The sequence below is a fragment of the Nicotiana tabacum genome, chromosome 19, assembly GCF_000715075.1.
Source record: "Nicotiana tabacum cultivar K326 chromosome 19, ASM71507v2, whole genome shotgun sequence".
In the NCBI taxonomy this organism is placed as follows: Eukaryota; Viridiplantae; Streptophyta; class Magnoliopsida; order Solanales; family Solanaceae; genus Nicotiana; species Nicotiana tabacum.
In genome coordinates this window covers 73,500,182-73,559,183 of record NC_134098.1, presented here as the reverse complement: position 1 = coordinate 73,559,183, position 59,002 = coordinate 73,500,182, and the positions used below count along the sequence as shown (strand labels likewise).

The window sequence follows — 59,002 nt, the reverse complement described above, 5'->3', positions numbered from 1 at the left end:
GAATAAAACCAGCTTCAATGAGTTTGTTAACTTCACTATCAATCAAGGGAACCAAGTCCGGCCTAAAGAGCCTTTGAGCTTGCTTAACAGGACGAGCGCCATTCTTGACTGCAAGGTGATGGACTGCTACTTTAGGGTCCAAGCCTGACATTTATTTGTAACTCCAAGGAAAGACATCTTTAAACTCCTTGAGTAACTCCATATAAGTGCTTTCTTCATCGGCTGCTAGTAAAGCACTTAGATAAGTGGGCCTCATTTCTTCATCAGTGCCAAGGTTTACTTCTTTCAAAGCGTCCACTGTTGCTTTTACCCCTTCTTCAAGTTCAGGCGGAGCATCCTTTGCATCTTCATCTTCTTAAGGGTCCCCATCATTGAAGGATATGTGATGACACGATGAAACATCCTCCATTGAAGATGGAATACCATTCTCGCCTTGTACGGTAACATGATACGAAGAACCCATACTTTCTTCGTCTTCATCACGTTCTTTAGTGAATACCACAATGTATGGCTTCACTTTCAGTACCTCATTACACGAAACCATGACTTTTATTTGTCGCTTCATTCTAGAAGGAACCAGACTTTGGAAATCCTTAGAGATCTTCTGAATTTTGGGCGAAGTGGGTGTTCTTGTATTTCGATAATTTCTCTGAAACTTATTCCCCTTCTTTAACGGACCCAATCTCTCAAATACGGAAGTTCTCACAGTTGATTTTTCAAGTCGATCAAAGACAGAAGGCATGTTTGAAGCGACAGATTCGTCTTCTACAATGATATAATTACTGCTCGCCTTTTTTATGGAGATGCGCACTGGTGACGGTTGTTTGTATCCCAAACCTTCACGTGGTTGCCTCGTCGCAAATCTCTAATGGGAGCTTCCATAACTTTGACGGATCATTGGGATTGTATCCAGCTTTTGTAAATAGCCTGTAAGCATTAGGATCAAAACCTTCATCTGTTCGCTTTTTAGGGAGTGCCACATTCTGCAAAGGATTTTGGGCCACAAACCCTTCAAGTGGCTTTGAGGATAACTTTACTGCCTCAATTCGTTTTACCGGAAAAGTTAACTCCTTTGGCATGTTAGTTTGGAGATTAGATGATTCAACTTCATCTTTCTTCCTTTTAGGGACATATTGGAGCACAAAACTTACTTTCTTGCCATAAGACGCAATATACCCTCTATAATATTTATTCGCGTTGGGTTGTACCTCATCGGTAACAGCTTTGGCTCTACCAGCAATCACCTCATCTCTTTTAGTTGTGGGCTCGTCATTCTTGCTTTTCATGCCATCATTAGCTTTTAGCTCCTTCACAATGCGGTTTTTCAAGTAGAACTTGGCATCGGCGAAGTGTGACTCAGCCTCGATGAATGGCTCATCATTAGCAACTATCTTCTTCTCGACTTCACCCTCGTAGTACTTCAAACATTAATGGTAGGTAGATGGAACCACTTTATTCTCATGTATCCAAGGCCTTCTGAGCAAGACGTTGTATGAAGTCTTTGCATCGATCACATGCATCCATGCACTTGATTGCATATATTCAATGGTGATTCCCAACCTGATTGCACCTATGGCTCTTTTCCCCTTTGGTTGAATCCTTGGATCATCACACGACTTTCCGAGAGTTCGTTCATGGGAATACCAAGTTCTTTCACAGTGCGAATTGGCAAGATCTTCACTGAGATCCTCCATCAACCAAAATTCGATTTACCCTTTCATCACGCATATAGCCAACCAGGTACAACGGGCGGTTATGAAGAGTGTCACCTAGTAGAAGGTCGTCATTTGTGAACGTAACTTTTTCCTCGCACGTGTTAACTTCTTGATGGATAGACTCGATGAGCTTTTCTGGAGATGGTGCCAATGGTAGGTCATCACTCTTTTCTTCCCCTTTATCAGCTTTGCAACAAGAGGCCTTAATACCCCTATGGTAAATCTTCCTGCGGAATCAACTTAGTAAAAGCTCCTCCAAGGTCACTGGATGTCGTGGCTTTTGAGGGTGGTGCACCTCCACTTTTGCTTTCTTTAAGCGCTTAACTAGATTCCATCTCCTTGGTCTTTTACCATCATTTTCCTTGTTGGTTGTTCTACTGATTCTTTTCGTGGTCTCCTTCTGTGGTGCCTACGACGAGTCACCAACGTCCAACCTTCATCATCCTCAGGTTGATCGTCTTCAACTTTGTTGTTCTCCAGTAATTTCATCTTTACTTTTTATTTAAAACTACATAATTCGTCTGGACTGAATGAGCCAAATGTGATAGAGACTTGGTTTGCGCTTGCTTTATCATCTTCAAGTACGATCTTCTTTTCATAAGCCAAGTCCATAACTTTGTCCTTGAAGATAAAGCACTTCTCTAGAGGGTGGCTCACAAGTCGATGATATTTGCAGTAATTTGGGTAATCAGTTTTTCTAGCTTCATTTGGCCGCTTCATCTCCGGAAGCTCAATGAGATTTAACTCGAGGAGTTCTTCGAAAATGGCTGGCACATCAGAATCAAGAAGTGCGTACTCTTTCTCTTGCATTTCTTTTATAGTCAACTTTCCACTTGAATTATCTTGAAACGAAGTGGATTTCATACTCTGCTTCTTGCTCACCGTGAACTTCACAGGTGATGTGTTGACATTCATAGCTTCTTTGTTTTCAGATCTTGGCACAAACTTGCTCCATTTTCTGACTTATTACTTGTCGTTCCCTTTGCGAGGTTCATAGATGGGCAGACTTTCATTTCCAGCGGAGGCCATGCTCAATTCCATGTCATGGGCAGGAGTTGCAAGTTCTTCAAATGTGCTAGGCTTGATACCTTGCAAGATGTAGCACAATCCCCAATGCATGCCTTGGATGCACATCTCTATGCCAGAAGCTTCACTAAGCCTGTCTTTACAGTTGAGGCTTGCGTTCCTCCAACGATTGATAAAGTTAATAACTGGTTCACCCTTTCGTTCATGAGTATTTGTAAGTTCTATCATACTCACAGTACGTCTCGTGCTATAAAAGCGATTGAGGAACTCTTGATCTAGTTGATTCCAACTATCAATAGATCTCGCCTCGAGGTCTGTATACCAATCAAAAGCATTTTCTTTTAGCGAGCGGACAAACTGTTTGACAAGGTAATCTCCATAAGTCCCAGCGTTGTTGCATGTCTCAACGAAGTGCGCCACATGTTGCTTTGGATTTCCTTTACCATCAAACTATTGAAACTTTGGAGGTTGATAGCCAGCATGCATCTTCAACATATTGATCCTTGCAGTGTACGGCTTTGCGTATGTAACAGAGGACTTGGCAGCAACTTCATATTTATTCTTAATAGTTCCTTCAATGAACTCCTTTAGTATATCGATGGGAATCATCCCTTCAGATGAGATATGGATAGACTTAGCAGATGCTACTCGTATAGGGGAATAATCAATCTCTGGAACTTATGGGAGATTTCCAGGTACATGGGTAGATTCTTCTTCCATCAAGATTCCCACCATGTCTGTTAGCTTGTCAATTCTAGCATCTTGATTTTGCATGCACTTGGTCAAGCCAGCAATAGCTTGCGCCAAGTTCGCTGACTGCTCTTCCATAGATGAAGTGTTTGTCACCATAGCTTGCATGATTGTTGTAGATGATGAGGAGTAGCATGGATTGTCACACAGATTGATTCTCGAATGACTCACGCTACACGGTGTAAGTGGGGATGATCCATCACTTGAAGCACCATCATCTTCCTTCACAACCGAGTTCTTGGATCCGGAGAGGTCAAGCAGAGCAAGATTTTTCTTGATCTTTTCAGCAACATCGCTTCCTCCTTCGGGTACGTTTGTGGAAGATCTTGCTCCTTTTGAGGATGAAGATCCGAAAATAGGGGTCGATGCGGACGACACTTGGGGTGCTTGTTGTCCTAACGAGCTTTCTTTACTCCTCGTAACTGGTCAAAAGCTTCCAAAAGTAACATCGAGGATGCTTTCCACATCAGCATAGAACCTGGAATTAGCAGCCTTGGTGGAAGTTGAACTGTAGTTGATTTTCTTTTAAGCCATTTCATTGTTCTTGAACTTTGGTGATTTGAAAAGTTGAGATGAGAGGTAGAGATTGTCCCACTTGGCGTGCCAAAATTTGTAGATAATAAATTTGCGTCAGAAAAATAATCGAGGCGAAAAATATTACAACAATCGTAGTGTTTTATTTCAAATAATATGAGTGTACAATCTCTATGAATCCTCTGATTCTTCTTTCCAGTAGTAAATAAATTTAAGGGTCTTTGAGCTTGATCTTGAATCTATATTTATTTCTACGAACGATGATCTTGAATTCAACTAGCATGAATTTTGATTTGAACTCGTACTCCTTGAATCTTAACTTGTTCTTCGTTTTTGAGCTTGAACTTGATTTCTTGAACTTGAACTTGACTGCTTGAGGCTTGAAACTTGTAGAAAAATTTGCGGCGTTTGATCAACGAGCTCTCTCTTGCTTCTTGTTATAACTTCTGGTATCTTTTCTGGGTTATGAAGACCCCTATTTATAGTTGTGGGAGGCAAGAGTTATGATAAGAATAAACTCTTTCCGACCAATCAAATTGAGGTGTTACAAGGCCGTGTTTGATTGGCCAGAACATGTCACTTACACACGTGGCACGGTTTCATTGGCTTTTTAATGTGACTTGGCATGCCTTGTCATTTTGACACGTAGCATGATCCTATTTGCTCTTCCGTTTGACTTGGCGCGCCACATCATTTGACATGTGACACCAAATTGGGCATCTAGAAAGATGACATCTTGGGTCTAACGATTTGGGCTCATTACTTGTAGCCCAATTAAATGGGCTAGCCCAGTCAATATTATTGGACTTAAGTAATTGATCCAATTAAATTAGCCATAATATTTATTTGGACTAATATATTTAAAATATAATCCCGAAACCATCCCCGCAAGTCATAAAACAGTAAAAACACTTACGGGTAATCTTATTTTGAGGAACGGAGTTCTAAAAGGCAAAATGACCGATCAAGTCGTTACAATCCTATAATAAAAGAAACATTTATGTAATGAATAAACTTGGTTTGATCAACTTCATTTAAGTGTTCCATTTACATTATCAGAGACAATTTATAAAGGATGGCACAATTATTATATCCATTAAAAGATAATAAATAAGACATATACATAAAAGTAAGGAAAACTCAATTCCTGATCACAAAGTTTCCGAAAAAGAAAAAATCGTGTCAAAACTTTGTCGTATGTGTTCGTGAAATAAAAATTTGTGTATGTATTGCTTTAGGTTAAAGAAACTGAATTGACGAATTAATGTCCTAAAACAAATTGAGAAAACCTGAAAATTGATTAATTCTAATGAAATATTAGAATTCCTATTCATTACGGGATACAAAAAGCTATTTGAAAACTTTTTTTATCCTAACCTAGTTAGAATAGGATTAGGAGTAGTCCATGATAATAAATACCTAAGGACACTCAGCAACTTATGAAAGCAATTCCTTGCTCTTTCACTTTGAGCAATTTTTGGAACTTTCTCTCACAATTTGAAGCATGGATTTAGAAGTTTATGAGTGTTTTTTGCATAGAAAAGAAGCCAGATGATATATTTGAGTTGATTAATAGCCTGTTTGGCCAAGTTTTTTTTTGGCCAAAAGTGCTTTCGTCCAAAAATTGAGGTGTTTGGCCAAACTTTTAGAAGGAAAAAAGTGTTTTTGAGAAGAAACAGAAGCAGAAAAAAGCACTTTTCTGAAAAGCACTTTTGAGAAAAATACACTTAGATGCAGTTTTCAAAAATTTGGCCAAACACTAATTACTGTTCAAAAGTATTTTTCAAATTAATTAGCCAAACACAAACTACTTCTCACCAAAAATACTTTTTTAAAAATTACTTTTGAAAAAAATACTTCTCAAAATAAGCTAATTTTAAAAGCTTAGTGAAACAGGTTATAAAGCTGCTATAACAATGGGTGAACGGAAGTATCCTAAGGAATTTTTGGTATGTCACAAACAATTTGAAGGTCGTCACGAACCTATATTCGGTGTTGGGTTATCACGAACGAAAGATTTGAAGTCGTCCGCCTATGATTTAAGTTCGTCTTTGGGATTTGACCACAGACGAAGATTGCAGATGTGGAGGGAGACCTTGATACTATTCTTCAGAGCTTTTTTAGACTTTCCTTGTGCTTACTTGTTTGATACTCTAGCCTTGTCCTTTGAACCCTTTATATAGTGTGGGGTGGAGTAACCTCTAAGAAAATCCTAGTGGGCCATTGGACTTGGGCTCATGGGTTGACACATTTGATAAAAGGCCAACTAATGGGCTAATCCAATAGTACACGACTTTTATTTAAATCAATTTGATTAGATTTAAATAATGAGAAATTTTCATAAACCACTATTATTTAGTGGCTATTAACTTCCTATAGTTACCATATACATAATTACTTCATATAGCTACTATTCAGTTGTTACGGTAGTGTATTCACATGTATTCGCGCTACTATATTCATGAATACAACATCAAAAAGCGCCTAAAATCAGGGCAGTCCAGCTGTACGCGCATGTATTCACATGTATTCATGAATACAACAGTAAAAAATGCCTAAAATCAGGGCAGTCCAGTTGTACGTGCATGTATTTACATGTATTCGCACTGCTGTATTCATGAATACAACAGTAAAAAGCGCCTAAAATCAGGGCAGTCCAGCTGTACGCACATGTATTCGCGCCATGTATTCATGAATACAGCCGCAAAAAGCGTCTAAAATTAGGGCAGTCCAGTTGTGCGCGCATGTATTCACATGTATTCGCGTCATGTATTCATGAATATAGTAACGTCAATCCCTTAAAAATAGGTATGTCCAGCTGTCTAAGAGAGAGAAAAAACATAAATATCGTATTTCATGCCTTATTTCATGCCTCAATGGTAGTATATACCATAAAATACTTATTTTGCTATAAAATATAAAAGGTAGCTATAGAAAATAATATTTTAAAATAATTTTGATTTATAATAAATAGGGTGTATATCTTTGCTATAGGAGGTAAAATTTCCTTAAATAATTAACTCAATTATACTAGTCCATAATATTTATTTAGACTAATATATGTTAATTTTGAGATAAAATCCATTTTTTATGAATTTAAATTTAATAAAATTTTATTGTCTACAAATGTCCCCTTCAAGGCTTGTCGGGTGTAGGCTTGACGAAACTTTAATGTTTTGAACTAGCCAAATATGCCTTCAATTTGACGTCTTGGAAACTCTTGATTTGCTTTTACCTTGAATAGAGGTGACAAAATGGTTAAAAGAAAATGGTTATCCACCCATATTATACATTAAAAAATGGGTTGGATAATAAACTTTTTAAAAACGGATCGAATTTGGATAAGAACTATATTATCCACTTAAAAAATGGTTAATCAAATGGATAACTAATGTGTTTAACTTTTACATTTGTAAAGTCTCAAATTGGGGGTTTCTCAAGTTTGGAAGACTAGAAATTCTTCCACAATTGATCATATTTAAAAAGACATGGATAATATGGATATCCATATTATCCGTCGGATAACCCATTTTTTATCCGTCTAAAATACGGGACGGGTCGAATAATTTATCCGTTTTTTGAATTACCCGTTTTCGACCTGCTCATATCCGACCCGCCCCTAAACTTGAATATCATCTTTGACATTAGAGCTTTCCTTATTTGAGATGATCAATTACGAGAACCAAAGGTTTCACCAATACTCTTTCCCTTGTTTTTGGATTCTTTCTTGGAGTGCAAACGGTACGATTCTAGAATTCCATATTAGACATGGCAATTCTGTTTTCTTATAAGGAAATTTCTTTTTGCCAGGGGAAAAGCACCACCGGCTTAATTGTCCATATAAGAACCTCGTTGTGTGGCTTTGTTTTCACCCGTGAAACTGAGCAACTCGTCGCCACGATTTTTGCTTCTTAATTCTCCTAAAACATGACACAAAGAACTGCTACATATTCAACAATTGGAGCAAAAATCCTTCTTTAACATCTCAGGTAATATTTTGAATTTTCTTTTCAGGTGCTGCCGCGTTTGACCTTTTAGATTGGCGCGCCTTCACAAAAAAGTTCATAACCTGATGTACGAGCGTACGAATCGCAGTCCGCTTGATTTCCTTGGCACTAAACACGGAGTGCTGCAACATATAAAAAATTTGAAGCCAAATTTGCTCTGTACTGTCCTAGGAGTATTTCTAAATCTTCGCTTCATATTCTGCCGCGCTCGACTTTTCAGTTTTGCGCGCCTTCACTGAAAGATTCATATCTTGGTGCAGGAATATCAAAATTAAGAGCCGTTTGTAGCTATAAAAACTAGAGTCCCCGAACTACGATTTCTGTAAAGATCACAATCAGATTGCTCCTACATCGTCCCAGATACTATTCAGAATTTACACAACGAGTTCCAACGTGCCGACTCTTTCAGCTTTGTGCACTCTCGCCGAAAAATTCATATCTCGAGATAGGAGGATCCAAATCACGAGCCGTTTGCACCAGTGAAAATAAGAATACGAGAGCTACAACACATACAAAACTCAAAGCACTACCTCTTTTGATCCAGTCACAATAAGTTTTTTGAATCAAGCTCTGAAATCAGGAGGTTTTGTTTTTTGGGCAGCATACTTTCTTTTTTTGCAGGTTTGGCGAGGGGAAGTTTGGCACATCCTCATCTTTGTGGCATTGGAGGAAAAAAAAACTTTGGCGCATCCACCTTTAATGTGATGGCCCAAAAGATCATCTTTAAATTTAATAATTAATTCTTTATTTTAAGACCTCAAAAAGTACCATTTATTATTTTTCGACTTGCGTGCGCAGTCCGTATAATTTTTCGGAGAATTTTTATGTAAAAAATAAATTAAAATGTGAAATATAGCCTTAAAACTCAATTAAATTGATTGTGGTCGACATTTTTAGCAAACTGACCCGAATTAGTATTTTGACAGTTTCGGTAGGTCCGTCTCGTGATTTGGGACTTGGGCGTATGCCCGAAATTTAATTTGGAGGTCCCTAGTTCAAGTTATGGCCATTTAACGGAAACTAGAAATTTAAAGGCTAAAGATTTTCAAAGTTTGACCACGGATTTGACTATTTGATATCGGGGCCGGAATCCTATTCTGAAAATTGGAATAGCTCCGTTATGTCATTTATGACTTGTGTGCAAAATTTGAAGTCATTCCGGATTCATTAAACATGTTTCGGCACAAGTTCTGAAAATGGAAAAGTTGAAACTCAAAAGTTCGAATCGAGGTGTGAATTATAATTTTAGCGTTGTTTGATATGATTTGAGGTCTCGACTAAATTTGTATGATGTTTTAGAATTTGTTGGTATATTTGGTTGAGGTCCCGGGGGCCTCGGATGGATTCCGAATGATTAACGAATCAAAATTTGAACTTAAGGAAAAATTTGAAATTTTGGCCTTCTGGTGTAACCGCACCTGCGGATTTTAGACCACAGATGCAGGCTCGCAGAAGCAGTCAAGTTTCCGCAGAAGCGGTCAAGTTTCCGCAGAAGCGGAAATGCTGGACAGAACACATAAAAATCGGGAGTTAGCCATTTTACTCATTTTTGAGTTTTGAGTCTCGGATTTAGGCGATTCCAAAGCGATCTTTCACGACTTTTAATTGGATAAGTGTTCTATAACCAAAAGTGATTATATTTCATAAATCTATGCCTATATTCATTATTTATTTCGGATTTAGATGAAAGAAATTGAAATTTTTGTAAAACTTTCTAAAAATGAAAATTTAGGATTTGAAGGTCCATTTGACATCGGAATTGGATAATTTTTGTATGGTTACTCGTATCGAAATGAGTGTTCGGATTTCGTAAGTTTTTTCGAAATTCAAAACGTGGGCCCCACTGTCGATTTTTGAGATGAATTTTGGATTTTAATTCGAATATAAATTCATATAGAATTAATTCCTACGATTTGTAATGAGTATATTGAATTGTTTATGACTAGACTTGAAGATTTCGGACACGAATTCGCGAGGCAAAGGTTTATTGGATTCTAGAATTTGGTTGCAAAGCGAGGTAAGTGTCGTGGTTAACTTTGACTTGAGGGAATAAAGCAATTGAATTATTTGCTATGTGAATTTCATGTGTAACAATGTATAGGCAATGTGATGAGTGCCTATACTTTGTCAAATTAATTATTTGCTTAATTATTTAAACATCTTAAATTATTTTAAGACATAAATTAATTGTTATAATAATCGTTTCTCTTTTATTCCTTGTCAAATATTAATTCTTGAATTCCTGTAATAATTGTTACATGCTTATTTGATTTATGTGTCTTAATTGCTACTTGACATTTAGCATATTAAATATTAAACTGTCTATTTTCTCCCTGATTTCCATAATTAATTGCTACTTGTCAATGTGTGTTTCATAAATAAATTATAATTATTGTATGCCTTGATGCTTAATAGTTTCTTATTGAACGTGGTATTTATTGGAATATTTTTATTACATTTAAGAGTTGTTAAAATATATGGGGGAATCGGTTGCACGCCGCAACATATTTATTTAAAGTTCATATTGGGGGATCGGGTTGCACGCCGTAACAGATTTATTTAAAGTTTATATTGGGGGATCGGGTTGCACGCCGCAAAAGATTTATTTAAAGTTTATATTGGGGGATCGGGTTGCACGCTGCAACAGACTTATTCTAATTTTATATTATTGGATCGGGTTGCACGCCGCAATGGAAACAAGTTGAGGGATTGTGACTGCTGAATTGACTTCAATTATTGATATTATTTACCGGTCTTACTACTATTCCCGTTATTATTATTATTATTATTATTATTATTATTATTATTATTATTATTATTATTATTATTATTATTATTATTATTATTATTATTATTATTATTATTATTGTGTACAGGTTAATGTAAGCGACCTGCCTTAGCCTCGTCACTACTTCGTCGAGGTTAGGATCGGCACTTACCAGTACATGGGGTCGGTTGTACTGATACTACACTCTGCATTTTTTGTACAGATTTCGGAGTTGGTCCCTTCGACGTACCATAAACTAGCTCGGATTTCAGCTACCTAGAGGAGACTTGAGGTATAACTGCACAACGTCCGCAGTTCTGAAGTCCCTGTCTACTTTATTTTAGTTGTGTGTTTTCTTTCAGATAGCTTTATTTTATTCAGACCCTTATTTGTATTATTCTAGAAGCTCGTGCACTTGTGACTCCAGTTCTGGGATGGTATTTAGATATCGCGATTATTATGGATTATTCACTTTATTTACGACTTTATTTCCGCATTTGTTTCCTTGTTATTAATTAATTTAAATTTTTATTAAAATGGCTAATTATATACTAACTTGGCTTGCCTAGCAAGCAAAATGTTAGGCGCCATCACGGTCCCGAAGGTGGAAATTTCGGGTCGTGACATCTTCGGTCGAGGCTTTGGCGGACAACAGTTTGGTGCATTCACCTTTTTAGTCGAGCTTTGGCAAACACACAATCACTCGAATGTGTCCGTCTTCCACCTCTATGATCACGGCTTGCATTTCGTCCCTGCCTTTGAAGGAGTTTCATGGCGTCCTCTTCTTGCAATTTGGAGAAGAAGTCCATGGCGAGTTCTCCATCCTAGATCAGGCGAAGAAGTAAATGATCAACACTCTCCCTTTTGCAGGTGAGGAGGTGCGTGGAACTTCTAATCCATCGAGCCTTGGCGTGTATGATTTTTTCTTGCAACTTAGAGAAGAAGTTCATGGAAAATCCTTCTCACGGCTTTGACGGAATAATCTGTGGAGCATTCCATCCTTCAAGGTTTGGCGGAGAAGTGCATGTCATAATGTTCACCATCCTCATTGAAGCTTTGTGTCGTTGACACTGGTACTTGTCGCTGAGCTAAAGCTCCTCATCGTTGGCACCGATCAACTAAACAGAAACAAAAGCTTCATGCAATTGGAACCGGGGTGCTCCAAAATCATTTTTTTCTTTTGTAGATTTTCAAGAACAGTCTTGATATACCTAAGAAGATTCACTAGAGGTCCACATGATCGAGGATGAAACATTTATCTCTTTATTGCGGCTGGGCGAGATAATTTCGTGGTGTATCCCTACTTTTGCGGCTTGGAGAAGGGGATATATGGAGTGACTCCTTTTCATATTGGCGAGAAAGAATGTGACGCATCCCATTCTTTGCGGCTTGGTGAGATTCACACTTGGAGTATCCTTTTCCAACCTTGGCGAGTAAGTACGTGGTGTATCTCCCCTTTTTGTAGCTTGGCGAGACACTTGGAGTACTACTCTTGCATCTTTTGCGAGCAAGTATGTGAAGCAGCCATCTTGCAATCTTTGGTGTGGAACCATATACTCTTGCAATTTAGAGAAGAAGTTCATAGAGTGTCCTATGTTTCAAGCTTCAGCGTAGAACCACCCCTTCTTTCAACTTAACGAAGAAGTCCATGGAGCATCTTATCCTTCAAGCTTGTGGTGGCGTGTTACATGGAGTGCCTCAACCTTCAAGATTTGACATCGAACAACATCATTTTTACATATTATAGACGTACTTGAAGTGCCTCCTCCCTATGTCTTGCGAGACATATTAAGGTATCCCTTTTTTTGCAGTTTGGTAAGTATGCGGAGCGAGTAGACGATGCCCCCAGCCAGAGTAAGCAGACCCTTGATGCACCAAGATCCATCTATTGTAAAGAATTTTATTCAGGAAGTCATTGTAGGGAAATCACTCATTCATCAAAGGCACATACTTAGTTTTTTTTCGTATTCTTGAAGCTCATCAAAGCGGTTCCACAATAGTTAGAGGTATTTCAAGGGAGAATACTCCTCATGTGTCGTACCTTTTACCAACACTATTGCATTTAGTATTTATGTATCAGATCTTACAATACTGAAGCAATAAAATGTCTTGTCCAGTTTAATGTGAATCGCCTTCTTTCATTTTGCAATGCACGCCTTTGTATTTGAAAGAATCAATGTGATGCCCCCAACTTTAATTTTGATTATCATATCATGCCACGCCTTTCTTTTTAAAAAATAAAATGCGACTAAGAAAATTCTAAGCTCCCTACTTACCTCGATGAAGAGGATCAAGTCATAACGTAGTTCAAAAAAAGTGTGTATCTTTTTTTTATGCGGTTTTTACTCGTGCAAACAAGGAGTAATACACAGTTTAAGCTCATAGGATATGGAGCATAGTAACATGCAGTTTAAGCTCGTGTATTCAGGAGCGTTGGTTTGAAGATTTAGCTCACGTTCTAAGGAGCTTCACAACTTGCAGTTTAGGCTCATGCGTTGAGGAGAATTGAAATTTGAAGACTTTGCTCAATTTTGGAGGCTTTACATCTTGAAGAGTTTGCTCAAATTTGAGGAGCTTTATATCTTGAAGACTTTGCTTGAATTCGAAGAGCTTTGCAACTTTGAAGACTTTGCTCGATTTTGGTTAGTTTTTCAACTTGAAGACTTTGCACAAATTTGAAGATTTTGCTCAATTTATGTGAGCTTTTCAATTTGAAGATTTTACTCGAATTTAAAGATCTTTCTCACTTAAAAACTTTGCTTTAATTTGAAAATTTGTCTTGAATTCATGGAGGTTTAAAACTTTAAGACTTGGCTCGAATTTGAGAAGCTTCGTGGCATACAATTTAGGTTCATATGTTAAGGAGTATCGTAACTTGCTGATTAGGCTCGTGCGCTGAGGAGTGCTTTGACATGCAGTTTAGGCTCTTGCATCAAGGAGAATCATTACTTGAAGTTTAGGCTCGTGCGTTGAGGAGTGTTACAACATGCATGGACTTTTCAGTTTCATCTTCGGATGAATACTTGCCCCTATTCTCAGCATCGTCTGCTTCTATTTCATCACGAGGCTTAAAGCCAGAAAATCTTTGGTCTCCACTTGTATTCATACTCAATTCCATATCATGAGCACGGGTGGCCAACTCTTCAAAAATTTTAGGCTTTATTCCTTGCAAGATGTAGCGAAGGCCGCAATGCATACCTTGGATGCACATTTCGATGCCAGAAGTTTCACTAAGAAAATCTTTGCAATTGAGGCTTAAGCTCCTCGAGTGATTGATAAAGTCAATAACTGGCTGCTCCTTCCCTTGGCGAGCATTTGTAAGTTCAATCATGCTCACAATGCGCCTTGTGTTATAGAAGCGAATGAGAAATTCTTGCTCCAGTTGATCCCAACTATCGATTGACCAGGTTCAAGATCTGTGTGCCAATCGAAAGCAATTTCTTCAAGAGATCGAACAAACTGCTTGACAAGGTGATCACCATAAGTTCCAGCACTATTGCATGTCTCGACGAAGTGTACAACATGTTGCTTGGGATTTTCTTTACCATTAAACTATTGAAGCTTAGGTGGTTGATATCCACAAGGCATTTTCATGTTGTCAATCCTTAATATGTACGATTTTGCATATGTATGGGAAAATTTGGTGGAAGGCTTAAATTTGTCTTTGACGGCCCCTGTGATGAAGTTCTTCAATTGGTCAACATGAATCTGTCCATCAGAAGAGACTTGGATCTCTTTGGTCATTGTTGCTAGCTTTGCAGAGGACTCTCCTTTCTCTTGAATTTCTGGAAGCTTCATAGGTGCTTAGCTTGATTATTCCTATGTCATACTCTCTACCTTATTCATCAACTTGAAAAGTTTGTCATCTTGATCTTTCATGTACTTTGTCAGGCCTTCAACTGTTTTGTCAAATTTGCAAGTTGTTCTTCTATGGTAGAAGCTTCAATCATCATCGTTTGTATGACCACTCTAGAGGACGAAGAATGATATGGATCATCACTTGGATAGAGACCAGATTGCAGAGTGACACGAGGAGAGATTGGAGCAAATTCGTTGCCCAAGACGTCATCATCTTTCTGCATGAAGGGATTATGGGATTGACTATGGCATTTTTTTAAAAGGCTAAATCACTCCAAAGTTCGTTCGACCACCTCAACGATGTTGTTCCCTTCTTCTAGCATGTGCGGGGAGGATCTCACATATTTTGGAGAAGCTGAACCAACAACATGAGTTGTGGACAACACTTCAAGCACTTGTTGTCCTAGTATTTCTACTTTGCTTCTTTTGATTTGGCCAACAATCTCCAATGCAACTTCCAATACTCTTTTGGAGTCAGATCTAGGGTTGTTTTTCATTGTAGCCATTTTGGTGTTCTTGAACTTCGAAGAGAAGAGATGAGAGGTAGAGATGGTCCCACCGGGCGTATCAAAATTTATAACAACTAAATTTCGTTCCTGAAAAATAATAGTCAATACAAGAAATGTAGCGACAAATATTTTATTCGATTTCAGGTGATGGGGTTACAATCTCTAGAATATCTCAAATCTAAAGAGATGTAGTCCTCTGATTCTTCTCCTCACGAATGATGGTTCAAGAGTTTGAGAGCTTGATCTTGAACTTGACAGATTTCAGATTTGTGGTATGTCACAAACAATTTGAAGGTAGTCACGAACCATGATTTGGTGTTGGGTTATCATGAACAGAAGATTTGAAGCCGTCCGCCTATGATTTGAGTCCGCTATAGAGATTTGACCACAGACGAAGATAGGAGATATAGGGGGACATCTTGATGTTATTCTTCAGAGCTTCTTTAGCCTTTCCTTCTGCTTACTTGTTTGGTCCTCTAGCCTTGTCCTTTGACCCCTTTATATATGCGTGGAGGTGGATTAGCCTCCAAGAAAACTCTAGTGGGCCATTGAACTTGGGGCTCATGGGTTGACACATTTGGTAGAAGGCCAACTAATGGGCTAGTCCAATAGTATAGGTTTTTTTATTTAAATCAACAGAGAAGGGTTAAAAATGCCCCTGAACTATTGAAAAAGGTCTAAAAATACCTCCCATCCAGCTATTGGGCTAAAAATACCCCTCAATCCACCTTTTTGGTTCACTTATGCCCTTTGACGGTTAGGTCAATGCTAGATTTTAAGAATAATTATTTAAATTCTACGTGGTAACTTCTTATTGGTCAAAATTAAACATCTAACCTATTAGAAAGATCCACCCATATCTACCCGTTTTTCGGACTAACTCGCCCCAAACACTAACCTGACCCGAATAAAAAGTTCAAATAAAATAAGACGCCCCACTTCCATCTAACTAATGGATTTACATGTGTTCATTTTCTTGATTAATCTCATGTATATCATTATCATCGAATAAAGGTTCATGACCAAATTAAACAAACAAGAAAAGCCTAGCATGAATGAACCAATGATTTTCTTGACAATAATATGGGACGAAAAATTAGGGGTAGTCCAACGGTTTATGATATCTTCCAAACAATCACTGTGAGATCTTTCCGTTATGTGAAACTGATTAAATTAAACTCATCGTGAATATAATGTAATTTGTGTCTATCATTTAAATTGAACTAGATTCCATAACAAGAAAAAGAAAATCACGTATAAATTTACATATATATGTTCGCTACAACTTCCATGGAGCTTTTGTTCCATGGAGTTTGATAGAAGTGGGGCCTTTTTTTTTTTTTTAGTTTAAGTTTTTATTCGGGTCGGGTTAGTGTTTGAAGCGGGTTAGTACGAAAAATTGGTAGATACGGGTAGGTCTTTATAATGGGTTAGATGTTTTAATTTTGGCCAATAAGAAGTTGCCACGTGAAATTTAAATAGTTATTATTTTAAATTCAGCATTGACTTAACGATCAAAGGGTATAAATGAACCAAAAAGGTAGATGGAGGGGTATTTTTAGCCCAATAGGTGGATGAAGAGGTTTTTTTATACCCTTTTCAATAGTTTAGGGGCATATTTAACCCTTTTCCGTTAAATCAATTTGATTAGATTTAACTAATTAACCCAATTATACTAGTCTACAATATTTATTTGGACTAATATATGTTTTATTTTGAGATAAAATCTAATTTTTTTATGAATTTAAATTTAATAAAATTTTAATTGTCTAGATAACCCATTTAAAAACACAAACAATTCGATGATGGTTATCAAAAAGGAACAAAGCAGACCCCAAGCAACAACTAGCAACTGCTACTACTGTTAATCTGAAATCAGTAACAAACATTGACTGTAGTAGAGTTATGACGAAAAGTGGCAAAGGTTTCAAGAATATTGACGCTGACGCACAAAGCAAGAACCTGCACAACTGCTACTACTGTTAATCTGAAATCAGCAACAAACAAAGTTATGAGGAAGAGCGGCAAAGGTTTCAAAAAGACAGATATTGACGCTGGCGCCCAAAGCAAGAACACTGTTACAACATTAACAACAACTAAGCACATAACAGAAGAAATATTAATGAAGAAGAAGAGATCGAGAGTGGTTTTTGAATCAATTAAGTAAAAGGAAATATGAAGATAGGGTCGCAGAGCAAAACAAAGCAAAGAGAAGGACTATAATGGTGGACTTTCACGAGATGCCTAAGCCACCTAAAGATCCCCGTGGTCCCAAGCGCTGCTGGGAAAGGAGAAGGTTTTGAGATATTGTGATTCAATTTCCCCACGAGAATCTTTGTATTGTGATTCACTTGACTATTTTTTTTTAAATTAGTCAGCTCTTGCGTATATTCACTTAGTTTTGTACATGCAAATTTTATCAATCTATTGAAATAATATTAGAGTTACAATTTCACCTATGTTGCTGCAGCTTATGCTTTTAGGATCTGTTATTTCGTTGAATGCCCTGATTATGCCTTACCTAGTTAAGGCTTAGTTGACTATTCAGAATTTGTTTATTGTATTTTTATCATATCTTAGCTGAACTTAGTTTAGTCCTGCTTTGCCATGCACTGTTGGCCTCACCATCTGCTAATCTAGCTAAATTTAGAAGTTTTAATAATTTTGAATAGATAGTATTTGGAATGTGCAATCAGAGCCCTAGTATGTAAGGACTTTGATTTTGTATACTTTAAGCTTTCAGGAAGAGCAATCAGTTGCACAACGTCAACTTTTTTCTTTTTGATATTTTCAAGTAGTATAAGCTACACATTATGCTGGAAAATTTCGACTTGCAACTTGGAAAATTGCAGGATTAAATGGCTTAATTGTATTCATATAGATCTAAACACGCCTTACCCAACCTGATATTGATTTTATGAACAGTATATGTCTTATCTACAATGAGATTCACCTTCTATACCTCTACTGGAACTGAATAAAATGACAAAAATGAAAATCTAGTGCTTAGATCTGATTGTCTGGTGCTGGTTACTACGTTACTGGTTATTCTGTTGCTTCTAATTGAAACAAATATGTCGATGACTCTGTCCAAGAAACTGAAATATGCTCGCCTCCATGGCTTTCGAACGAGCAAGATACAGCAAGGAACAAGAAAACAATCAAGAAATCCCAATGCATTACTCACATAAAACCATTTATCAGGAAATTCATCATTGCTGTCGTTCTCCAGTACTGATATATCGTTTTGAGTTTCCATTTTGGCATAGTAGTAGAAGTGGAGCTCCACAAAGATGGGGATTCCCTCAAAAGCAGACTCTGTAAAAATTGTCATCTGCCCCTTACAAGGAACCATACCGGATAAATTGTTGCTTGAGATGTTAAGATCAAAGCTCGAAGAATGACATTGATTCCATGCTTGATAGGATGACACCAGAAAGCTTATTGCTCGAGAGATCAAACGATGCAACTGATGTTAGCTTGAAATATTTCTGGTATTTGCCCACTGATTTGGTTTCTATAGACAAGTTCAAAACCATGAGGCCATGCAACTTTGTTAATTTCACAGGAAATGCTCCGCAAAGGTTTTTCTCGTCTCTTAACTGATTATTTTTCATGATTAGGTAAAGTAATTTTTTTTCATGATTAGTTAAAGTAACCATAAACCTGTATCAACCTTTAAAGTGTAGGGTGGTCAAATAACAATAAAAGAGATATCCATTCTGTAAAAAGATTTTCCAATTTTGCAACAGCATATGGAACACACACTTCTTTTCCCGAAAGGAAGCATATAAGTCCTATTTGGTTCTTAGAATGAAACAATATCTGAGAGTTCATACAACTTAGTGCCTTCGCGGACCCTAGAACATCATCATATGTACAAAATCTTCCTTAATTTTGATATCTCGCATATAAATCAATTAATTCTCAGTAACACTATGAATAAGTGAAGTGGAAGAGGAAAAAAATATTTTCAAAGATGTTACAAGCTGAACTCCATCTGACCAGTAGCTTTCCCTTAGAACGAGTACAAATGTGACTGCTCATTATAGCTGATCAGTACTAGGAATAACCCCATTGTCGGGTTCCTCTACTGTGTTGGTACTCTCAGTTTGTTCAGTACTGGAAATTACCTCATTTTCCTTGTTAGGCATGTCACCATTTTCTGATATACTTTTAACCTCTGAATTACGAACTGGTTTTGGAAGTTCTCTAGAGGAAGAGGTCGCCAACAGTTGACTAATTCCATCCAAAAGGAGTTTTGGCATCGGCTATAAGAGCAGCTCCACACGGATGCCAAAAACAAGTAACACAGTGTGGGAAAGCAACCTGGAAAAGGTACAGAATTTATATGTTTGAGTCAACAGGTGCGCATATCAATTGTAAATGAAGGTCAAACAAGTTCATATGATGCTACCTCAATACATGCTCGACATAGTGATAGAAAAAGCAAAGTTCCTTCTCATGAATCCATCATTTGGTACATTGTCTATTTTTTTGTTTTGTTTGGTGCCTTAACAGTTGTAGGTAATGAACAAGGGGGAACCTTCGCAAAAGGAGCTTAAGTAGTGAACTGCATTTTATAACACCTTTAACAAGGAGAGTCAAATTAGCATCTTAAATTGTGTGCTGAGACTTTTCAAAGGTGTTTTCGCGCAACATAGGTGCCGTCACATAAAATAGAACGAAAGGAATATAAGAAAGAATCGACAATCATCCTCTGCAACGTATAGTTTTCATTATATTTGAATATACAACAATGAAATTTCTACTTTATCTTATGCCATCAGAACCAAGTCAGTTCTCACGATATGCATTTACCTAATTAAAGCTAGCATTTAAATACTCTTGCTTCTGTTTCAAATTTACCTTTTTAAAAATCCTTTAACGCTAAGCCTTAGTTGACCATTCAGCATTTGTTTATTGTATTTTATCATCTTAGCTAAACCAATTCCAAATGTGCTAAGAAATCTATTACTCTAGTTGTAATATTCCTTCCGTTCCAATTTTGTGTTATTGTTTCACTAGGCAATGAAATTTAGAAAAGAACGAAAAACTTTTAAAATTTACGATCTAAAACAAATCGTAATATATGTATAAGATATAAATTTTTCATTAATATTAAAATATAAATTTCAAATTAAATTATTTTTAAATATCAAAAAATATTATCACATAAATTGAGTCAAAATAAACTTTAATAATAGTGTTCCTTCAAAATTATAGCCTTAAAACGTGATAGGCAAAATTGCTGTTTAATCATTAATGGCAAATATCAGGATATGTAATTGTCGCATAGCTTCAGTCACATCAGAAGCTGTAGTTAGTATTTCTCTTTGGATCTTTTCATTTCTTCAAAGGACAAAACCTCAAGCATAGCCATGTAATTTCCCCTATAATAATCTCATACTCCAATCATCCCAATTGGATAAACCTATTAAATTCCCACCACCACAAAAAACTCAAAATCTCTCCCCACAAAATCCCCCATCAACAAGAAAGCAAAAATAAAAATAAAAATCTCCCCCCCAAAACACTGTAAACCAAAATCACCACCATGACTGCTTCAAGTCCAGCTTCCTTTACATCATCAATTCTCAACATTCCCAATTCCAAAACCCCATCTTTCATTTTAAACCCTAATCCCTTTCCCCAAATCAAAGTCAACAAATCAAGAAACCCTAGAAAAGCAAATGGGTATTTCATTTCTAGGTCTGTAACAGCCGATAACCCCACCACTGTATCCTCTTCATCTGCATTGAACTTAGATGAGGGAGTTGATGAAAAATCTGCTGAAGCAATTGGGAAAGTTGGATCTAGGGTTAGGGTTACGGTTCCGTTGAAAGTGTATCACGTGCCTAAGGTGCCGGAATTGGATTTGGTAAATAGAATTGGAACGTTGAAACAATACGTGGGTTTTCATAAAGGCAAACAAATATCAGCTAATTTGCCTTACAAAGTGGAGTTCGTGGTGGACAATTTGGAAGGGCGAGATGGTCCGGTTAAGTTCTTGGCACACCTTAAGGAAGATGAGTTTGAGTTTCTTGACTGATTTAATTTTAGTTTTGATTTGATAATTTTAGTGCTTTTTAAATGATTACTGTGTTCCACTGAATATATGAGAATAATCATGTGTACAAGTATTATTTTCGTGTATCATTTTGTAGTTCTAATTTTTTTAAATAAAAAAAGATGGTTATTTTGGCTCATTTCATTGGGTTTTCAAAAATTTGTTGTTACCACTATTAAAAAAGATAACATTAGTCGAGTTTCTATTGGAAACAACTTCTCTGCCTTCACTACGTAGAGTTAAGGTCTCCGTACACACTAACTTTTCCAGTCTCCATATATTGGAATATACTAGATTTTTTGTTGTTGTACTATTAAAAAAGATAACACTGTTCTCGATACTTGTGTTGGTGGGAGGTAGCAGGTAATAATCGACGTGTGTGTAAGCTGGCCCCTACACCATGTCATAAAAAGAAAAAGATAAAACATTTTGTTAGCACTGTTAAGAAAGATAAATGTGTGTTAGTCTAAGTAACAATTTGTGAAACAACAGTAGTATATAGAACCAATAATAGATTGTTTGGAATTAATGTTTTGATAGTCTACTCTTGCTTGGATGTTTCTGTTTAGTCCTTTTTCTTTTCTAATTGGTAGCTATTTGATTCTTGGAACGACCAGCAAAAGTATGAAACCCTTGAGATCACTGGTTATTGAATCTCTTGACTTAATATTTAGCGTGCTTATGGTGGAAATATATATCATTTTAAATGGATAACTTTAGTTACAGTGTTTATATGAAATGGTGACTTAAGCATGAAGTGTTGGAAGACTTGAAATGAGTGAGAGTTCCAAACTTGCTGGCAAAAATGTTATGTTTTTTCGTATGTGGGTAGCTTGATTTGGTAGCCATGGTTGTATTTGGAAAGACCTACTAGTAACTTACTAATGTAACAAGTGGTAATCATCAGATGTGAAAGAGCCTCCTTAGCAATTGGACTAGCAGGAAAAATGCTGCATTGCTATCTTTGCTGAATGAATTGGAGCTTGAGGTTCTAGTCTAAGCTGAGGCATGTTATCGCTTTTGAGGAGAGCCAAGAGCGTATGCATGTGTACTTTGATATGTAGATAAATATAAGAGAAGTTGAAGCAGAAAACAAAAACCAAGAAGAAAGAGACTACAATTATTGATTACATATGGTATACTTAAAAACAATTATTGAACATACACCTTCTTAGTGTAAGAGGATTACCTTATTAAAAAACACAGAATAATTTTCTGCAAATCAAGGCAAAGACAGGTGATGCTTGGCTCAGAGGTGTAGAATGACAAGTGCTTCCTGTTAGGGATATGCCCGAGCAAAAAGAAACGGAAAGTAAGCCTGAGGTGCAGAGGCATTTGTCTTTGTTGATGGCATGAGTCATGACTGGTATATGAAATTTCTTGTGTTTGTTTAAAAACTACACTTGCATAAACTAGATAATGATCAATACTTTAACTTCTGTTGATCTTTTATGGCTTATACCATATCTCTGATCAATATTTGACAGTTTATACCATATTTTTCTGTACAAACATATCAAATCATGCTCCATTGTATCACCTACACTTTGGATTTGAGGGAATGCCGTTTGTGCTTACTTGCATTTGTTTTTAGCAAATCAATAGATCTTCATTATACCTTAGCTTCTGCATTTTTCGGCTCTAGAAAGTTGCCAAATTCATGGAGCTTCTTCTCTGCTGTTGGGATCATGGTCTGATAATAAACTATCGACAAATGAAAAATTAATTGGTTCTATTCGCTCTGTTCATAATGCCCAATATGTGGAGGTTGAGGATGGAGAGACAGATATTTGAAGGCGTACAATCATCATGACTTTAATATGATAATAATTGTTTTCCTTAAATAGTAGGATCATATATGTAAGATCAAAATAGCGGCACTGGGGATTGGAAATCTTTTTCCTGTAAGCTAAGCTTTGCTCAAAAGCTCGAATAATTTCATATGCAAGCAACACCTATCTCCAAAAGTTCGTACTATAGCAGATACTAGGTCTAAATCTTTGTCGATAAGTTGATGTATGGTAAAGTTACAATAAATTTGTCTTGAAGTAGCTGTTCATAATGTACTCTCGTTTTTGTTATTGTTAAGGTTGCTGCAAAAAAGCAAAGAATTGATATGTTGGCATAAACTGCTGAAGCTTTAGATGTAGTTTATGATTATATCTTATTAAGATATTCATACTTTTGCCATATGAGCTCTCAGTGGTATATAAGATCCGAATGTGAAAGAACCTGCATCTCATGGTACCTACCAGCTTTTGATTTTTTACTTGGTAGTGTTTCATTATATGCCCTACCTTTGTTCTTGGTGTCTTTTGAAATCAAGATGCTAGATTGCTTCATATATTTTGCAAACTCGTAAAGCATACCTCTTTATTGATGTACAACAACAATAACCCAGTATAATCCCACTAGTGGGGTCTGGGGAGGGTAGTGTGTATGCAGATCTTACCCCTACCCTGGGGTAGAGATGTTGTTTCCGATAGAAACTCGGTTTTCTCCCTCCAAGAACTCTCCACCTTGCTCTTGGGGTGACTCGAACTCACAACCTCTTGGTTGAAAGTGGAGGGTGCTTACTACTAGAGCAACCCACTCTTGTCTTCGACTTTAGACTTGGGGAACTTTTGATCCAACTAGTTTCCAGGTTGAAGTTGTCATGGTTGTAATACAACAATAATTTACATTTCAATCCAAGCTTCCTACAAAAATAGACTATATACCAGATCTCTAACGCGAGATGGTTAAGGACAGAGGAGTCCGTATCATTCCATCACAACCTTTGGTGGTGAAATGCTAGTATACGCGGAGGCTTGAGATTGGCACAAGCAATAATTTGTCTACCTTATACCCATTATACGTTCCATTTTTGGCAAATGATATTCTTATCAAATAAAGTTGTTAATTTAATAGACGGCTGAAAATCTGTCTCGTCTGATGACCGACTATGATCATCCCATTGATAGGTACGAGATATCCATCTTACACTTGAAAAAAAATTGGAATATAGCATAATTGCAAGTTTAATCATTGTGCAACATCTTAAACAAGTTTTTAGTGGCATGAAATTTGTCATATATATATTTGGCAATTTTGGTCCTTCTCCTTAGTTTTTAGACTAGCAGAATTATGAGATATCAAAAGTGGTAAGTTAATTATTGGTTCTTATTCTCCGCTTTGTATAGGTTAACTTGGTTTGTTTCATATTATTTTTTATTTTACTGTGTTCCACATTTGCAAAGAGTTGTAGGCAATTTCCTAGAACCCACCCCTGTTCCAAAAGTAAGTGGGGATGGCACCTATTATTAAAATTTTGATATCTACTACTGTTATGTTTTTTAGTCTTTGATCTTTTACCATTGGTTCGCAACTGTAGGAGGATATTCATATTATGCATTTCTTAATTTCCTTATCTTTGCTTGATTTGAAAACTAAACAATTGAAATAATACCTAATGAGTCAGTCAAGTAACATGTCGTAGGTTTTTCAATGAATGAAGTTGGATAGCTCAAGTAGGGATGAGGTTCCATTTTAGGAATAGAGCCGTAGCTCAAGTTCTTCCAAGTACGCATAAATCGGATGTGTAACAGATCTCTGATCTGAGACGAAATTTTTGGCGATAAAATTCGAGCTTGTGACGTGCGTCTTAGTTGCAAATTATGCACTATGTTCTTACCATTAAACTCAAGTGTTAGGAGCATTGATAAGGTAACCATTTGTCCGAGCTTTTTCCATGGACAGGCAGGCATACATGTCAAAGTTAGGCGTAGCAAGAAAATTGGTATTGGTTTGGGGTTGAGAATTTGCTCGCTCGACAAGAACCATCTTCCCAGTGAATAGGCGAAAGCTTCAAATCTCATAAATATCATTATCCTTCCATTAAATTTTACCTTTCTTCTCCCCTATGAAATGGTAATTGGTATAAGTTGTATTTGGTTTTTCAAATATGTACATTATAAAAGATGAGTTGTATAGGTTGTATCTGATTTTTGATAAGGAGTTTTCTGGAATTGAAGGGTTTAGAAGGGAGAGATCGATTTTATGATCCATTACAAATATTTTTTTAGGCATAACATTTTATATGGAACCAGACATGCAAAAGACATCAATTTGAATTTGTTAATATAAAGATTCTCCTAGAGCGTGCCATGTAAATATTGAATTAAAAATGGTTGAAGTTAGACTGCTAGCTTTTGAAGCTTAATACCATTTGAAGCTTAACATCCTTGCAAGCTTTCGACGTATATCTGATATTGTATAAATGCAGCCACAAATCTATAAATATGAGACGCTATACAAGTATTTACAAGCTTTAGATCATAGTCATCCAATACGTTAAAAATTCATTTAAAATCACATCATTACTATAAAAAGTTCCTTTGTCAATCACTTTAATTCCTCTCGTATTTTGTAAAGCCAGGATTTACAATCGGCGGGACATTGGAACCTGTTCTACTTCTGTTTAATCCTATTAGTATTTGCGCTTCTCCTAATTATAAGGTCACTTTCAAAACTTAAAAACAACATACTATTAATGTTTTCAAAAACTGAACATTGTCCAGCCAAATAAAAAGGAGCTAAACAATTATTTCCTTGTCAGTTGTCATTAGCAGAACTCCATATATAAACATTATAAAATTCGTTCTGACTTTCCGATGATGTTTGGGAGTAATTAGCATAACTGTCACGCACATGTACAAAAACTCTTTCGGAATAGATTGGTGGCATTGACTTTGCCATATAACATTCACATTTCGTCGATACAATTGGTGACAATATCGTAGTGGTATTTTTCAATAGATATTTTAGTCTTGGTGACAAATGATAAACCCATTTTTTAACTAGCTGATCACAACTCAACTTTGATTAGGCAAATGATATACATAGACCAACCAAATGGTTAATTAGACGTGAGCATTTGAGATCAATAAGTGAATTTTGACTTTTAAATTTCTAACATAGAAGGTAAAAAAAATATATATAAATTGTTTTGCGTGGTTGAGTGTATACGGAAGGAATGTTAATCAGGAAACAAAATTGTAAGAGATGATTGAGCCAAATGTAATTTGTAGGTGATCCTATGAATTCTAATAAATCATAAATTATCATAGCTAAAAGTATTTCTATCTAATTTCTTAAATAGTACTCACTCCTATATTGTTGCATTTTAGATGGAGTGACTAAATATTGGATTGATATGAACACAATTACAGTTCCTCTATTTTTTCTTCAAAAATATAATATTTTTTCTTCTTGCATTTCATCTTTACTTACACTTATGGTAGAGAGCATGAATTAAAGTAATTTTGACATTTATTCATGCAAGAGTCTTTGAACTTCTTCGAGATTTTATAAATACCTTATTTATTTGCGTACGTGTTAACTACGATCTTAACTACACGTTTTTACTATGCACGAAATTTTTTCTCTAAAAGATGTTACCCTAAACTTTTTCCGACATCAGTCTACTTGTCTTCCATTTTTTTTAATTTTTTTCAATAAGAAAAAGATTAAAAATTTAAAATAAAAAGGCAAATGAAAACCATGGACGGAACGTTGTATTTTGTCAAATACCTAAAGAAAATAGAATGCCCATATTCTGTTTATGGTAAATTGTTAGTCAACTGATCAGAATTCAGAATTCAGAATTCAGATCCCTTATCTATCAGGCAAATACACAAAATTACACAAATTATACTTACCATATTAGAAAAGATCGGTCCTTTTTCTCCTTTGTTCACGTTTTCTTAATTTGAAGTCAGTTCAATAATTCTTGTCACAAACCCTAAATTCTTGACACTTGCTGATTGCAATTCAACTATCTGTTGGTCCTGATCCTTCAAATAGGTAAAAATCTTTGGCATTCTTTGCTGTATTCATCTGTGTTTTTGAAGATTAACGCTTTCTCTTATTTGTGATTTATGTCAAGATTGTATTTTTTTGTTGCTAATTACTACCCATGATTGGATTTTTGATTTGGAGGTAAAATCTATGTGTTTCACTTTTTTCCTCTGTGGGTTTTGGCTTGTTAGGGTTGTGTTAGGTGGTTGTTCGGTTTTGGGGGGGGGGGGTGGGGGGTAGCTGGGGATGGTGGTTTTGTTTAAGAAGTTTTGTTTTTGCCTGTTGTTACTTTGTCTATTAGTTTAAACTTTATTTTCATATGAAGCTTTGTGCTTTAAATTTTGCTGATTAATGTTTTTGTAGTATTAAGTATTGTTGAGTTTGTGTTTGGGTTTTTGAGGTGTGCAATGTATTGGTATGACAGATTATCACTTGAATTTTGATAGAAATATTTGGTAGTTAATACTAATTCTGATGATAGACTGGTGCAAAAAGTGATAGCTTCTTTGGTTGGTAGGAGGAATAGAACTGATAATGAGATATGTTGCCAAAAAGCTCAAATTTTGTTAGCACTAAGAGAAGGCTAAGTTTAATCTCTGTTGATCATATTCAGGGATTACAAGTGATATATGTGCTGTTTGGGATATCATCTAATCATGAGCCAAGTCTCACTTTTACTAAAACTTTGGACTACTGAGGAAAGACTGTTTCTCCTACTTTAGTGTATTCCGGAGTTAGGATTCCTTGTTGAGTTGTTAGACTCTTCTTTGTTATTCCTGTTGTCTAGTTCTTATACTTCTTTCTCGTCAATCTCAAATCATTCTCCATTTTTCTGTTAACTGGCGAACTCTCTAACCAAGCGTATCATGCATAAATTATTTGGTGTGTATTAACTAAATCATCAAGATGAACTTTTTACTCGAAGTAGAGATAATGCGTGCATTGAGGAAAGTAGGTGCAATAAGTGGCTACTTTGTTCAGTTTGCTGTTGGTCTTCTTATCATGGCTTCTATTTGTCTCTTAGAATTTTTCTACAGTTCTGTTGAATTGATTGAGACCTAACTGTGTTGCTAATGATTCTAGCGCAGAAGGGACCAGTTAGAACCTTGACAACATTACCAGGAATGGTATTTTTTAGATTGATCGGGAATTCAGTATGCAATGGCTTCTGATAGTGGAAGAAGCTTACCACAAAGAGAGTTGTTCCAAAGGGAGTTTCTGGTGAAGGCTGCAGCCATCTATGATGATGACTTTCCAATGACCCTCTTGATGATTATACTAGTTTTGAGGAATTTCAGTGCTAGAATTATTTGTTGATGTAATCATGATGATGGGGTCGAGATTTGGGCAACTTCTTTTATTCTTTCTGTTTGTATCAGCTTTGATTTTTTATGTCACAGATGCATTTGAAGAAGTGAGCGTACAAAGGGTAATAACCGCTCCTTTAAGGAATGCCCGAACCAATATAATTGATGGTTCTGGTAAAGAATATGATGTAGATTCTGTCAGTGTAGATGGAAAAGGTGAATGGACTGGTGATAACACCAGAGTTTCTGTTTCAACTGTTGCATTGTTCACCTTGGCAATGGCTGCGGCTAGTGGTCTGGGAGCAATACCATTTTTCTTTGTGGAGTTGGATCCTCAGTGGTCGGGAATATGCAATGGAATGGCTGCTGGAGTGATGTTGGCAGCGAGCTTTGACCTTATACAGGAAGGACAGGATCATGGAAGTGGTGGATGGGTTGTATTTGGTATTTTGGCTGGTGGGATCTTCATTCTGCTTTGTAAGAAGGTGAAAAAGGCCCATTTTCACGGCTTTCTTGTTCTCCAGTTTTCGTCCTTCCGTTAGTTTTATATCGTTTCTGCTATTGAATAACATTAAGTGGTTTTATTGAATACCATTAAGTAATTCTGTTGTCATCACTACTATCATGTGGTTGCTGTCACTCGTAAGCTAGATAAAAAAAGGAAAATGTTCCATGAGTAAGTAAAGCTTGATACACGGCAAGCACTGCTGCTCTTTCAGTATCTTTGGCCTGTTATCTTACAAATTTTATAGGGCCGTAACGTTTATTAGCTTTCCCGCTATTTTCAAACTTAGAGTACTTACGATCAAAGTGGGAGACATTTCCCTAAATATTTCTGTTTGATCAATAAGAAGTTATGGGATCCTACTTGCAAGCTTCTTCTGGACATCATGGTTTCAACTTTCTTGCAAGTCAGTGTCTTGAAACATTTACTGTCTTTGAAGGAAGTACATGGGTGTCCACCTTTTACCACTAAATGTTGACTTCCATTTTGGGATATTGGAGGTGTTGGTAATAGGTCTTATGGAGTTAAGCAGAGACGCTACTGCTTTTCAGTTCCAGTCATTCTGTTGAGTGGATGTCAGATATAGTGTGCTGTATTCTTGTTTCTAAATTCTATTGACTGAAGGACATAATAAAAGCCTTGCCATATTACTAGCTAATGCTGGTTACATAAGCTTGACCTGTGGGCTGAGTTTAGGATACGTCGTCTCTTCTGCGATTGAAGTAAACATTCTATTAAAAAAATTGTCTTTTGTGCATGAACTCTTGTTAATCTTGCATAGCTTGACAAATTTCTTCGTTCCCCTCTTGCAATTCCTCATGTTTTATGTCTGTTCGTATTCAGTTTCTTGAACAATATGGTGAAGTGAGTATGCTGGACATTAAGGGAGCAGATGCAGCAAAAGTCATCCTTGTTGTTGGGATTATGACCCTTCACTCATTTGGGGAGGGTGCTGGTGTTGGAGTATCCTTTGCTGGCTCGAAAGGTCTTTCTCAGGGTATCTTGGTAACTCTGGCTATTGCCGTGCACAACATACCCGAGGGTTTAGCTGTGAGCATGGTTCTTGCATCAAGAGGAGTTTCTCCGCAGAATGCCATGTTGTGGAGTATATTAACTTCCTTACCGCAGGTGATTGAATATATACCATCTTTTACAAATTCGGATTTGGGGATTTCTTAGTAGACAACTGAAAGTTGGGATGTATTTACATTGTTCTCGCTGATTCCTATAACTATTATCTCATTGTGATACAAGTCAAACCAGATTCTTTCAAAGTAGAAAACCTTCTTTTTGTTTTTGTACAGAGGGGTTCTAGAAATTTGTACTGTCTTAGCACCATCTTAGTGCTAAGCTGTTCCTCTTTTTAATATACAACTTACTTTCCTTTTTAAAAAAAGGTCAAACCAGATTTTGTCATTTGTGATACGTAGTCTTTGTCTTTTATAAGAGGTGCTTGTAACAACAATGTATATTGTTCTTGTGGGCACTAGTATGGATTATTGCATATTTATGAACAAGTGAGGCATAATATATTATTTTTAGTTTTCGGTTTAGTAATATTCAGTTTCCATTTGTCAGTACTCATGGTATATTGATGTCTAAACCTTTAATTCCTTTTAAATGCAGCCTATTGTTGCAGTACCATCATTTATCTGTGCCGATGCATTTAACAAATTTCTACCATTTGCTACTGGCTTTGCTGCTGGGTGTATGATTTGGATAGTTGTTGCTGAGGTTCTTCCTGATGGTTTCAAGGTAATCTGTTTAATGCCCCTCTTAATTTTCGAAAGAGCTTCCATAACTGACTTGTATGGTGCCTTCCACCCTCCTAAAGGGGGAAAAAGAGAAAATAAAAGGAAGAAAGAGGGAGAAATTGAGGATATAGAAAAATTAAAAGAATGCACTTTAGTGATCCATGATGTTTTTAGTTGGCAAGAAATGGGCGTATCTTGGACTGTAATATATGTGGAGAAGCACTTAATGTACTGTTCTATGGAACTTTAGATGGAGTTGACTCTTTGAATTTTATCAACTGATTAAAATCAGTAGACCAGAATGATAATGACACTTCTATTTGTCCAAGTGAAATTGACTTTATGGATGTTAGTTCAAAAGGAAATACTCTATTTTGTAGCATCTCATTGACATCTTCTTGAAACAATGATAACATTAATTCCACAACCTAAATCTGGATCTTAGGTTTTATAATCTAGCACTATTTCCTGTAGTCTTTAACAATATTACATTTTCCTTTAATTTGGAACTTATGGTTCTCTATGTGCAGGAAGCCTCACCATCTCATGTTGCATCAGCTGCTACTCTTTCAGTAGCATTTATGGAAGCTCTTAGTGCTCTGTTCCAGAGTTTCGGCCACAACTACAAGTGAGTTCATCTTTCACCTGCCCTACATCTCTGCTTCCCCAACCCTGCAATGACAATAACAGTAGAAGAAACATATTGGTGAAGAGAAGTAGAAAAGCCGTACTGTTAGTCTTGGGATGATAAGAGTTTTTCACTGCTAAGATGTCTTATCTTTTTCTTCTAGATTTTATTTTGAAGTCTTCTTCTTTTGCTTTTAGTTAATTGGTTAAATGGCATTGAACTTGAGAAGGACCTCCCGCTCTAGCTGTATTCTGTTGCTTTGGTTTGTGGTATAGCTTGTTTGTCTGTCTATTTCTTATCATTGCTGCGGTTTGTTTAGAGTGTTGATGCAACCGATAACAGGGAAAATTCTATTGACTTTGTATATTAGGGAAAGCTGGAGCTTTTTTTGTGAAGGTTATGGGGTACTAATCGTAGAAATAATATTCAGGGTTTTATGGTATGTTAAGATAAGTTTTTTTGGAAGTCGAGAGAATCATTGTGTGTTTTTATGATATCAGAGCAAAATGTTTCATTGTCATTCCAGTTTGCATAATTTGCTGTTTTTACTGCAAGGTACCTAAGGATTGAAAGACATGAATGAATCTGTAATATGTTTAAGCTATATATGGTTTTTTAGTTTGATATAGATTCTCCCATTAGTATAAGTTTGATGTGTGCTGTCTCTCTAACCAATTCATGTTGCAATGGCAGTTCGGAGGATGCTTCTGCTTTCCTTGTTTCTCTACTTTTCGGACTTGGTCCACTGCTTGGTGGTGTATCTCTTGTTGCATTTGCTCTTGCTTTTCGTCTTCAGCATGCTCTCCTGACTGGTGTAGCCTGCGGCACAGCCTTCATCCTCGGTGCATGGCGTCCATTGCAGCTAGTCTTATCTTCAAAGATGGGGTTTATCCCCCTTGTATCGCTCCTCGCAACAGGATTCTCATTTTCCCATTTTTCAACGGCTAGTGTCACTAAAATTGGAAGTCGCAAGAGGACTTCAGCAGATACTTTATCTACTGTAACCGGATTTCCAGTTAGTGCTCTCACCCTTCAGTCAATCCTGTGTTGTGCTGCAGTTGCCCTCCATGCACTTTCAGAGGGGCTTGCTTTGGGGGTCGCTGCACCTAAAGCTTATGGACTTGGTCGGCACATGGTTCTTCCTGTCTCACTTCACGGACTGCCACGTGGTGCAGCTGTTGCTAGCTGCATTTACGGAGCAACTGACAGCTGGCATGCGTCCCTTTTAGCTGCTGCGCTTATTGGCTTCATAAGTCCGTCATCTGCAATCGGAGCAATACTTGCAGGTATTGACTACAGTGGTCTGGACCACATCATGATGTTTGCCTGTGGGGGATTACTTCCATGTTTTGGGAGCATTTTTAAGAGGGCAATGAGTCTCGAAAAGCAGAAGAGTATTACGGGACTGATAATAGGCATTTTGTTTACGAGTATTTGTCTAGCATTTACTAAGTTGGTTTGTTTGCATACACCTTACTGCAACTCTGCACCAGAAGCTGTTAGGTGATGAAGTTGCATAAATGATAACGTTTTGGATATATTGACCTCAAAGTTAACTCAGTTTGCACCCAGCCTTGTGCGCTTCAAACTCACTGAAAGCTGGTTGTGTAGATTTTTCTCGACAAAGGAGCTATACAGCAGTACAGGAAGTTCATCAGGGGAGAGATGGGATTGTCTATTGTATATTAGTTTAGCCTTTATTTCTTTGGAAGTGAAAGCCTTTTAGCGATAATCTTGAACGATATCCAGAAGTATATTCATGACGAATGAAAGATATTTTATGCATATTCTGTATTTAAGTATAATTCTGTAGAATGGCATGTTTGCGCTTTCAAGCTGCAGTATAGTTCTTTTTTATTTCCCATGTTTTTAAGCAATTGCTGGAATTGCAATTTTGGCATCCCACCCGCATGACTCGTTCTCTCTCACGATGGCAGTAGTGATGCGCCCATCTCCTTAAAATAAAATCCTTAGATTCGTCTCTGATTGTTAACACTTTATTCCTTCACTTCTTATATGATCACTAAAGTTTAGCCAATATAATAGTAAAGTCACAATTATTTGTAACATTGAAGTAACTATACTTTACCTACTATAATATTAAAGTCAAAAATATTTTTGTAATATTAATGTAATAAAACTTTACCTATTATAGTAGTTAAGTCATAAAACTTTACTCACTATAACAATAAAGTCACCTTAGTGGGTAGATTTTGTCTGTTATAGTGATAAATTTGTTTATTAAGGGTAAAATAAATATTAAAAGTTAAATAGTTTTAAAAAATAGAAAGTTGTCAATATTTTTGGAACATATTGTTTGACCCAAAATTTAGATCTAGGTTTAAACAATTAGATTTTCTAGTAACATAGAGTTAATCTTAGCCAATGTTAATATCCAAAAGATGCGTTAACCGATTTTGTATGGCAAGACAATACGGGTATAATCTAATTAGCGGTAAATGATAACAACACTGTAATATTCAACGATCCAAAAATGAGGGAGATAGTATTTAATAGCAAAGAATGGTATTTAAGTAAATAAAGGCAAGTGAGTCATCCGAAAAGGGTGAGATTCTTTAGTATTCTTTCTGACAATGATGAATGATTGATGAGCCTTTAAATATTCGGATTCTCCTCGGATCATGGGAGAAAAGTTAGACAAGAATCTCAAGAAAAAGGTGTATTTTGTATGTGTATAATAAAGTAAGAATCTTCGGAGAATGTCAATGTGTTGTCTTACAAGTGAGTGTCCAATGTCCCCTACAACTATGCCTCTTTCTTTTTATAAGGGAACATGTGCCAAAAAATTCTAATAGTACAAATACAGAGAATATCCACTGGAATATTCTGTTTAGAGTCTTATCCTAAAACTAGCCGTTATAACTCTGTTTAGGACGAATGCTCGTCCTCGACCTTGATCTATGTTAACTCCTCGATCCTGCCCTTCATCTCTTGTGAGACTACTTTGACCTTAAGCATGCCCTTTGTCGAAATCATATTGGTGACACGTGGCAGGTCTTGAAGGTGCTCTTAATGCTGATATGGTTTAATCATAAATAAGATAATTTTTGTCTCATACAGTTAGTCCCTCCACTTGTTGAGGTCGTCCTCGCGGGCGAGTTCGATGAGCAGATAATATCGTTCATGGTCGAGCTTGTTGAACAGATACCATGGGTCGTAGTCGTTGTAGCGAGCAGGCGAAGTGGCTCTTCGTAGGCCGCGTGTTTCAAATTCCTTAAATTTTCGGGTGATTTGTTGGAGCCATCTGGTCCAAGAGAGGGGGTGACGTCATACGTCATGATGACACTTGTTCTCGATGCATTGCGTCGATTTGAGTGTGATCTTTGATGGGATCTGCCGTTTTGATTTCAGTGCTAATCATGATGAGTTGTTTCGGGTTTGGTGCCCATTATGACAAACCGTTTTGAATTTGGTGCCTCAATCTCTATAAATAGGGAGGACCAAACCCGATTTTGAAATTTTTACTCTCCTAAACTTTCGAGATTTCAAACTCTCTCTGAACCTTCTTCTCTGTATCTTTGTTCTCTTCCCAGGTTCCTTCTTTACTCTCTCATAAATATGTCAAACTTATCATCTGATGCTGGTGAAGGGAGTCGCGTTGCTCCCTTGGCGGTTGTGTTTCCTACTCACGAGGAGAATGTTGCTGCCGTTGTTGAGGATGAAGCTTTTCCGTAGGTGGGGGAGATACTTCCCTGCAACCTCGAAGCCAGGTCCAATCTCCACCGATCACCGGACGCGACACTGAACATTTCCTATCGACGATGGCATCCAAGCAGTTAGGTGAATTTAAAGCCACATTCGGCCTAACCAACCACATCGAACTGATCCCCGCTGAAGGGGACGAAGTGCATGTTCACATCCCTAGGTAATGCGCTCTATATGCGTACCCATTCTTTATTGATTACTCATTTCCTCTTCCCCCGCTGGTGGAAGAGTTTTGTCGCCACTACGGCATTTTTCCCGCTCAGCTCGTCCCTTATGTCTTCAAAGTCATCAAGATGTTGACCAAATTTGCCAAGCTCGCGGGGGTCGAAGTGACGGTGCGGCATTTGGTGCCCTTATTCGCCCCTGGCTTCTATAGAGGGACGATGTTGAACCTTTTCCACCGTGGAGGTAAGTGTTTGGTGGTGAAGATGGACGACAAGGCCAGTCGCCTGTTCTGACTTGATTTCTTTTACGTCAGGACTGAGGACGTCGTAGCTAACATCGACGGCTTCCCTGAGGCTTGGAACTACACACGTAAGTGTCCGGTTTTTATCTTTTCGTCTTTCGCATCTCTTTGCTTATTTTGAGCTAGTTAAGTGATTTTTCCTTCCTTGCAGCCAACAACCAACCTCCTCCTCTAGTCGAGCGCATTGTCGATTGGGTCAAGCAGATTCTCCTTCATGCCGTAGGGATTTGCGACTTGACAAGCTTCTTTAAGAAGTTCAGACCGGCCCTCCCTTTAGCAGGTAACTTCTCTTTCCTGGCCGTGGTCGTTGCACCTTTTTGTTGTACATCAGCTCGCTCTGCTAACTTATATGTTTCTTCCTTTCCTAGGTACGGGGGTCTTCTCGAAGGAGTCGGGCGCATGTGCCTTCTTTTCGGAGGAGGACTGCTACGCCTTCAGTTTCTGCTCTCGTCGTGGCTGCAGGGCCTACTGTACCTACCCCTGTCCTGGTTGATGCCGCTTCTGGTTCCACCTCTATCCCATCTGCTGCCCCCGCTCCTCAACAGTTCTCATTGGTTGATGAGGACGATGATGTCTCCCCCGATGATGGGAATCTAAGGCCTCATACGAGAAGAGCCGTAGACCCTGGGGGGGGGGAGGTTAATGTCGATGGCCATTGACTCAATGGAGGGCGACTTCGTTCTTCGAGAGATGATCATAATACATATTAGAGAAAGTACTGGGGTGGACCCCGAGGCCCCACAATTGGAAGAGGCAAATGTGGACGTGTTGGTGCGTCCCGAAGGGGAAACGATCGAGGAGGGGGCACTTGACAGCGACCTCGCACTTTCGAGGCAAGAGAAGGCTTCATCTTCTCGGGCGGCAGTGGATGTTTCTTTGCCCGATGGTGGTAGGGGGGGAAGTTGTCGCCGAGGATAGCGATGAGTTGGGCTTTGACATCGATTTAGACGATCTAAAGATGATCGATTAGGGGCTCACCCAACTCGAGGTGAGACTAGAGGGGTGTCCAAGGACCATCACGATCCCAATGGATCGTTATTTGCTTGTTGATACGAAGGAGGTAGTCCCTACCCTCGGTCCTCTCTATTCCGACATCGAGAATGAGACCCTCAAGAAGATAAACGACAACACTTTGTCGAAGAGTATCCCCGGCCTCGTCCTTAATGTAAGTATAACTACTACGTGCCACATTCCTTATGCCTTAGCTTGTTTTTAAGTTCTAAAATTTTTCTTCGATCTGTAGACGGTCATTCTGGAGATCGAGAGTGCTCGTAGGGAGAAGAGGCGCAAAGAGATTTTTGTGAAGTTGAAAGGAAAGTATATCGAGTACCGCGAGAAATACCAGGATCTCCGAAGTTAGCTTCATGAGGGCAGTGATGTGCGGGCCCTGAGGGAAGACTTGAAGAAGAGCTGATGGAGGCCGTAGAGAAGTGGAGCATTCTCGAGGAAACGTTGAGGAGAAAAGAAGAAGAGTTCGAGCTCAGTAAGGGTGTGGAGGACCAATGCAGCGACCTTCAAGCTCAAGTGGTCCAACTGCGAGGCCAGCTTAAAGAGTGCCAGTTCCAGGTAGAGGCTCTCAGGGGTGAGATTGCCGAGAAGCAGGAGGAGCTCGAGAAGGTAGAATCCTCTTGGTTAGATGCTCGGAAAAAGGTGGACATACTTGAACTGGCGAACAAGATTCTTCGTGCTGAGCGGGAAAATAATAAGTCGATGGCGATGGCTAAGGAGGACCGGCTCGAGGAAAGAATGGGGGAGATGGACAAGGAAACCTCCGAGTTGTATGATCGAGTTGATGCATTTGAGGCCGAGAAAGCCCAACTGCTCGAGCGACCTTCTTCGTCTAATGCTTCTGATTTCCCGAACATCCCTTATGATCTGTATGAATAGTGGATTCATGCGGAAGCCCGACTAGATGTGTTCTGTGAGTTGCTTGCAACATGCTCTCTTTCTGAGGTGGCCCTTGAGGATGCTCGGGTCAAGGCTCGCAATGCTCGGCTTGCTTGTAGCTATGATCTAGCTATGCCCCGCCCTGGTTCCTAAAGGGATGAGGATGAGGATGTAGATCGACTCGCAGACGGTGCTTGGTATGATTCTGCCTATGGTTAGGATGGGGATGGCAAGGGCGTTGAAGGCCTAGACGGTGATGACGTTGAAGGACGAGACGACGAAGGTGTTGAGGGTAGTGATGGCGAGGGCCAGTAGTTTTGTTTTAACTCTTTTTTATATTTTTGTTGGTGTATTTGTAAAAATTCTTCAAGTATGAATATCAAGGTTGATCTATTTTTTATAAGTACCTTTTTTCATTTGCTGCGATTTATTTCTGTACTTGTATGTTTTGCTTCTTTGTTTGTATGTCTTGCTTTTTTATCCTTTTTATTGTCGTCGTCTTCTTCCATGAGTATCTGGTTATAACCCGAGTATGCGTCCAAGAAACTCAGCAGTTCGTGCCCGGCCATTGCATCAATGAGTTGGTCGATATGTGGCAATGGGAATGAATCTTTTGGGCATGCTTTGTTTAGGTCTGTGAAGTCTACACACATCCTCCATTTCCCTTTTTTTTTTTGACCATCACCACGTTGGCTATCCACTTGGGGTATTTCGACTCCCTGGTTGAGCCATTTTCTAATAGCTTTTCTACCTCCGCGTGGACGGCATCATTGATGGTGGGGTTGAAATTTTGTCAGACCTACCTTACTGGGGGATAGAATGGGTCGACGTTCAATTTGTGTGTGGCGATCTCCTTGGGGATGCCCGATATATCTGCATGGATGAAACCAAACAAATTTGCGTTAGTTATTAAGAATTGACTAAATTTACCTAGTTCTCGGAGTTTGTAGCCAATGTAGGCTTTTTTGTTGGGGTCACTGAGATCTAATTGAACAAGGTCGAGGTCCTTTATAGTTGAGTCCGCAGCTTCAACCGTTTCGGGGTCCATAATGACATCCCTGGCTTCTTCTTGTGGCGACTTCGACCTTGTTGATTGCTATGCTTCTTTTTCCTTATCTTTCTTTTGTTGAGTTGTCGTGCTATCCATGGCGATGCGGTAGCATTTCCGGGACATATGTTGTTCCTCTCATTTGTTGAATATTCCCCAAGGCGTTGGGAACTTGACCACTTGGTATAAACTGGAGGGGGCGACTCTCATAGAATGTATCCATGGTCGTCCTACTATGGCATTATATGCGGTGGCCTGGTCCATAATGTGGAACATTGTCTCCAAAGCTATGCCACCGGTAAGGACGGGAAGTGTAATTTCTCCCGATGCCCGTTCAACTGCATTGTTAAAACTAGTTAGTGTGATGCAACATGGCACTGTCTTGTCCTCGAGTCTCATCTGGGAGAGGACTCGAGAATGGATAATACACGCTCCACTCCCATCATCTACCATGATACATTTAACATTAGTATCTAAAATTCATAAAGTAATAACTAGAGCATTGTTGTGAGAGAAAGTTAAACCGTCGACATCTGACTCATCAGATATGATACTTTCTTCAAGTCCGTCATACCGTTCGTGGGTGATCGATCTTTTGAGCTTGTGAGTGGCAGTGAACTTGACGACGTTGATGGAGGCGTCATCCCTACCGCCAATAATTATATTGATGGTGCTAGATGGTGAGGGCGGCTTCGGCGGGACTTGACGTTCTCGACCCCTGGCGAAGGTGCTCCTTCCCTTGTCGCTCAGCAGCTCTTTGAGGTGCCCTTGCTGCAAGATGTTCACTACCTCTTGAATTAAGGCGATGCAATCTTATATTTTGTTCCCGCATTCTTGGTGGAACTCGCAGAGGGCGTTGGATTTCCTGGTACTCGATTTGGACCTCATCTTTGGCGGCCACTTCACCTTTGTTCCGAGTTTCTCCAGGGCGTAGACTATTTCTGTAGGTGAAACACAAAAAATGTGAGCAGATAACAAGGGGGAATACCTCTCTCATTCCTGTGAGTCCCCGTCCTCGGCCTAGATGGGCCATCATCATAGTGGAAGGAAAGATGGGTGGGGGCCCTAACGTAAGGTTGATGTCGTTCTCTATTTGGCCGTGAGACTGGGTGATCCCTCATCATGTTATCTCTTCGTTCTTTCTTGGGCTCGGTTTGTACCGATATGAACCATCGAGTTGGTCCGTTAAGGTCGTCATCATCTGCTCAGACTTCGGCATAATAGGCATTATGGATTTCATTCCAAGTGGTTGGAGGGTACTTTATAAACCAGCTCAGTAACTTTCTGGTCGCTCTTGAACTCTCTCTACTCAACCCGTTCTGAAAGGCTGTGACTGCCATTCCTTCGGACACATTTGGTAAGGCCATCCTTACCCTGTTGAATTGGGAGAGGAAGTCCCTCAGACCCTCTCCTAGGGATTGCTTGACGGTGAAGATGTCGTTTACTCTTGTTTTGGCTTTCTTGGCCCCGGCATACGCTGTCACGAACTTATCATCCATTTCTTCAAACATTTCTATAGAGCGGGCCGGAAGGTGTGAATACCATGTTAATGCCCCTCCAGTGAGGGTTTCGACGAATTTCTTCATTAAAATGGAGGGCACATGTTCCTTGGTGAGGTCGTTGCCCTTCACGGCGGTGACGTAATGAGTCACGTGGTCTTCAGGGTCAGTTATCCTGTCGTATATCCTGAGATATGATGGTATTTTAAAGGTCTTTGGTATGGCATGTGGGGTCGCTTTCTCGCTATACGGTTGTTCTACGAACATATCGGCGTCGCTTTTCGGCAATAGCTTATGGGCGCCCCGTATCTTGTAGACTCGTCCTTGGTGTTCTTTCATTTGGTCTCCTAGTGTTTTGTTCTCATTCTTTATTTCTTTCATTCTTTTCAAAACAGCAGTAAGGATGTCGTCACAGACTATGTCAGTAACATTGTGAGTTATACCGGACATTTGAGGGTCTGTGTCACGCCCCGACCTCGGGGAGCACGACCGGCGCTTAACCGAGATAACCCGATCGATCAAGCTTGTACAATACCTTCTACTCAAACTCACTTATGAATAAAGAAGAGATCTGTTTCATTAATTAGACAACGTGAAGGATCATGTGAACAATACAAATTCATTATTATTAGTTACATCGTTTATAAGTTTCAAAATACATACAATTTCATATTTTGAAGTGGAACAAGTGGTACAAATACAACATTATTAGTTTGACTTTCCCAGCACCAACATACAACCCACACTATGTCTACGGAGCCTCTAATGGATACAAAAGAGTAATATGATAGTGTCGGCAATAAGGTCCCGGCTATACCTCAAAATATAATACCTATGGGACAAAAGATACATGACCCCGAAATGAAGTGGGGCTCACCAAGTCAGCTGGGAAGAGGGTGTACCGTTATCACTGATCAACGCTGCCTGCTGTGAAACCACCTGCATCCATTAAAGATGCAGCGCCCCCGGCAAAAAGGAGCATTAGTACATATGTAATAGTACTAGTATGTATGACTAAACACCTTCTCATTAGAACATGTAACAATACAAGGAAGAATAATCATAAAATCAATGGAAGCCTTAAACAATACTAAAACATTAAGTAAGGAGCAAGAGTAGTTTTCAAGTAAATTTTCATTATTTTAGTTAGGGAGATCTTAGCACCGATATACCACCGTAATATTAGCACGGAGTCTGATCACGACCCGATCGGCTAGGCTGTCTCACCCAAAGACATCAACCACAATCACAATCACTATCACAATTTCAATCATTATCTCAATCACTATTTCAAGCATAGTCACCACCATGTGTGCGGTATGGCGTCCGATCACGACCCAACCGGCTAGGCTGTCTCACCACAATACCGTGTGGATCGACATCACCTTTTTTCTAGAAATCATCTCATCCCAATAAAGGGGAATATTCTCATCACATCAATCTCATCCCAAATGAGGGGAATAATTCATTCCTACATCGGACGTGTATTTTCGAGGTTAGGCTATTTCAACCTACCCTTCCTCGGTGACTAATGATACTCCCAAAGGGTTTATTATTTAAAGGATTTATAACTCATTTCAACATCTTTTACACGTTTCTCAGTTTCATTGGCACTAGTGGCCCAAATGTAATATCATTCTTAGCACGTTTGCCGTATTTCATATTTCATGCTCACCTCTTTCACTTTCAAACATCATCACAGATGATCAATAACAAAACATTTTTATTCAAGACTTTGAGTACACATGTGAGCAAATAAGAGTCTTAAGCACATTGAGAGTTCTACACAATTTAGCATAATAGCTTTCATTTGAAACACGACTTGAAGTCATAATATTTAGATACGCAATCCATACTTTGAACACATTCTCAAATAGTAACATAACACGACAAGAGCATTTGGAATATATATTGAACATATATATTTTAACACAAAGCTTTCTCGGAATAGTCAAGCTATAATGAACAACTCGGGACATACAAGGACATCGTGAGATTCAATTCTAAGAGAGAAATTTAGCCAACATACCTCGCTTTGAGCTTCCTTAAATTACTACAATATTTCAAAAATCTTAGCAACTTCGATCTATTTAGAAACATAACAAAATTGAACACAAATTAGGAAGGAGTTCATGGTTCCAGCTCATTTGAGCATTTTATCTAACACTAGGTGGACATTATGATTTCAAGGTCCTCCTATGGTGGATTCCTTCATTCCACTACCCAAAGTCTACCCAATTGAGTTTAACAATCTTCTCACAAACCTTGATAGTACATGCATGCATAATGAACAAATCTCACACCCAAGAATTGCTTTTCTTATTACCTATTTTCGGTTAAATCCCGAAATTGAAGGCTATAGAGTATAATCTTAACTTTAGGATGAAGACTTAGTGAGTTTTCCTTGTGAATTCTTTGGCTTTAGAGCAAGAATTGATGAACAATAAGCTTAGGAACTTCCCCTCTCACTCTATGGCACTTCCTCTTTCTAGAAATATCATGCTTTCTCTTTAAAAATGGTTCCTAATGACTATATATCGAAATAGGGTAGGGTTATGAAATTAGAAAAAAATAAAGCCCCGATGCAGATCTGCGGTCGTATAAAGGACCGCATAACACTTCTGCAGTCCACAAAATGGACCGCATAATATCCCTCCGGAACTGGGCATTTCTGTGTAGGTCTGCGGTCGCATAAAGGACCACAGAACGTCCTTCTGAAATTTCTCATACTGGCTTCTGTGATGGATGTGCGGCCAGTGAAATGGTTATGCAGTCCCATAATGGGCCGCATAATGGATCTCAAAATTTGCTCAAGTTTTGCTTCACTCTGCGGCCGATCTACAGCCCACGAAGTGGTTCTGCGGTCGCATAGTGGATCGCAGAAACATCATGGTCTGCAAAAATGATTCCTTCAACTCTCCAACGTACTGTTCAACCTAAAAAGTCCGTATCGCGGCGAGCTTGTGAGCCACGAAACCTCGGATTTTAGGTGAAATTTTATAGGGCCTTACAATCTAGTTGATCGCCTTGTTCGTCTCCTCGATGTACCATGTGGGCTCTCGTGGTTTCTATAGTCATGCATGGGGCTTGTTTGCTGAGCACGCTTACTAAGGTATTGGTCGGCCATGCTTCAAGGAGCTTTTTCATGGCAGGTGGCGTCCCTTCTCCTATGGACGCGGAAACCCCTTTTTCCATTTGGTTTTGTTGTGCTGCAGTAAGGGGAAGGTGACCCCTCGCGCCTGGGGGAGGCAGTAGGCATCACATCATCGCCCAATATTTCATAGCTCTCGTTGATAGCGTTCATGAGGTTACTAGGGACGCCATTTGTCGCCCTAGTTCCGTTTTCTTGGTTACATGTCATGGAAATTTCTATACGAGCAGAAAGGAGAAAATCTTTGTGGCTCGTTAGGCTAGCAAATCACGTGGGTTGTAGATCTGATGGAAACTAAAAGATTAGCTAAGAAAATTTTCACATACTGCGCTAAACTATTTGACCCAAAATTTAAATCTAGGTTTAAACAATTAGATTTTCTAGTAAAATTGAGTTAATTTTAGGCAATGTTAATATTCAAAAAAAGTGTTAACTGATTTTGTATGGCAAGACAATACGTGTATAATTTGAATAGTAGTAAATGATGACAATACTGTAATATTCAATGATCCAAAAATGAGGGAGATAACATTTAATAGCAATAAATAGCAAAGAATAGTCTTTAAGTAAATAAAGGCAAGTAAGTCACCCGAAAAGGGTGAGATTCTTTAGTATTCTCTCTGACAATGATGAATGATTGATGAACCTTTGAATATTCGGATTCTCCTCGGATCGTGGGAGAAAAGTTAGACAAAAATCTTAAGAAAATGATGAATTTTATATTTGTATAATAAAGCAAGAATATTCAGAGAATGTCAATGTGTTGTCTTACAAGTGAGTGTTCAATGTCCCCTACAACTATGTCCCTTTCTATTTATAAGGGAACATATGCCAAAAAATCCTAATAGTACAAATACAGAGAATATTTACTAGAATATTCTCTTTAGAGTCTTATATTAAAACTAGCCGTTATAACTCTGTTTAGGACGAATGCTTGTCCTTGACCTTGATCTATGTTAACTTCTCGACCCCGTCCTTCATCTCTTGTGAGACCACTTCGACCTTAAGCATGCCCTTGTCGAAGTCATACTGGTGACACGTGGCGGGTCAACTTGAAGGTTCTCTTAATGCTGATATGGTTTAATCATAACTAAGATAATTTTTGGCCCATACACATATTAAAAAGAAAGTGTCACATAAAATAGAGTAAAAAGACTATATTATTTGGGAGGTCATTTTTCTAAAGTCATTCAATAAACAAATTGAAAGTGCAATTTGAAAAGGGGGATGCATCGTATTCATACTTAATTACCCTTCTTTTATCATAACTATTATCTACAAATTTGGTAGTAAAATACTTATATAGTAGGTAACACATCAAAAATGCATTTGCATATATGAAATCGTAGGCGGTGCTCTGAATATATATAACTTTAAATGCCAAGGAAAAAATTATCAAGTTCAATATTGAAGTTGCAACATTTCTTTTGTAGAGATAAGCTCGTTGTTGAGTTTTATGATTATATAATATTGACTGTCTAGCCTCACTCTTCCTTGAAAGTTGAATCCTTTTCAATTTACAAATTCAATCAACTTTTAAAAAAACTCTCCTAATTATATATTATGAATGATCTGCTCTTCAAACCAGTGCCTAAAATGTGGGTTATAATAGTGCCAGTTTTAGTAGTAATTGGTTTGCGCTGATGTAGATGAATGTGATGAGATGACATTTTCATAATTTTGCTACTCCCCGTTCACTTTTAGTTGTCCGCTTTTAACTTTGTACTCCATTTAAGAAAAAATAAATAAAGTATGTATTTTACAATTTTATCCATAATAATGATAGTATATCCAAAAGTTTTAGAAAATGATTTGAGGAATAAATAGTTAATGATAAGGGTAAAACAAGAAAAAAAAAATATTATCTTTCTCTTGATTTAGTATAGTGGACAAGTAAAAGTGAAAAATATATTTTTAGTATAGTGGACAAGTAAAAGTAAAAATATATTTTTAGTACAGTGGACAAGTAAAAATAAACGGAGTACCTTTTTCCACAGTTTTTTTTTTTGTTTTTGTTTTCAGAGACAAGCTTTTGAAATTAAGCAAAGGATGTATCTTACTTATACTTTAATTTATTGCAGAAATTAAAGTCTCTCTTGTCATTGAAGTTGTGAAGGTTTTGTAGTTGAACTACAAGTAAATTTATCAATTTCTAAACATTAAATCGTGGAAATCATTAAATGGTGACGCGTTTAAAATTCTTAAATTTTATAATAAAAACACAATAACTTAACAACAACCAAAAGAAATGCAATGATAAATGGTATTGGTACCCCCATGTGGAGGACTGGGAAAGTTGTGGACTTGTGGGTCAGGGAGGAAAATAATGTCCAAAATTTCACATGGCAAAGAGTAAATCACGGCAACAACCCTACATTTTTGGTTAAACACCAAAATGGGCCCCAAAACTTTGGATCCCATCATCTTCAATCCCCAAATCCAAGAAACTCTAAATACTGTCATCGACCAAAGGGGTCACTACCACTAGTTATTTTTGAAAAATAATAAAAGTACTTACACACGATAAGATTTAATGCTATATTGGAGGGGAAAAAAAATATTTCGTTACCATGACTAAATGATATAAGTATTTATAAAAAATACATGATGTGTATTCATTAGTTTAGGTAACACTAAATTTGATAAGTTTTTTACCGTTATTATTTTAGTTGACGTTGTATGATATAGTTCGCTCTTTCTTGCTATATTTATGTTCGTATCTTGTTAGACACTCAAGTTCATTTGTGAGATCAAACTGAGAATTTGTGCTATAGATTTATTAACATACTCTCAATTTCATTTAAATTGATAATTTTATTAGACGTGAAGTTTAATTTTTGAAAAAATTACACAAACATATAACATTCTATAAGTACTGCTAGAATCTTGTGATCTTTTATTATTAAAGATAAATCTAAAAGTTTAAAAAAGAAATTACACATACAATTGTATTAATTTTTGTAAAATCAAAAAAGAAAAACATGTCACATAAATCCGAAACATTTTAAGAATAATAATAACAACAGATAGAATATTCAAGGGTCTGTTTGGAAAGTTACCCGTTAATTGAAATTGGTGTAATTACTTGGGTAGTAATTGCAGCCTAGTAATTACACAACCTAGTAATTACGACGACATATTTGTTTGTCATAAAGTAATTACAGTGTAATTACAAGCGTACTATTTGATTGCACGAGTGTAATTACTCAGTTAGAATAAATTTTAAATGAAGTAATTATCAAAACTTAAAAGTTGATATAATAAATATATACCTATAAGTGATTTCTTATAAGTATAACTGATATTAGATTTGGAATTTAAGATGCATATTTTTTTCTTGAATATACACTAATTAGTAATCATATATTTATAATTAATATTGTGAAAATAATTGATATATATTTTCTAAATTAATAATATTTAGTTCAATTAATTATAAAAATTTAAAACATATATTTTGTAAGAATATCATGGAATGCATGTTTAATAAAATAAATTAATATATATAAATATAATGTCATAACATTATGCAAATGTTTGACAAAACTAATCTATCAATTCTAACTTAAAAAATGAACAGCATGCAATACGAAATAACAAGTCAATATTACTAAAACAAGTAAATTAGAACCATAAATATAACACAATTTCAAAATTTTTCCCCAAAAAATACTTTAACATATGTCAAATTCCAACATATTAAAATAAGTTCTCATACAACTTAAGATTAGGAAACGTAATAAGTTTATAACCTCATTCAACAACGAAATTCAACTTTAATGACATCACTCATTATATACCAAGTTTGTTAATAACTCATTATTTCTAAATTAGGATGTGTAGTTTCAAAACTAGAATAATAATGCAGTTACGCTAAATAAAGAAAATAAAACAAATAAGAAATAAAATATACGACAATTACATGGAATCATAAGAAGTAAAGGTAGGAAAAAAAAGATAAATAATGTACAAAGAAAATATATTTTAAAAATTAAAAATTAAATTAAAAAGTAAAAATAAAATAAAAAGAAATTAAAACAATGGAAATAAAAAGTTATAATGAAAATAAATAAAAATAAAAACAAAAAGGAAAAAGAAAGAAATTTAAAAATAACCTTGTAATTACAAGTGTAATTACCACAAATTCTCACATCTCCTGAGAATTGGAGAGTGTAACTACACCTTTCTAATTACACCAAATTTTATGCTGATCAAGCAATTAATTACCATATAAAGAGATAAAACTACGTAATTACACTCAAATTACGTCCAAATCCAATTCGCCTGCTTAAAGTAAAGATTTTATGACGCTTCTTTATTCAATTTTCTAACCGTCAACATCAATAACCACCATTTATTCTCCCGGTTTCCACGTAACATAATTTGAGATTGAGAACAGTCCATAAGCAATAAGCAACCTCACGCGGACATGCACTTGCACCGCTGAAAATAGTATCATATTTTCATATGTGCGTGAAAAAGAAACAAACAATTTGACTCTATCAGTATGAGCTGTATGTTTCCTGTAATTATTAAATTAAATTTGTGAGTAATCTCAGGATATTTATTAGATTTATGATTGACTTAATTAGTTTACTTAAGGAACAATGATTGACGTACAATGAGTAGAAACAACGTATTATCCACTGATCTAAACATAGGAGCTTTTAGATGACCTTCTGTTGACAGTCCTAATATTTTGTTAATGAAAAATTAATTTCTCTTGCTAATTGCACTGAGAAAAAGTACTGCATTGCTAGATTTGATTCTACTCCCGCGCCTCAAACTGCAGTGCTCCAAAAAATTGAATAATGCAAATGTGATTAGTTTATGTTTAATTGCATGGATTACGGAGAAAAAGTGTTCAAAGTTTCTAAAGCAGAGGGACCTGTCTTTCGACATTCGGTCAAAATTATCAGTGCCTTGAATGGCTCCCTCATTTCTCTGTCTCTTGGGGCGGATCACTATGTTTTGGTTATATGTTTACGTATACATACTAAATAAAAGATATCCTATTAAATATTTATTTATTATTCAGTTGTAATCATTATAAAAATAAGAATAATTTGAGGTCGCCACAATAATTAATAAATTTTAAATTTTGAATTCCTCTGACACCCACAACCCTTTATCTCTTTCTTTATCCTTTGGATGGTACTATTATATATTTCAATTCATCATGTAATTTAATTGGATATAAACACACATCAAAAATACTTTAAGACTTGTGATAATAAAACGAAAATTTTGAAGTTAAAAGTTAGGCCCAAAATTTTCAATTACAGATAATAAGGTCATTGATTTTGAAACAAGACCGACAGTGACATAAATGGAACATAGGGACAAGTGAAGAACACTAGTCCTTATTCCTTAAACCCTTTTATATACCCTCTTCCTTCCTTCTTCTTTCTTCTTACATCTACTACTTCTTTCTGTAAATATGGTGGTGAAGGTTTCAGTCTTGCTTCTTTTCTCCTTGCTCTTCACTGTCTCTGCCGTTCGCCCAGCTCCTCCTCTTGAAGGTAATACAAACCTCAAAGATTAAAGCTTATAATATGCTAATTTAAGCTATAATTTACTTCCCATTACTTAATATGGTCATTTTTTTTTAACTTATTTTAGTATAAAAATGCAATCTTGGAACTATTTCCTACCAAGAAGTTCCACCTTCCAGCTACTCCACTGGTTATTGACTGTTAACTTTATATAATGCTCTTATGTGTTAAAGAATGTTTAGCTATGAAATGCTACTCAGTTCTGTTTAGACTTTAGTGTGTGTACAATAGTTAGAGAGGAGGGTTCACTTTGTAAAAAACATTTACTTTGGATTCACACAATATCCCTGTTTTATGGGCTGCTCCTGTTGTTTGTTTAAAGAACATTTTGTCAGTATCTGTACTTTATATACTAGCATGTTAGTATGTTACGCTTGTTTGGTTGATGGGGTTTGTTCCTTTTCAATGGTGTAGCGGAAGGTAGAGACGCATTCAGTATTTGAATTTCATGGGTTCAATATTTATGTTCTCACCATTGGATCCATAGCATTTTTGCAAGTTTGGATTCATAACTTTGTATGTTAAAATTATGGTGAATTTTCACATATATATTAATGCTTCGCCTAAAAATACTTGGAGTTGAACTCGTTGGAACTACATTACACCCGCCTCTGGGAAAGGGTTGTACCTTTGCTTAGGAGAGCAGGGATTTTGTGTATAGAACATTTTCTTGGGTGGTTAGGTTAAAGTTAATGAATTGAAGGGAATATTCTGTTTTCAGGACTACTTCCAAATGGGAATTTTGAAGAGCAGCCAAAGCCAAAAGACCTCAAGAAAAAAACAGTACTCGTAGGCAAATATGCTTTGCCCAAATGGGAAATCAACGGCTTTGTGGAGTACATCTCCGGCGGTCCACAGCCCGGTGGAATGTACTTCCCTGTCGCCCATGGCGTCCATGCCGTGAGGCTAGGGAATGATGCCTCAATTTCTCAAACAATTCCAGTAAAGAAAGGCTCTTTGTATGCACTCACATTTGGGGCATCAAGAACCTGTGCTCAAGATGAGGTCTTGAGGGTGTCGGTGCCTCCTCAAACCGGGGACCTTCCTTTGCAGACCCTTTATAGCAGCAATGGCGGTGATACTTATGCTTGGGGTTTCTATGCTACTTCTAATGTAGTTAAAGTTATCTTTCATAATCCTGGAGTTCAAGAGGATCCAGCTTGTGGTCCACTCTTGGATGCTGTTGCTATCAAAGAACTTTTCCCTCCTCGCCCAACCCGAGGTATGTTTTCGAACTTTATTTATGTTTTTATCTGTTTTTTCTGTGATTGTCATTATTTGATCAAAGGTAATGTTAAAGATGTCTTATTAGTGGATCTAGTACTTCAAAGGTATATGAAGAATTCCTATCAAATGGGTATCTGTTCTTAGATATTTTAAATTTCTTTGGAAGGAGATGGCCAAAAAAGCGAAATGGATATAGAGGACTCGTGTAGCTAACCCAACTAGTTCAGTATTGAGTTATATTTGATTGATTGATATATTTCAATTGTTTCTTTAAAGTTTAATATATGTTATGTTATCATCTCAATTATTTCTTTTGATATCATTGCTTGCTGAACCTGTGAATAGGATAGTATTCTATACAAAGTTATAAACTTTTTAATATGTTGGACGTTTCTTTTCACTAATATGTTCTCCATGTCATTCATCTGCCTTAAATGTTTTTGTTGTTATGGCTAGTAAAATGATACATTTATATATAACCATTTATCCAATATATGAAGAATTTTGTTGGGGTGCAAGTATGTGAAATTTTGTTTTCTTGATTTTGCTCTTTGGCGTCCTGCAGTGAACTTGGTCAAAAATCCTGGTTTTGAAGAAGGACCTCACCTCTTGATAAACTCTTCGCACGGAGTCCTTCTCCCTCCCAAACAGGAAGATTTGACATCCCCACTTCCAGGCTGGATCATTGAGTCACTCAAAGCAGTGAAATTCTTGGATTCAGCTCATTTTAATGTCCCGTTTGGCCGAGCTGCAATGGAACTGCTTGCAGGTAGAGAAAGTGCCATTGCACAAATCATTAGGACAGTCCCTAAGAAGGTGTACACCTTTGCGTTCACTGTTGGTGATGCAAAGAACGGTTGCCATGGCGATATGATGGTTGAAGCATTCGCTGCTAAAGAAACATTCAAAGTCCCCTTCAAGTCACAAGGAAAAGGCAGCTTTAAAACTGTTAGTTTTAAGTTCACAGCTATTGCAGACAGGACAAGAATTACTTTCTACAGCTCTTTTTACCACACAAAGATCAATGACTATGGAGCTCTTTGTGGCCCTGTTGTGGATGAAGTTAAGGTGACCCCTGTTGCTTAGAAGTACACTCAGAGCTTTTGTAATGGTCAATAGAGTTTTTTTTTTTTTTTTTTTTTTTGCAATGTCACTTCATACTTATCAAAGCTACCACTATGAGGCAATTGCTGTATTTTACCTATGTGATTGCTTAAAACTATGATTTAGATGCCTGCCGTGAGACTATTGCTTTCAAAGAAGTGTGGATCTAGTTGAACTTCCTCTCCTTTACTATGTGCTCTTTGATCCTGATTCCTAGATAGTCAAGTAGTAATATATAAAATTGTACTAGTATATTTCAAACTTTTCATGTTTCTTGAAGGAGGAAATATAAATTACACTACCAATCCAATTACTTTAGCCACTTGGTTGGATTTTTTTGTTATACGGGTTCTGTCTCATTTCTTTGGCTACTTTTTAAAAAAATCTTTTTACAGGTCCAAAACTTGTGCTACTACTTCAAATGTCTAGTTTTCTTCTCTATATGAACAATTTGCAACACTTTGTAAGTTTTCAATTTTGATTGATAAATTACCTGCTGAATTCGGGGTCGTGAGAATCAAACTACGTGATATTGACTAAAATTTAAGTGTATTCTTTCGTCTATATTACAATTTTACAGTTACTCTCTGCATGTATCTCTAAATATTTAAATTCTCTTTTAGAAAATGCTTTGATTTAGAGTGTATCCAATTTAATCAAAAATTGGTCTAAGTTGAACCTCATATAATAAGGTAAGAATTATAAACAAATTTGGACAGGGGACGTATTTCAATAGGGCAATACTCAAAAATACATTAGAATCTTACCCTCTTCAATGCATACCCCTAAACAGTGTTTCTGGTTTATGGCCTTCCTCAAAAGAAGAAACAGCCTTTTCTCTAAGCTTAATATGCTTGAAAATATACTGTTTTGTTCTCTTAAATTGCACCCAAAAAGACAGAAACAACTATCCAAGGTGTAAAGTTGACATAACTCTTTAAAACAAGTTTAAGTTCACCTACATTCTCAATTTGCTTATTGCTAAAAAAACCAAACATTTCATTCAGACAAGCAATTAAAAATAGTGCACCATCAGCCAAGTAATGAATATAACAACAGATAATTATGACTTCTCCAAAGAAAATGCAAACAAAGATAAGAGAGAAACACGTGCAGGTGTTCAATGGGAGGAGACAACTTTTACTCTATTAATTTCTTATTATAAGATTAATAAAAAAGAGATTCAAATAGTCCCTTTGTCATACAACTTATAGAGAATCAAACTCCTTTTCTATAGAATGGTTAGTCCAATGTACTATGGCTTATAGACTTTTCCACAAAAGAAGCGAATGTCTTCTGTTCAAGTCATCTGCTTGTAGTGACAATGCTTCGTCTGATACAATGGAGAGATCTCTGCCATAAAAGAGAGCTCATGAGAAAAGGATTCTTCATTTGCTATCATCCAAAATGCCCACAAGACACTTCTCCAATAGAAATTCAGCATTAACCCAGGCATGGTATTTGTCTGAACAAAGTGTTAAAGAATGCAAGTTTTGATGAAACAAAGGAAAATTCAGACTCTAAGCAAGGAATACTTAGTGTTGCAAACTCTTACCAATAGAGAGTTCTTTGCCCTGCCATTCATCAGATCCATTTAAGAAAGTATATCCTTATTGCCTTTGAAAAGGCTCATAATTTTACGTCAAATATCATCCCATCACAATTGCTAATCACTTTTTCCGAGCATCTCAACTAATCCACCAGGCAGTCTATCCAACCCACAAGCATAGGTCACCAAGTTAATCATACCGACTAAAGTTGGACCACATGGGCTCACACCAATAGTTGTAACTATGATTCAAACCTGGAATCTGAAGGTGGTTACTCCCATGCTTCAACCACTAGACCATTGACCATCCTCTCTCTCTGTGTGTGTGTGTGTTGAGGCAGGGAGGAGGGGAATCAGGGCAGGGCGAGGAGGGTCAGGATAACTTAAGCAGATGCAGAATAATGTACAAATGGTACACATAAAGCCTGATGTTAGTATTGCTGATGGAAGAGGAGCTCCATCAGCAATGGCAGAAGAGGATCCACTTTTCATGTACTTTGTGTATAGCCAATCCGACAATTAGTAATCTTTAACAGATTCAATATGGAGACCCCGTTAAACTTTAGTTGAATCTAGTACGGCTATATGAGTTTTACCAACTACGAAAATAGCAAGAGCTAGCAGAGGATACTAAACAATGCCGTGCAATCCTTTCCAACGGCCTTCATCAGCATGTCAACACCTGAAAAAGAGAAGGTAAGCAAACTAGTCCAAGTAAATAAAATTCATAACTTAATATCTTTCTTGGTTATTGCTAAAGGAATCTATTGAATGCATGACAAGTTGAATAGCAAAACATGCAGAAATTGCGAGGAATGAGACAAAAACAACAGTGCAGTGGATAGATAAGTATCTTAGAGTGAAAACAAATTATAAGAAAGCGGGAAGGAATAATGAACTTAGTATGTATGCTTCTGCCAAAGTATCGTTGAAAATTTGAAAGTGAAAATGTAGTCAGTTGATCTCACAGTTGTACCACTTCAGCAACAGCTACTTTGACATTTCCATCTTTTACTTCCATGACAGTTTATCAGTTATCACTTGCACAAATAGGTCAAAATACTAAAGGAAATTAAAAGAACTGTCATGTCAAATAGTATAAAAGAACTATTGACTTAAAAAGAGTTTCAAGTTCTTGACCATTCCGGAATCTCTACCAGCAGTCTGGCATATCACCAAATCCATAAAAATTCCTTTTTCGCTATACACAAATAGGAGTTGAACTACAAAGAATAATGAGGATTCCAGCTTAAAAAAAGTCTAATTCCCAGGCTTTAAAAGGAATTCTATTTAAGAGGCTTGCTTGAGCCTTGTGGTCCGGCCCTTCCCCGGATCCCGCGAATAGCGAGAGCTTAATGCACCGGCCACTTGAGCCTCCAAAGTCCAGAATCCCCCCCAGTCCCAGATAAATCCCACAATAGGAAAAAAAATTCAGAACACGTTAACAGGCAATGACTTCCGAATTAAGAGCACATGGAAATCAGGAAACAATAGGTCAGAAAAGATTATCCCAGTTGTACCCTGATAATGTTTTCAGAAGGGATTCCCAAGGTAAAGCATAGCTAAACACACTTGGGTATTGAGGAAGGTGGCAGAGGATGTATACTTTTTCAGATGGGGTAAATATGCTGGCTTCCTTGGGCTGCCTTTAACGAAACATACATCTAGTATGGAAATTCTATGAGTTACTGCTTACTAAGAGCAACATTTACCGTATAAAAAGTTAGGTCCATAAACCTCATGCCACCCTCCACCACCCCATCCCTTCCATATCCTCTTCATAAAAGCAGGGAATAGGGGAAGCCACCCTCACAGTCAAGTCTCACATGATGATATACATGGACCAGAGATTATATCTTCAAAAACCTTCCCTTTGAAATTTATTATTTTGGGGCAAAATAAGAAGTTTTATTCACAATTCCAGCACCAATTTGATGCTATGTGGAACTACAAAAGCCTTCTCTGGGCTATTTGCCCTGTCTGTCCGTGGACTCAATGAAATCCAATACATTGTTAGTGTTATTTACAAAAGCAATACTGCACCACAAACTTATGTATCGTAAGCATTGTATCTTTACAAAAGATAAAACAAAATTTTTGTCTAAAACATCTTTGGTTCCTCACTTACCAGGCTCTCCAAAAAATACATACAAGGAATAGTTCTCAACCATCTCCCGTCGTTGTTCTTGAGAAACCTTCTAAATTTTGTTACTCATAATTTCTGGTTCTCATATTATACTAAGGAACTATAATAAATACACTTCATACACATTTCCTTAAAAGGTCAGTTAGATCACAAGAACATTGGTAAAAGAAAGAGAACATAAAAGTTAAGGGAGACTAACATGAGAAATTCGAGGTTACCACAAAAGTTAATGCCCGGGCATACTAAAGTTTCCGGTAAAAATGAAAAACTCTTTAAGAGACAAGGTCAACACACTTATAAGTTATATAAATGGCGCAAAGTTTCTATGGCATTATACCACATGTAATATTTAAATATTCAGTACACTCAGGGCAATGTGAGCCTCACATCAAGTTGCAAAAACATAACAGTTCACCAACTTCTTCGGCATGTATGGCCCACCTCGTAATCCCACCCCCAGGGAAACTCTTCATGTATAGTCAGGGAGAATGAATTTCAAGCAATGAATGATGTAGCTCACTAGCAAGGCTCAGCTAATAACTAGTTAAAGTCTCAGAAGCAAAAAGAAAATGTCAAATTGTATCAAGTTGACAAGCTGGCAAGCTCACACTCTTAACTGAAACACCGAGTATCTTTGAGGAGGAAAGAACTATTGAGATTGAAATGCATCTGGCACAACATGGTACAGTAGAAAGCCAAGATGGGACGAGAAATGATTTCCATAACTGATTAATGAGATAGAGCAAAGCAAAGCAAAGATTTGATCCGTACCTCCTGGGTGAAACTTCATGTATGGTGTTATATTGTAGACATGGCCTTTAAGAACAGTCCACATTGCATCTTCATTTTGGTGTTGCTTGACTTCATTTATTGATATAAGTTTCCTATTGGACTGTCCTTTCAATCCTGAACAATAGATGCATGAGGACTGGAATAAGAAGCACAAGAAAGAGAAGTTCTACAGGAGGAAGCCAACCAAGTGACCGACAATTATGCACTTACAATATGTCAGACTTTAGGTCTCAAAGAAGTTTTCTCATTTCATATCACATAGGATAGAAAATTACTGTAAAACAACAAGGATTTGCATGCTCCCTTCATTTGTTTACTCAACTTCTGTTATAGGAAAGAGAAATTTTTAGATGTATAGTAGACCAGCCCTAGTTATGAGTACGATAAACTTTTAACCTTGGTTTAGTGCATCAAGGCATCTGAAGATTGATTTCAAAGGACATGCAAAATGAAAGTTAACTGCAGAGCAAGCTGCAATATTGCAAGGTTTTACAATTCCATGTTGGTGAGTAGTAGCTACTTCCCATTTCCCACTAAAGCCTGTTCCAGATTTGAGGCTTAGACACTCAAATGACACAGGATCAACTTCACTTGTAACAAAGCAGTAATATGCATTATCTTTTATAATAAAACAGTAACGTGTATTAACACAATATCATCTACAAGTATCAGGCACCATGGAACCTCATCCTACACACAATAGGTACTTGTCTAGAGTTTGTACACGGAGTAAAATTTTCATATCACAGGACCGTTTAGAGGACTTCTATGTTTAGGGGGCACTTAATTAACCCTAAAGACAAACTATTTAGTATTGGAACGAAATGAGCCCAAACTAAAGTGGCATAGGTTTAGAATATTAACATATCTTGCCCCAACAAGCTTAGAATAAAGGAACAATAGATCGATCGATTGATTGATATCACATGACCTTCTGAAGTAGTTCTTTCGTTCATCGGATGTCTTTTGCATCAAAGGTTTGTTATTCCTCAAATGGCTTGTAGGATTTCCAACCAGCCTTGGTATCAGAGCCCAAGAAAAGCTCATGAAGTTAGGGGTTCCAATCCTCCTTTTCAAAAGTTACGCAACATCGCATGTGAAGCCTGGTAAATGAACTAACAAGGACGAAGTGCATCAACAAGTTTTCTGGTCCATTATTGGACAGGATTGTTAGGCTCTGTTACCGCTCAAGCTAAGAAAGGACACAATATCCAGCGTTAGACAGACACTCACATATTCGCTCCTTATCTTGTGCTACCTAATGGATTAAACGAGCCAAGTCTAGTTGATGTATTAACTACTTTCATTAGCAAAAGAAACTACATATGTATCTAGGCATAGCAACAAAATCACATTTTTTTACCTGACATAGAATAATGCAAACAAGTAATACATCTTCTTTGTTATTCTAGAAAGCATTCCACATATGAAGTACTATTACTATACTTATACGTCTATTGAACTACAACCTGTATAAAGCTCGCCGAAATAAAGCCAAAAAAGGCGAACTTGGAAATGCATTTTACCCTGTTTCTTTTCTATCCTTATCAAAATATGATTAGAAGAATGACATATTTCAGAATAAGAGCCCATGATTTACACCAATAGATTCTTACCTGCAAGGTCGGGATGTGTTCTTGTAAGCTTAAGCCAGTCCATCTGGCTATAACCCTTTTCAAAGGGAACCTTGGCTCGAGCTGCAGGCTTCCTACCAGGCTTTATCTGTTCCTTAGAAACTGTGACTGAAGATCCACTAACTCTTGATGCTACTTGACCAGAAGTTCCGTTCACTTGCTTGCCTGGAGATGTGTCTATAACATTGAAAGACAACGAACCAACTGTTCCCTCCTTCTTTGTGGTAGCATTGCTGCCCAATGTACCTACCCATGGTGCATCACTATTTTGACTAATACCAGCATCATTTGAGGGCTCATCTTTTATTCTAATTTCACTAATATCTTGAGCGAACTTCAGTGCGTCTACGTTATCAGGTCCACCAACCTAAAAAGCCCAATTGCTCTTTCAGGTTCAACTGATAAAAGAGGAATTTAACAAGATAAAACGATTTGATCTTCAAGCATGAATGTCTCACATGTCCTTCATGACATGGTCGTATTACTTATTATCTCACTTACCTGACAGAACGTGAAATCATCATCATTAGCCATTGCAAGCTCAGTTGTGGAATGACACCAACCAAAAAGGTCCTCTTCAAGGAATCTGGTGAAATAAAAAAGTTAACAATGATAACAAAAGTCAGTTCCTCTTCCTTTTCCGCGCTCATCATTTTTCTAAATTGTTAATTTGTATTTAAAAGGCACAGTATTGAAGTAGTGTTCAATTGTCCAGTAGGGTGATATGAGTGCTCCATATAGCTGACATTAGAATTTGTATTTAAAGACTGTGGTGCCTAGCTTTAAGCGGAAAAGCGAGAGCTTTTAATAAAAACTGGCTCAACCATGCACAAGTAATGAAGAAAAAGGTAAAAATTTTCACCGATCAAAGCAGTAAACTTTCAACCAACTTGAAGGAAACTCTACAACAGTCCTAATATCATGAATTTAAAGCACCGAGAGTAATCACATTTAGCGGATGTTTCCCAAAATCATTAAGTTCATCCCAAACACAGGTAACCTAGAAAAGAGTCAACTCTCCATCAATCAATCAATCAAGCAGTTAAACTTTCAATCAAGTTCAAGAAAATCTACAGCAGTCATAATATCATGAAATCAAAGAACCACAGTAATCACATTAGCTTAAATCCATCAAAAAACACATGCTCATCCCAATTACCAATAATCAGTAAAAGGGTCAAATTTTCACCAATTAATCAAGCAATTAACTATGAATCAAGTTAATTCTAAAATGGTCACAAAGTTAGGGACTTTTTTGGAAAGAACCCAACACATGTGTCAGATAATTGCCACAACTCTTCAAAAACAAATTATCAAATCAACTTACAAATTCTCAGATAATTCAGAAACTAAACATAGTTCAAAATTTTCACTATATTGTATTAAAATTATGCTGTGCAGAGGGTGTTAAAATTTACCTTTCTCTGGTGATTTTGATGTGTTGTTTTTCTCTTCTTGCTGCTTCTGGGAGCTGATCTTCTTCTTTTTTTGTCGCCTCTTAACTGCTACAATGACACAATGTTCGTTCAAAGATGATGGACGGACTAGTTACGCCACATTCTTGAATTTCTTCTCCATTTTCTGATTACTTATTCTGCCTGCAATTAGTATGGTACCATGTGCATGAATAGGAGTGCCACCAACTACAGCATCTTGGTTTTATTTTGGTAAATTGACACTGTAACCCCTAGCTACTTCAAACATAACAAACTACCCCATTTACTTCTTCTTTTTTCTCTTGATTTTGTTGTCTTTTTACAAGAGATTTTTACTTTTACATGTTGAGATTTTAAAATAATACACAGGAAATTTCTAATTGATCATTCTTTTTCATTCAAAATGTAAAAGACTATGTTCATTTCCGCGATCTATGTTAACTTTTTTGTGATAACGATGTCACAATAAGTTTATGTGCACTTTGACTAAATCATCAAATGTTTGCTATAGTCA

General features: G+C 37.2%; 4 protein-coding genes across 5 annotated transcripts; 3 read left to right on the top strand and 1 right to left on the bottom strand.

The window, feature by feature from the left end:
- Positions 1 to 20,540: 20,540 nt before the first annotated feature.
- LOC107825900 (ferredoxin-thioredoxin reductase, variable chain) lies at positions 20,541 to 21,375 on the top strand. Its single transcript, XM_016652818.2, has one exon. It carries the CDS (start codon positions 20,724 to 20,726, stop codon positions 21,216 to 21,218), a length of 495 nt encoding a protein of 164 aa, XP_016508304.1. The 5' UTR covers positions 20,541 to 20,723; the 3' UTR covers positions 21,219 to 21,375.
- A 5,399-nt stretch (positions 21,376 to 26,774) lies between these two features.
- LOC107825901 (putative zinc transporter At3g08650) lies at positions 26,775 to 33,053 on the top strand. 2 transcript variants are annotated; one of them, XM_016652819.2, is made up of 6 exons: positions 26,775 to 27,080; positions 28,163 to 28,866; positions 29,730 to 30,014; positions 30,513 to 30,641; positions 31,171 to 31,268; positions 31,962 to 33,053. In XM_016652819.2, the coding sequence occupies exons 2-6, from the start codon at positions 28,399 to 28,401 to the stop codon at positions 32,773 to 32,775; spliced, it is 1,794 nt and encodes a 597-aa protein (XP_016508305.1). In that variant the 5' UTR covers positions 26,775 to 27,080; positions 28,163 to 28,398; the 3' UTR covers positions 32,776 to 33,053. The 2 variants fall into 2 exon arrangements, with proteins under 2 accessions (XP_016508305.1, XP_016508306.1); XM_016652820.2 differs by having other exon boundaries at positions 26,789 to 27,080; positions 28,158 to 28,866.
- A 15,312-nt stretch (positions 33,054 to 48,365) lies between these two features.
- Positions 48,366 to 51,120, top strand: LOC107825902 (protein TEEBE). Its single transcript, XM_016652821.2, has 3 exons — positions 48,366 to 48,567; positions 49,322 to 49,822; positions 50,393 to 51,120. Exons 1-3 carry the CDS (start codon positions 48,486 to 48,488, stop codon positions 50,911 to 50,913), a joined length of 1,104 nt encoding a protein of 367 aa, XP_016508307.1. The 5' UTR covers positions 48,366 to 48,485; the 3' UTR covers positions 50,914 to 51,120.
- A 949-nt stretch (positions 51,121 to 52,069) lies between these two features.
- On the bottom strand, positions 52,070 to 58,683 carry LOC107825903 (cytochrome b5 domain-containing protein RLF-like). The gene is made up of 6 exons (XM_016652822.2): positions 58,471 to 58,683; positions 57,554 to 57,638; positions 57,035 to 57,419; positions 55,398 to 55,532; positions 53,112 to 53,162; positions 52,070 to 52,396 (listed from the first exon to the last, which is right to left on the bottom strand). Exons 2-6 carry the CDS (start codon positions 57,584 to 57,586, stop codon positions 52,320 to 52,322), a joined length of 681 nt encoding a protein of 226 aa, XP_016508308.1. The 5' UTR covers positions 57,587 to 57,638; positions 58,471 to 58,683; the 3' UTR covers positions 52,070 to 52,319.
- Positions 58,684 to 59,002: the final 319 nt, after the last annotated feature.

Coding starts and splice junctions, on each gene's coding strand:
- LOC107825900 (XM_016652818.2), top strand. CDS start 20,724: ATGACTGCTTCAAGTCCAGCTTCCTTTACATCATCAATTCTCAACATT.
- LOC107825901 (XM_016652819.2), top strand. CDS start 28,399: ATGATGATGGGGTCGAGATTTGGGCAACTTCTTTTATTCTTTCTGTTT. Junction 28,867..29,729: donor TCATTCTGCTTTGTAAGAAG/GTGAAAAAGGCC, acceptor GTTCGTATTCAG/TTTCTTGAACAATATGGTGA. Junction 30,015..30,512: donor TATTAACTTCCTTACCGCAG/GTGATTGAATAT, acceptor TTTTAAATGCAG/CCTATTGTTGCAGTACCATC.
- LOC107825902 (XM_016652821.2), top strand. CDS start 48,486: ATGGTGGTGAAGGTTTCAGTCTTGCTTCTTTTCTCCTTGCTCTTCACT. Junction 48,568..49,321: donor CCCAGCTCCTCCTCTTGAAG/GTAATACAAACC, acceptor TTCTGTTTTCAG/GACTACTTCCAAATGGGAAT. Junction 49,823..50,392: donor CCCTCCTCGCCCAACCCGAG/GTATGTTTTCGA, acceptor GGCGTCCTGCAG/TGAACTTGGTCAAAAATCCT.
- LOC107825903 (XM_016652822.2), bottom strand. CDS start 57,586: ATGGCTAATGATGATGATTTCACGTTCTGTCAG. Junction 55,533..57,034: donor AACACATCCCGACCTTGCAG/GTAAGAATCTAT, acceptor TCTATTGTTCAG/GATTGAAAGGACAGTCCAAT. Junction 52,397..53,111: donor GGATTGCACGGCATTGTTTA/GTATCCTCTGCT, acceptor CACTTTGTTCAG/ACAAATACCATGCCTGGGTT.